Genomic DNA, 71,789 nt, shown 5'->3' on the forward strand with positions numbered 1-71,789 from the left:
TTTTATAAACCATGAACAAACCTCACCAAATAAAATATTTGTCCCCATTAGAATAAATTAGAATATTCGTATGGGGATTAGCTAGAGATATGGAGACTAATTCTAGAAGCGTTTTTTATTTTATTTTGTCCCTAACCTCATTCACATGTACATTTCAAAAACCAGTTACCATGCCAATGAATTTCAACTGCATACTTGATTGGATCTCGATATCGCCGTTACAAAACTTTCTCCACCAACACAGAGATAGCACAAGTGACGAGTCATTTTCCGAACCTTTGGACATGAATACTATATAGAAGTCACGAGGACTATAAAGTAAATAATGCATTGTGAAGAACTGAGAGGTAAGTAATGCATTTTCTGTGCGGTCCATGGCTTCATGCAAACGTAAGAGATACCGTTTTGCTTGAGAAAGAGAGTAAATGATTTTATTCACAAGAGTTGTGACCTGTGGTGAAAATCTACGCTTGTTCTTCATTGTTAGTTCGATTCAAAATTTTCTTTTCCGGTTGATTTTTTCTTTCGTTGTTCTTAATGTTTGACGTTGCATGTTTGTACTTTTAGCTCGTCGAAAGTATCATCGTACAACTATCCTGGATTTTTGTTAGAAAAAGAAACAAGGATTGAACAAAAGTCAATCGACTGGAACCGGGTTAAAATTTGGTCTCAAATAGGAGGTTGTAGCCGGAAAACAAAAACCCGAGTGGATTGGAGAATTGAATCCGAAACGAACATGGGCATGGGAGAGGAGAAGGAGAGAACCTGAATTCAAACATAAGAACAGCTTGCAAAGAAACTGTTGATAGCAATATTCTAAACATGTTATCGAGTAGTGTCCTAACATCGAAAACCATTTGTCCAACAAAAGAAAAAATAACCTGTCTATTTGTTAGCCTTAAAGGTAAGATTTATCATTATTAATTCATGATAGCAAAGTTACTGAGAAATTACCCAATTAGTCCTAAACCCATTCTACTGATATCAATTTAGTTCTAAACTTTTCAATTTTACCAATTGAGCCCTAAATCTTTGCATGAAATTCGAATGTAACTCTTGCGGCTAATTTTTGTTAGAAATCGCTGAAGTAGCAGTTCAATTACTGCCACATCAGACAACTGGCGATGACTTAATCGTTACGTCAGAGATTTTTATCAAAAATTGACCGGAATGACTATATTGAAATTTCTTGCAAAGGTTAGGGACTCAATTGACAAAATTAGAAATTATAGGATTGAATTAGTATTCGTACGATAGCTTTAGGACTAATGGGATAATTTCCTCCAAAGTTACTAGCAGCAGCTAGCAACATTATTGGACTTGATTTAGACGCCTGTATTGAATGCCTGCTGAATTCAGATCCGAGCATGAATAGTAGGTATTGACTTTAGAATAGGTCGATCTGGCTTTCTATTTCACTCCTCTAAACAAACACAATGGTCCTAGAATTGAGATTTCAAACAGAGAACACAGTGACCATAGTTCTTTGTTCTACCGGAGGAGGTAAGAATTAGCATTTGGGCTTTCTTGTTCCCTTCGTATCATGCAAAACACGGCCTAATTTTTGTTGCCATTGCATAGAAAGGGCTGAAAACTTTCGTCATTCACTTGTTTCACGATGCATAGCGTGTTCAACTTGTAACGTGATTCATTCGCAGGGTCGAACACTTCAACTTGTTTATGACACGCTTAAACATATTTGATTGAAACGGGCTATTATTATGCTGCTCTCGTTGAGATGATACACGTTTAAACGCATTCCAAACACGTCTTTGCACGTTTAAATACAATTTTACACATTTGTATGAGATTATATTCTAAACGGGCTAAACATGTAAAATTGCACGGCTTGGATAGTAAACACGTGTGTTGTAGGGTTCAACGATATGGCACTATTAATAAATATGTCGTGCGTGACATGAAGATGAATTTACTAAGAAACGGGTATGGCACAAAGACGCATGAGTTGGGGACTTCTTTTTTTGGACGTACATTTTTTTTTTACTATGAAGATGAATTTACTATGAGTTTTCTTAAATTAAGTTAAATGTGAAAGTGTTTAAGTAATGTGAGTCAGGTCGGATATGTGTCACTAAATTTGTATCATTTAAAAATTGACCAAAATAGGTTAAATAGATCGGACCATTTTCGACCTGATCCACCCGTTCGGTGGGTCTATTCATGAGACTCGTATATGTCTTAAGAAAAAAAAGAGAGGGTTCAACAGGGATAAAGACTGACAAACCTTTTTTCTTCATTTCCATTTAATCCAATAACATCCAGTTTACAGCAGAAAATCATGTGTTACAAGATTAAACATGATTAAACATGCAATAGCTACTGTCCCACCCGTAAAATTTAATACATGGCATTTTGAGATTGCATGTAGTTATTCTCATATATTTTTCGTAAATATTCTGTTAACAAATATTCCCGAGTACTTGTTAAATATGTTTAATTTTGAAATATTCAATTTTCAAAGAATTGATTGTGCTTGTGCATGTCATGAAGACAGTCAACGCGTTAAAAATTACAATGCTTTCTCATTTGGTTACTAGTTTTTAGCGTCAGTTTTCAACAGTTCATTTTTAGTAAAGTAGAAAGAATTTTCCAAAACGTATGTTTACGATAGAGATAGACATATGTGTAAGAATAACACGTGATTCCAATCAGTTACTCTTCTTCGAAGAAAAGTTTATTTATAAGCCACTTACTAATTCTTTTTACTTTATTGTGAATGTACAATGACTCGATCGTGAAATTTTGATTTATTAATTAATTCGATAGCTCTTTCATTGGGACATGAGCCATGTCCTGTTGTTTCTCTACTAAGATTCAATATGAAAAGAATAAGAACACCCAAAAATCTTTTGACGAGACTTCAACTTTGTGCAATGTACTCTGCATGGATGGGGTATCTGGCTTTGATTGGAATCAAAACCTTACTTAATCCTAACTGATCCTCGAAAAGTAAAATTGATACAGGGACTCATTGCATAAAAATTGATTCTCTTAGTGCATTTCCCCCCTAAACTTCTAATCGTCTAAACTATGATAAAACTAAATTTCAACAATGAAGCAGATTTTTTCCAGCAAATTTTGTAAAATCAGATCAAATCTCACTTCTTTTAAATGGTGCAAAATCGCTTAGAATCGGTCCCCAACCGCCTATGTCCTAGAACATCGATTCTCAATTGAAATGGAAGTTGGAATCTAAAATGGAATCGGTTCTACTTGAGCACTGGTTTGAAGTGGAACCGATCAGGCCAGTTTTGGCAGCCCCGAATCTACTTTGGACCATGTTATTGCTAGCCTATGTCTTTTGCCAAAACGTATGTTGCAAAATATACGGTATGTATCATCAGTTTAAAGAAAATTTTATGCTGACGGTCCATCTAATCTGTCAGAGGGAAAACGTGCAGGCAACCACCTATCATAAGTCAGCATCATCGTTTTTCGTTGTTGTACGGAGGCGGGTAGTTGTTGATTGCTTGGGCTTGGTCTTGCATGTCTGCATTCACAAAATTCCACGTTGTCGCATCCCACGAAAGGTACTAGTGGTAGGTAGCTGTGGTAGCTAAGATTGAGAAATAACTGTTAGCTCTGCTCTTTCTCTCTCTCACGCACGCACGCGCATGCTTAACGTGAAAACCGATCAACACGTGATATTAGAAAAGGGTTAATACAATTAAAAACTCCAAACTAGTTTATTTATGATAAATTTATCTTAAATTAATTTTTTGACCATAAAAAATCTCAAACTGGTATACCCGTGATAAATTTACCATATATTAATTCCCGTAAAATTTTTCTGTCAAATTATTTTGTTAAATGACACTCACTCGCAATTGATGAATGTATTGATTTTGGATTGAACCTTCCGTTTATCAATTTGTGATTTTTTATAATATTAATACAATTTAACGAAAACTAACGGAGAATAAATTTGTAACAAATGTACCAGTTTGAGGTTTTTGATTGTCAAAAAATTAATTTGATGTAAATTTATCATAAATGTATCAATTTAAGAGTTTTTGTGGTATTAACCCTGTTAAAAAATAAAGCAATAAAATGAAGGCAGGTGGGCTCTTCTCTCTCTGCATGCATGGTTTGGGGAGCCTGGTGTTTTTCGATTTTCACAGTCAACGTTACTCTTTGTTTCTGCACCAGATCAAGCTCTCTGCAAGCAAGAAGAGAAGCTCTGTTTTCTGCATTGAAAGCAGAGTCAACCTCTGCCTTCTTCGTCTTCTCTGTTTTGGCGAAGATTGCTGACTAGAGCCTGGAAGTGAGTGCTTCTTCTCCTTGTTTGAAGTCTTGTTGCGTCAATGAAACTTTATCCGTTCTTTTCGAGTGCTACTGTTGCTGCAAATGTGCATGAAAAGGCATGTTTTGTGGGCAGGAGGAGAACTCGAGAAGTTCTTGATTTTTTCATACCGTGGGTATCGAGACATTGCCTTTTTTTCTTCTGACAATTTCTTTTTTCTAATTAGATAGTTCTTTTGGTGGTTTCTTGTCCATTTATGTATCAGGGTTTTCCCAACATAATGATTCATTCATTATCTTACTTCGTTGATTGATAATCTTGGCAAATCGAGTGGGTTACCCACAACTATTCCCCTAACTATGAGAAAATCATTGAAGAGTACCGTTGGTGCACTTTTCAAGCCTCATTGATTGTGTTTTGGAAATGCATAACTTCCAGTCGGAAGTGGGTAGCTTTCTTCAAACATGTACCACTCGGGCTTTCAAAGTGTCACGATAATGTTCTCAATGTTTTCAGTAACCTTAATTAGTGCCCTCAAGGGCATTTGTTAACAAGACACTATACATCTCCTGCCTTCATATGACAATTCAAATTTCAAGGCAACTTGCTAACTACGACATGATTATAGTCTTGAAGTATGATCCTGAATTGCAGTCTTTCAGGAAAGAGGCACAATCAGGGGAGGATTGTGGACCGTATCTGCGACGACTCTTGGTGCTCAAGTAGAGTTGGACATAGCAGCAGCTCCGCGCTCACGTCCATTATCCATCCCCATTCTTGTACCAACCGGATTTTGGTCATTTGACTTGATATCTTGCTCATTTTGTACTTTCTATTTGACTTACTCTGTAAGTTGTCCTCAAAGAAAATTGCAATTGCCACCGCAGTTTCCACTTATTCGTCCCACTCTGATTTTGGTTAATCTTCAGGAAATTGAATGAGGATGCTACTCTTTTACATCTACATGAGTGGCTTGTCTTTCTGTTCCAAGGGGTCAGTTGGTTGCTGCTACCTTTTAGCGTGACCATTAGGAGGCTACACCTTCCATACATCGCATTGGCTCGGATTAATTCAATTGTACCCTCATACTACACAGGGTTTCTCTGTAATCTTCCCCACGGGAAAGAAAATAAACCACTGCATCCGTGTCATCATTTTATCATTCCCTGGAGCGATCCTCCTGCTTTTTATTGCTTGCGGAGGATACAGTTACATGGAGAATAGCAAGGACTGCGAGAATGGCGCTGTGTATGAACCTCTGCTGGACAAAGAACAGAACCACAACGTCACTCCTTTTGCCAAGGCAGGATTTCTCAGCAAGATGTCGTTTTGGTGGTTAAATCCGCTAATGAAATTGGGGAAAGAGAAGATCCTTCAAGATGAGGATATTCCACGTCTCAGGTTGGAAGATCGAGCAGAAACATGTTACTCGAGGTTCATGGAGCAACTGCACAAAGAAAAGAAGAAGAACCCGTATGATATCTACTCTATTTCGTCTACGATATTTTACTGCGAATGGAGAGGGATTTTGGTTTCCGGGTTCTTTGCTTTGACCAAGGTCTTGACTCTCTCCACCGGGCCTTTGTTCCTTCGAGCCTTCATCATGGTTGCCGAAGGTGAGGAGGCTTTTGAGTATGAGGGTTACGTGCTAGCTGGAGGATTGTTATTCGCCAAATGCTTGGAATCTCTATCGGAAAGGCAATGGTATTTTAGAGCAAGACTGATTGGACTCCGAATAAGATCTTCTCTATCTGCAGCGATTTGTGAGAAGCAACTGCGGCTCTCCAGTGCAGCGAAAATGACTCACTCTCCAGGCCAGATAGTACATTATGTTACTTCAGATGCTTATAGGATTGGTGAGTTCCCTTACTGGTTTCACCAAATATGGTCAACTAGCCTGCAGCTGTGCCTCGCATTAGCTATTGTTTACTATGCCGTGGGGCTCGCGACTTTGGCGACTCTGATGGTACTTGCAACTCAAGTACCAAAGAAGACTCATGGAGGCTCAAGATAAAAGGCTGAAGGCGATCGCGGAGTCTCTTTCTAATATGAAGGTGTTGAAGATGTATGCTTGGGACAAGCACTTTAAAAAAGTTATCGAGGAGCTGAGGAAAGATGAATCAGAGTGGATCGCAGCTGTTTTGCGGCAAAAGGGTAACTATTTGATCCTGTATTGGTCTTCGCCGGTTTTAGTTCCCATCATCAGTTTCTGGGCATGCTACTTCATGGGCATTCCCTTGACTGCAAGCAATGTCTTCATGTTTTTTGCGAGTTTAAGAATTGTTCAGCAACCGATCAGCTTGATCCCTGATGTGGTCGGGTCCTTTATTGAGGCTAAGGTTTCATTGTCTCGGATTGCTGAATTTCTTGAGGCACCCGAATTGGAAGATAAACCAAGAAAGCAACAGAGTGATAATGAGGTGCTGGAAATGGCTGTTTTCATGGATTCACGTGAAATTTCTTGGGACAGGGGTACCTCGAAGGTGACACTGAGGAACATAAATTTGTCCATCAGAAAGGGAGAGAAAGTAGCTATATGTGGGGAAGTTGGGTCAGGGAAATCTACCCTTTTAGCTGCAATTCTCGGAGAAGTACCATTTATCAATGGCAGAGTAAGTCATTGATTAATCTTCTCCTTTGGGGAGTTTCTAGTTGTACATTGTAATTGCCCCACTAATATTTTCGAGATCATCAAATATGATGAGAAAATTGTACTATTTCCTTGCGATGTTCGATTTATCAGGTCATAATTAAATCAATTAGCAACTAGTATGATTGAAGACTTACTGGTAATCCTTGACAAGTGTTTAGGTTCGCGTTCATGGTAGGATAGCGTATGTGTCTCAGACAGCGTGGATCCAGACCGGAACTATACAAGAAAACATCCTATTTGGATCGGCCATGGACTATGTCAAATATCGAGAAGTAATTCAGAAGTGTTCACTGGCTAAGGACATCGAGATGTTTCCCTTTGGTGATAAAACTCAGATAGGGGAGAGAGGCGTCAATTTGAGCGGCGGACAGAAGCAAAGGATACAACTTGCACGCGCTCTGTATCAGGATGCCGATTTGTATTTGCTGGATGATCCCTTCAGTGCCGTGGATGCAAATACAGCGACTAGCTTATTTAATGTGATCTACACCCAAGGACAGTGAAATTTCTATTCGTTTTCGTTTTAAGTTCAAAATGAATGAGATGTTTGCTCGTTGTTGCAGGAATATGTCATGGAAGCTTTGTCCCACAAGACTGTTTTGCTTGTTACGCATCAAGTTGACTTCCTTCCAGCTTTTAACGCTATCTTGGTCAGTAACCCATTGACCGAAAAAGCAAGACTTTTTTTTTTTTTCGGTGTATGTGGGCAACTTAGATCTTTGGCTCATTTGAAAGAAAATGTCATCCCCGGTGAATTTCTTTGCAATGAAAGTGCTACTTTTTACCTTTCTCATTTGTTTCATGGTGTTCCTGAACAGTTGTGTTTCTTGATAGCTAATGTCATCCGGGCAAATCCTAAGCACCGGCTCATACGATGAGTTGATGGCTTCTTGCCAAGAATTTCAGGACCTTGTGAATGCGCATTACATGACTGCTGCTTCTGGTAATCAAATTGGAATTGTTTCACCGAGAAGGTCTGGGTATTTGAAGGAGGAGATGCAGAAAATACTCCTGGAGGAACAAGTCGAGGTCTTTCCAGGAAGCCAATTGATGGAGCAAGAGGAAAGAGAGATAGGAGACAGCGGTTTGAAGCCCTACTTGCAGTATCTGAAACACAACAAGAGCCTTTTGTTTATCACCTTGGCAACTATATGTCACTTAATCTTGATAGTCGGGCAGCTCGCACAAAATTATTGGTTGGCTACTGAAGTCAACTCTACGAGTGTGAGCACCGTGGAGTTGAACTCTGTTTACACTGGGATCGGCGTTGCCATTGTTCTCTTTTTGATTATTAGATCACATTGCACAGTCTATCTAGGTTGCGGTGCATCGGACTCCATATTCTCAATGTTGTTGCACTCCCTTATTCGAGCGCCAATGTCGTTTTACGACTCGACTCCTTTGGGAAGAATACTCAGCCGGGTAAGAACATACTCCGAAGTTGAATTTGTGCTGTTCTTTGAAGATGTTTAGGATGAATAACATTATTTGCTGAATTTTATAGGTCTCTTCAGATTTAAGCATCATCGACATCGATGTGGCTTTCAAGTTAATCACTGCCCTTGGGGCCACGATGAGTACCTACTTGAGCTTTTTGATTCTCTCTTTTCTTACGTGGCCGGTTTTATTTGTCATCATTCCCATGATTTATCTGTCGCTGATCATACAGGTAAAGCTTATGCCTCAAATCATTAATTGTTCCTTTAGGAAAAATTCTGCACACAAACCTCCTGAGAGACTTCTTCCCGTAATTCAAATTTTAATGCAGCATTAGTTTTTGTCTTTCTTTTACTACAGAAATACTACTACGCTTCTTCAGATGAGTTGATGCGACTCAATGGCACAACCAAGTCCACACTCGCCAGTCACCTTGCCGAGTCCATTGCCGGAGGGATGACAATCAGAGCGTTTGGCCAAGAAGACCGATTCTTTTCGAGAAGTCTTTGCCTTATCAATGCGAATGCGAGTCCATATTTTCACAGCGTTTCAGCCAATGAATGGCTGATCCAACGTCTGGAAGTCTTGTGCGCTATAGTCTTAACATCCTCGGCCCTCGCGATTACTTTTCTCGATCTTGGGTCCTCTTCCTCTGGTTCGTATCAGTAAAAAGCTCAATTCAGTTCTTTATATCGAGACTTTCCCTAGAATCTTGGCTCTTATGGTTTGTATCATTTTACTTCGGCACATTTTGACCTGATGACTAGCTCTACTAAAAGCAGCTTTGGATCGACATGTTGGTTCACTTCCCTTTCCAATATAACCTAGGAAATAGTTTCCAACTCTGAAGATGTTAGCGGGTGTTGGGCCTCACACTATCATTTGATGCAGGATATGTTGGAATGGCACTGGCGTACGGTCTATCTTTAAATATCGTCCTGGTCAATTCGGTGCAATTCCAGTGCTCGCTGTCGAATTTGATTGTTTCAGTAGAAAGGCTAGAGCAGTACATGCACATTCAAAGTGAAGCTCCGGAAGTGATAAAAAATAGCCAACCAGCGCCAGACTGGCCTTCTTCCGGCAATGTCGAGATTTGTGATCTGAAGGTAGACGCGTGCACCATTAACACACCTTCCGATTCAGGACTTGTCTTGTAGCTCACTTAGGTCTGATCATTGAGACATCAACAGGTGAGGTATTGGCCTGATTCTCCCCTTGTTCTTCATGGGATAACCTGTACAATAAAAGGAGGGCACAAGATCGGGATCGTTGGCCGGACCGGTAGTGGAAAGACGACTCTCATCAGCGCTTTGTTCCGTCTAGTGGAGCCTGCCGATGGGAAAATAATCGTTGATGGCCTAGACATAACCACTATCGGACTTCATGACCTGAGATCACATTTTGGGGTCATCCCGCAAGATCCGACACTTTTTGGCGGGACAGTTCGATACAACCTGGACCCCTTGTCCGAGCACACCGATGAGGAAATATGGGAGGTAATTTGAGAACGTCTTTCCAAGTTCGATTGGTGCATGTTTCTCTCTTTTACTAAACGTACTTGCATTATGAAAAGAACCGCACCGTGCATAACTTCAATCTTAGGAGAGATCCTGAGATAAATCTTGAATGACTATACCTCCCGCAAAAGGAAGGACTTTGCTGTTATGTTTCATGATTGTTTGAATTTCTGTGGAAAAAGGTTCTTGGAAAATGTCAGCTCCGGGAGGCTATACAAGATAAAGAGAAGGGCCTTGAATCGCTAGGTAACGTTGAAATCAAACTGCAAAATTTAGTCTTAATATGCTCATAGTCGATCATTAACTGTTTACAAAAACTCATATTGCAGTCGTAGAGGACGGATCTAACTGGAGCATGGGGCAACGGCAATTGTTTTGCCTAGGACGAGTCTTGCTGAGGCGAAGCCAGATCCTAGTTCTGGATGAAGCCACCGCATCTATTGACAATGCGACTGATTCGATCCTCCAGAAAACTATACAAACGGAATTTGCGGACTGCACGGTCATAACCGTGGCCCATCGGATACCAACCGTCATGGACTGCACGATGGTGCTGGCAATAAGCGATGGTAAAATTAAACTTACAAAGAAATATTTAGTGGAACCGATAATTAACGTGAAAAATACGTGACATTCTTTGCATTTAACAGGGAGATTGATAGAGTATGACGAGCCTATGAAATTGGTAGGCAAGGAATTTTCGTTGTTCGGGCAGCTTTACAAGGAGTACTGGTCTCGAACTTCGAATTCGAGTAATTACTCGGAGAACTTTTAAGATGAAGCTTGCGGAAGCCGTCGTACATTATCCGAATGCATTGCGTGAGGCCAGTTTCTTCGTTTATTGCAATTGGAAATGCTGTAGGGAGATGATTTTGCTGCTACGTCCACGGTCAAAAGATCAGACGCCAGGGTGGCCTGAGCCAACCAAAGCATATCGTTATAACATCTTAAACATGTATACTATTTTCAGTGAGGCTTGTTTATTGCATTTCTCCCTATTGATTGGTACTTCTATCATTAGTTGTTTTCTAGTACAAATATCCAATATTTATTGGGAATTATACTTTTTTATATTTAATATTCAATTCTCATGAATGCATGTATAATTATTACTATTTTCATGTTATAATCGCTATTTGACACGAATGGCTTATTGCGAAATCTTTATAAGAAAATAATGGGCTTATTCAGAAGATGTTCTTCCTTTGTCTACTCTACGCAAAAGCTAAATATGCGTATTCAAAGTAAATTAAATGTCATAAGTATTTGCTTATATTATAAGAAGCTAATTTTTGTTTTTTCCTATTTTGTTTAGTATATTTTTTTTTTATCAAAATGTAGCTTTCAACGTCCCAACAAGGCAATAACTAGTAATTTTTTCTATAAGAAATCACTAACCAGCGTGACAAATTGGTACACCTGCGACAAATTTACCAAAAAATGATTATTTGATAACAAAAAACCCCAAACCGGTACACTTGTGACAAAATTACCTTATGTTAGTTTGTGTTGAATTTTACTGTTAAATTGCTTTGTTAAATGACATGATGCTCCAGTTTTGGGTTTTACCCCAATTTGTCATAAGTGTACCAGTTTGTGATTTCTTTTGTATTAATCCAATTTAACGGAAACTAACGGAGGGTAAATTTGTCACAAATGTACCAATTTGGGATTTTTTGTGGTCAAAAAATTAGTTTGAGGTAAATTTGTCACAGGTGTACCAATTTGGGATTTGTGGTGTTCAAAAAATTAGTTTGGGGTAAATTTGTCCCAGGTGTACCAATTTGGATTTTTTGTAGTATTAATCCTAATGTTTTATAGTCGACTTAATCAGTTGCTCTTTAGATTAATCAATTTGATCCAACGGGTTACATTATTTCGTTAGAATATATGGTCCGAATTGCATGTGGATGGACTTCTTTTATAGCCCAGAGCAACATAAAATTAAATGTGAACATGAGATTCAAAACGAAGTTGTTGATGCTCTTCAAAGGTTATGTTGGGTTTGACAGAATCCAAAAGAATGGAATGGTCGGGATTGCCATTCCAGTGAAATGAGCATTCCATTTCGGAACTGCCATTTCCATTCCCAATGACAACTAGTAATAATAAAAATAATCATACTAATTAATGATAATAAATTAATTTCAATTTTGGAAATATTTTTTATTAGATTATAATTTTAATAAGAATACACTTAAAAATTATTCTATAAAATATAATAAAGTCTTTCGAAAAACAATCACTGTTTTCAAATTATAATGATGGAAGACGCATTAATTGCCTAGTGATTGTGGTGCGAACTTTCGGCGCTAGGTTGAGGGTTTGGCTCACAACTCTAGTGCTTTGTAGGGGTGAGCACAGTTCTAGGGTAAAACTGGATCTACCGGTCCGGTTCGGTTCTCTGATCTAGGGAGAGAGGTTCCGGTTCTTGATTTCACTTTTTTAGGAATCGCCAGTTCCCGGTTCGGTTTTCGATTCCTATAGGAATTGACCTAGGAACTGGAATTGAAAATCGAAAGGGAACCGGGAACTCTAAATTTAAAATCCCTAATTTTCTTACTACTTCTCACTTCTTAGCTCTCAAATTCTCATCTACTTCGATTAGTGGTTGGAAGGTTTTTTTTGTCTCTCCAAAGAGTTAGACCATTACCATGTGAAACAAAGGGCAAATATCTTCTTTAAATGATCGACTCTAACAAGAATGATTTACCACATGCATGGTTTGATTGGATGTCTTTCTCATCCATCGGAGAAGAATGATTTATCGATTCACTGAGAGGTTGATAAATTTTGTTTCTTGTGAAGACTTGTGTTTGGGAATGTAGCTATATGCTTAAGAGGGGCATGCATAACATTTTCTAAAGTTTGTTTTGACCTTTGATTTATTGTGATTTTGGAGTACCCACCATTTGCATGATCATTGCTTTGCTTAACTTGTTATGTTTGGGTATTCATTGTCATGGATCTTTGCCAAGTTTTTGTTCTTTAGTGAGGTTCGATTGTTTCCGTCATTCACTTTTTCAAGAACATCTTAAGCTTGATGGTTGCATAGTTAAAACCATAGTGATAATGGATGGTGGAAGGAGAAAAGAAAAAAATTGTAGTTGCAGTTGCAAATAATTGATACTTGACACTTCAATTTTCAATTTAAAACTATTATTAACTTATTAGCTATGATTATTGTTTCTTTTGATTTTAGGTTGTCAAAATTTAGAACAAAATTTCATGGATGTTTGAGAACCAAAAACTCATCTTTTTTTCCTTTTTCCTGCTTCCCATTTTGTTTGTGATTTTGGATATTGTCTTGATTGACATGCTAGTCCCTCGTGAATTCTATTATATTTCGATTCATACAATGACTTCTCACTTTAATTGTATTTATTTGAACCATAATGCTAGCAAAACTAGTCTTTTGTATTTTCTTTGGTAAATGACAAGCTTGTTTAGTATTGCTGTGTTCATTTTCGTTTGTTTTACTAAAAATGAAACAAAAAAAGAACCTATTAGACCCTGAAACCGATCCTATAACCTGTAATAGGGTAGGTTCCAGGTTTTGACAAGTAGGTTCTTTGTACCCGAGGGTAGGTTTCAGGCGAAACTTATAAGGAATATGAAGCCGCTCACCTCTAGTGCTTCGGCCCTTTTTCTTTTGTTAGTAATTTTTTTTATATAAATTCTATTTTCTGTTATTCCCAATCAAACACAAGATTCAATATAACTTGATTATTTTCCTTTTTTTCCCTTTTTTTAATTACTAATTAAATCTATTTAATGAGCTTTTGTATTTTCAACTTATATTTTAGATATAGAAGTTACTTTAATTTCTTTTGTTTTTTCGCATCAATCCATTAGTGTACCATTTACGATATTATTATATGAATATCAAATTGAGGATTAGAATTGAAGTATTATGATACTATTGGTAGATAGGTACGTTCAATCCTAATTATATTATAATATAACTAAATTTTAAAAAAATTATTTTTGAAAAAAGATAATGATGTTCAAATAAGGTGTTAGCTGGAAAATGGGTTACATGGAAAATTTAATTTTTTTTCCTAGCATCGTGAGCCCGATCCTAGTGAACTTAAAAGCAATAACTATTCATCAGACTCTTGTATGCCTCAATAAGAATGGTTAATACCATGAAAAACCCCAAATTGGTACACTTGTGACAAATCTAACATTTGTTAGTTTTCGTTAAATTTTATTGTTAAATTATTTTGTTAAATGACACACGACAATCGATGGATGTACCAGTTTTGGGTTTTATCCTCCATTTGTCACAGGTCAGTTTGTGATTTTTTGAGGTATTAATTCAATTTAACGAAGACTAACGGAGGGTAAATTTGTCATAAATGTATCGATTTGAGGTTTTTTGTGGTAAAAAAATTAATTTGGGATATATTTATCACAGAGGTACAAGTTTGGAATTTTTTATGGTAAAAAAATTAGTTTGGGGTAAATTTGTCACAGGTGTACTAGTTTGAGGTTTTTCTCTGTATTAACCCTAATAAGAAACAAGGTTAGAAAGGGAAAAAACTCGCCAACCTTTTCTTCATTTCCAATTCAATACGGTGATCGACTTGCATTCAAGCTTCGTGCTCTCATGGCCGACATCATCAAGCTCAACACCCATCTCTCTTTGTAGGCCAAAGACTTCTCGTCCGACGGAGCAAGTGATGATGATGCCGGTACCTCCCTCCCCCCTCCTTGCAAGACGCAAGGGCCAGTCGACTCACCCACCCGGCGTCTGGCCAACTTGAACTTTAGCGAAAGTTGCACAATAGGAATAGAAGTGCGACGTGTGTCCAAATTACATTTCAAAATATCAAGTCATCATTTTTCATCCATTAATTTGGATAGAACCAACGGATGAACTTGATTGCATCAATTCAACATGTTTTAAAGTTTGATTGCATTTTTTGAAAGATTTAAGAGTCGATTACACTTTTATAATGAGTTTTTGGATTTATAGTGCACTTATGCCTTTGTTTTAAGATCTAGATGTAAATCCCCTTGGCCTTCGATTGACTTGAAAGCCTACGTCATGGTGTTAAGATATTTGCTGTCGCGATTGAAGGAGACGTTTCGGGCATTCTCGATTGGCTGTCGGTCGTTGGGGAAGTTGAAGAATTCAAATTCCAATTGATTTGGCATTCAATGTATCATGTCAGAGACTCGTTTACAGGAACAACTAAACATGCAACAGCTACTCTTTTGCATAAGAGCAAAATTTTCCGACTTTGAATTTACATGAGCCTCGTTTTTTTTGAATTTCTCCCACCGGTAAAATTTAATGCATGGCATTTTGAGACTGCATGTAGGTATTCTCAAATATTTAATAAATGTCATGTTAACAAATACCACCGATCTCAGAACGAAAAATACCACAGAGCATTTGTTAGAGATGCTTGATGTTTTCCATTGTGTTTGTCCACGTCACGAAGATAGACGGTGTTTTAAAAACTGCAATACTTCCTCGATTGATTGCTAGTGTCCTGAGTCATCTTTTAACAAATTACTTTTTAGCAAAGTAGAAAGAATTTTGCAAAACGTGCATTTACTATGGATCATTGGATATAGAAATTTATGTAAGAATAACACGTGATTACTATCCTTCAAATAAAAATTTATTCATAAGTTCACTTACTAGATCATTAAATTTTGACTTTATGAAAATTAATAAATTAGATAGCTCTCTTAGTGGTCGTGAACTACGTCTTGATGTTTCTTTAGTATGATTGAATGTGAAAAGAATAGGAACCCCAAAAAATGTTTTGATAGGATTTCGACTTTGTGCAATGTCCTTTACATGATCGGGTGGTCTGGTTTCAATTGGAATTGGAACTTACCCGACCCTAACCTATCCTCCAAGAGTAAAAATGATACAAAGACTAAAAAAAAAAAAGGCCGATTCTGTTATCTATCAAGAATCGATTTTTTTTTTTTTTGCAAAAACTTCTAATCTAAAACTTTTAACTTGATAAAACTAAAAGTTTAACAATTAAGTAGAAATTTCTTCTAATAGTTTTTTTGAAACTCGGATCGAATTTCACTATTTTTAACTGAAAAAATCGATTCGAATTGGTCCATACCGCATATACCCTAGAATGTTGGTACTCGAATAAAATAGGTGGTGGTACCGAAAATGCAGTCGCTTCTACGTGAGGACTAGTTTGAAGCTAAACCTGAGAATAACAATCCGGTATACCAAGAGAGAAGCTCTTAAGCGTCCACCACAGAACGCCACGTGTCGAGCGTCAATTGGCTATCTAGCCCACTAAGTCGCAGTAACTTTATACATATACACTCCTTATAATAGGCCTAATTCCCTAAAAGGGAAAATGACACAAATAGTCCATGAACTTTGGCTTAAGGTGCAATGTGGTCCCTGAACTTTTAATTTGTTCAATATGGTTTATGAACTTAAGCCTAATGTTTAATGTGGTCCCTGAACTTTTATTTTGTTCGATGTGGTCCATAGACTTTTGGTATATGTCTTGGACTACATTAAACATGTTCATATAGTTCAGTGATTACATTGAACATGTACCAAAAGTCTAAAGACCACATCGAACAAAATAAAAGTTAAGGGATTGCATTGAACATTAGGCTAAAGTTCAGAGACCATATTGAACAAATTAAAAGTTTAGGGACCACATCGTACATTGAGCCATAGTTCAGGGACTGTTTGTGTCATTATCTCTCCTTAAATCACCATAAAATTTAGGTATGGTCCCAATTTGGCTCCAAACTTTTTTTTTGTCTAAGAAAAACCCATAAACTTTAGGTCTAGTCTCAATTCTATCCCGAAGTTTATTTTGTAAAAAAAAAAATCCCAAACTTTAGGTCTAATCCAAAATTTTCCTGAACTTTTTTTTGTCTAAAAAAGTCACTAACTTTAACTCTAGTCCAGATAGATAGTAAAAAACTCTAGTCCCAAATTTGCCTCATACTTTTTTTGTCTTAAAAAAATCATTAACTTTCAATCTATTCTCAAATCTGCCCTATTACCCCTTTCACCATTAGTTGTTTGATGTTGCATTTTAGGGGTGTCCAACCGGACTGGGTTTACTCAGGAATCGGATCGAACCACCCGAAATACAAGTTTGGAAACCGGTTGGAATTGGTCCGGTTCCTGATTCCAAGTGAAGACCCACCCGGACCGGTTTTGGAACTAGTTTTTAGCTTGTGTTTAAAAAAAAACCGTAGATCATACTATTACTATATATTGGATTGTTGCTTTTGGTGGATAATAATTTTTATTGTTCATCTTAGGGATTGTTGTTTTTGGCGGATTTTACTTAGAATTGTTTCATTACTACTCATATTTTTTGCTGGAAAAAATGGAACCAGAAAAAGAAACAAAAGAAAAACAGGTTCTCGGGTAGACCCTGAAACCAGATTGGAAAAACTGGGTAGATTCCAAAACAGGTTTCAGAACAAACATGTAAGGTTTTAGGTTAAAAAAACTGAGAACCGATTATGACAAAGTAGATTCTAGGTTCTAGATCTGGAACCTACCTACCTTGGAACCGATCACCCCTATTGCATTTTCATATTGGTAACACATCCACGTTAGCAAGGTGATGTGAAAAATTATCTCTAAAATGAAACCCTCTTTGTTATGAAAATTAGGGATAACTCATGGCGATTTTTGGATGAAGGGCTAAAGGGGGCAGATTTGGACTAGAGTTAAAGTTGGTGATCTTTTTTAGATACAAAAAAGTTTGAAATAAATTTGAGATTTAACCTAAAGTTTAGGTTTTTTTAGTAAAAAAAAAAGTTAGAGGCAAATTATGACCGAACCTAAAGTTGGGTTTTTTTTAAACATAAAAAATTCGGGACACAATTGAGATTAGATCTAAAATTGATGGCTTTTTGTAAGGGATTGGACACATGAGGCTTTAGGAGCTTGGTGATTACAGCGCGAACTTTCAGATACTAGGCTGAGAGGGTATGACTACCAACTCCGGCACTTCCCTGTTTTTTGGTGATTTTTTTAAAGATAATTCTCATTCTTTTTATTCTTAAACGAAACATATGATTTTGTCTAGCTCAATTTTTCCCTTTTTTTCCTCTTTAATTTATTACTCGCTAGATCCATTTAATCATTTTTTCTGTTTTCAACTTGTCTTTTTAAGCCTGGAAGTGTTCTTTAATTTCCCTTTTGTTTTCAATTCAATCCATTAGTGTACCATTTATGAGTTTATCATATGAATATCAATATAGGATGAGAAATTGGAATATTATGATATAATACACCAAAATGTGTATTGTAAAATATACGGTGTACATGATCAGTTCAAAGAAAACTCTATGCCGACGGTCCATCTATCCCAGAGAGAGAGAGAGTCAGAGATCGTGCAGTCAACCGTCAATCATAAGTCAGCATCATCTGGAACCGTTGCCGTACGGAGCAGGGGTAGTTGATGAATGCAAGTTCCACGTTGTCGCATTCCATGAAAACTGTTAGCTAGCTGTGGTAGCCAAGATTGAGAAAATCACTATTCACTCTGCTCTCTCTCTCTCTCTCACCATATCTCATATTCAACTGTCCCGTTCACTCATCCCACCAGCCATTCCTTGTTTAAAGTGAAAATGGCTGAACATATGATATAGCAAAATAAAGCAATCATAATGAGGGCTGGTGGGCTTCTCTCTCTCTCTGCATGCATGATTTGGGGAGCCTCGTGTTTTTCGATTTTCACAGATCAATGTTACTCTTTGTTTCTGCACCCGATCAAGCTCCTCGGATTGAATATTGGGTTGTCCGCAAGCAAGAAGAGATGCTCTGTTTTCTGCACTGAAAGCAGAGTCAACCTCTGCCTTCTTCATCTGCTCTGTTTGGCAAAGATTGCTGACTAGAGGAGAATCCTGGACCGTATCTGCGACGACTCTCGGCGCTCAAGTCAAGTTGGACATAGCAGCAGCTCCGGACTCGCGTCCATTATCAATCCCCATTCTTGTACCTACCACATTTTGGTCATTTGACTTGATATCTTGCTCATTGTGTACTTTTTGTTTGACTTACTCTGTAAGTTGTCCTCAAAGAAAATTACAACTGCCACCGCAGTTTCCTCTTATTCGTCGAATTTGGTTAATCTTCAGGAAAGTGAATGCGGATCGTGCTCCTTTACCTCTACATGAGTGGCCATTCTTTCTGTTCCAAGGGGTCAATTGGTTGCTGCTAGTTTGGAGCGTGACCATTACGAGGCTACACCTTCCATACATTGCATTGGCTTGGATTTATTCGATATACCGTCATAGTACTCAGGGTTTCTTTGTATATCTTCCCCACGGGAAAGAAAGTAAATGTTGCGCTAATTCACCTCACATAATCGGTACGTACGTTGCACGAAGTGATAAGCAAAACAAGTGCAGCAAAATAAAGAGGAGATCACAAATTTACATGGTTCGACAGATAAGTCTCTGTACATCCACGGGGCAAGCACACGGAACTCACTTGTATAACAGGAGAAATTACAACGCACACCCCTCAACCCGACAAACACCAAACAGTGGGTCGCACTCTCAATCGTGAATCTTTTCTCAGTACAACTCTCACAATCACAGAGATACTGCACACCCAAGATTCCCTTACAAGAGATAACCCAGACCCCCAAGTTCTATTTCACCCAGAACGTAGAGAAAAAACAGAGGAATAACCCAAAGCACATTAACTCTTAACTGTTTCCTCTCAGTCTCTCTCTCCTTTTCACGTTCCCAAAGAAGTAGATGGGTGGTGGTACGCACTAAAGTAGTGGAGGAGTGGCATCAACAGTTACTCCCTATTTTTTAGGTGTCACAGTAAACCACTGCATCGGTGTCATCATTTTATCATTTCCTGGAGCGATCCTCCTGCTTTTATTTTTTTGTGCTTTCGGAGGATACAGTTACATGGAGAATAGCAAGGACTGCGAAAATGGCGCTGTGTATGAACCTCTGCTTGTCAAAGAACAGAACCACGACGTCACTCCTTTTGCCAAGGCAGGATTTCTCAGCAAGATGTCGTTTTGGTGGTTAAATCCGCTAATGAAATTGGGGAAAGAGAAGATCCTTCAAGATGACGATATTCCACATCTCAGGTTGGAAGAACGAGCAGAAACATGTTACTCGACGTTCATGGAGCAACTGCACAAAGAAAAGAAGAAGTACCCGTATGGTATCTACTCTATTTTGTCTACGATATTTTACTGCGAATGGAGAGGTATTTTGGTGTCCGGGTTCTTTGCTTTGACCAAGGTCTTGACTCTCTCCACCGGGCCTTTGTTCCTTGGCGCCTTCATCATGGTTGCTGAAGGTGAGGAAGCTTTCGAGTACGAGGGTTACGTGCTAGCTGGAGGATTGTTCTTGGCCAAATGCTTGGAATCTCTATCGGAAAGGCAATGGTATTTTAGAGCAAGACTGATTGGACTCCGAATAAGATCTTTTCTATCTGCAGCGATTTGTGAGAAGCAACTGCGGCTCTCCAGTGCAGCGAAAATGACTCACTCTCCGGGACAGATAGTAAATTATGTTACTTCAGATGCTTATAGGATTGGTGAGTTCCCTTACTGGTTTCACCAAATATGGTCAACTAGCCTGCAGCTGTGCCTCGCATTAGCCATTGTTTACTACGCCGTGGGGCTCGCAACTTTGGCGGCTCTGACGGTTCTTATATTGACCGTTTCTGTGACTCCCCCGATGGCCAAGTTGCAACTCAAGTACCAAAGAAAACTCATGGAGGCTCAAGATAAAAGGCTGAAGGCGATTGCAGAGGTTCTTTCTAATATGAAGGTGTTGAAGTTGTATGCTTGGGACAAGCACTTCAAGAAAGTTATGGAGGAGCTGAGGAAAGACGAATCAAAGTGGATTGCGGCTGTTTTGCGGCAAAAGGGTAACTCTTTGGTCCTGTATTGGTCTTCGCCGGTTTTAGTTCCCATCACCAGTTTCTGGGCATGCTACTTCTTGGGCATTCCCTTGACTGCAAGGAATGTCTTCATGTTTTTGGCTAGTTTAAGAATCGTTCAGGAACCTGTCAGATTGATCCCCGAGGTGGTTGGGTCCTTCATTGAGGCTAAGGTTTCATTGTCTCGGATCGCTGAATTTCTAGAGGCACCTGAATTGGAGGATAAACCAAGAAAGCAACAGGGTGATAATGAGGTGCTGGAAATGGCTGTCTTCTTGGATTCACATGAAATTTCTTGGGACAGTGGTACCTCGAAGGTGACATTGCGTAACATAATTATGTCGGTCAGAAAGGAAGAGAAAGTAGCTATATGTGGGGAAGTTGGGTCAGGGAAATCTACCCTTTTAGCTGCAATTCTCGGAGAAGTTCCATTTATCAATGGCAGAGTAAGTCACTGAATAATCTTCTCCTTTGGGGAGTTTCTAGTTGTACATTGTAATTGCCCCACTAATATTTTCGAGATCATCAAATATGATGAGAGAATTGTACTATTTCCTTGCGATGTTCGATTTATCAGGTCATAATTAAATCAATTAGCAACTAGTATGATTGAAAACTTACTGGTAATCCTTGACATGTGTTTAGGTTCGCGTTCATGGTAGGATGGCGTATGTGTCTCAGACAGCGTGGATCCAGTCCGGGACTATACAAGAAAACATCCTATTTGGATTGGCTATGGACCCTGTCAAATATCGAGAAGTAATTCAGAAGTGTTCACTGTCCAAGGACATTGAGATGTTTCCCTTTGGCGATCAAACTCAAATAGGGGAGCGAGGCGTCAATTTGAGCGGCGGACAGAAGCAAAGGATACAACTTGCACGCGCTCTTTATCAGGATGCGGATGTATATCTGTTGGATGATCCCTTCAGCGCCGTGGATGCACATACAGCAACTAGCTTATTTAATGTGATCTCCTCTCAAGGACAGTGAAATTTCTGTTCGTTTTCATAATAAGTTCAAAATGAATAAGATGTTTGCTCGTTGTTGCAGGAATATGTCGTGGAAGCTTTATCCCGGAAGACTGTTTTGCTTGTGACACATCAAGTTGACTTCCTTCCAGCCTTTAACTCTATCTTGGTCAGTAACTCATTCAGCGAAAAAGCAGGACTTTTTTTTGGCGGTGTCCCTGGGGAACTTAGATCTTTGGCTCATTAGAGAGAAAATGTCATTCCCAATGAATTTCTTTGCAATGAAAGAGCTATTTTTCACTTTTCTCATTTGGTTCATGGTGTTCCTGAACAGTTAATATCATCCGGGCAAATCGTAAGCACCGGCTCGTACGATCAGTTGATGGCTTCTTGCCAACAATTTCAGGACCTTGTGAATGCGCATTACACGACCGCTGCTTCTGGAAATCAAATTGGCATTGTTTCACCAAGAAGGCCTGGGTATTTGAAGGAGGAGATCCAGAAAATACTCCTGGAGGAACAAGTCGAGGCCTCTCCAGGAAGCCAATTGATTAAGCAAGAGGAAAGAGAGATAGGAGATAGCGGTTTCAAGCCCTACTTGCAGTATCTGAAACACAACAAGGGCTTTTTGTTTATCACCTTGGCAACTATATCTCACTTGATCTTTGTAATCGGGCAGCTCGCACAAAATTATTGGTTGGCTTCTGAAGTCAACTCTACGAGTGTGAGCACCGTCGAGTTGGACTCTGTTTACACTGGGATAGGCGTTGCCCTCATTCTCTTTATGCTTACTAGATCGTATTTCATAGTCTATTTAGGTTGTGGGGCATCGGACTCCATATTCTCAGTGTTGTTGCACTCCCTTATTCGAGCGCCAATGTCGTTTTACGACTCGACTCCTTTGGGAAGAATACTCAGCCGGGTATAAACATACTCTGGAGTCGAATTTGTGTTGTGCTTTGAAGATGGTTATGATTATAACATTATTTGCTGAATTTTATAGGTTTCTTCAGATTTAAGCATCGTTGACATCGATGTGGCCTTCAAGTTAAGTACTGCCCTTGGATCCACGATGAATACCTACTCGAGCTTTTTGATTCTCGCTTTTCTTACGTGGCCGGTTTTATTTGTCATCATACCCATGATTTATCTGACGCTGATCATACAGGTAATGCTTATGCCTCAAATCAATTAATTGTTCCTTAATAGGAAAAATTCTGCACACCTACCTCCTGCGAGAGACTTCCTTCCTGTCATTCAAATTTTGATGCAGCATTAGCTTTCGTCTTTCTTTTATGACAGAAATACTACTACGCTTCTTCAAATGAGTTGATGCGACTCAATGGCACAACCAAGTCTACACTCGCAAGCCACCTCACCGAGTCCATCGCCGGAGTGATGACAATCAGAGCGTTTGGCCAAGAAGACCGATTCTTTTCAAGAAGTCTTTGCCTTATCGATGCAAATGCGAGTCCATATTTTCACAGTGTCTCGGCCAATGAGTGGCTGATCCAACGTCTGGAAGTCCTGTGTGCTATTGTCTTGACGTCTTCGGCCCTCGCGATTACTTTTCTCGATCTCGGGTCCTCTTCCTCTGGTTTGTATCAGTAAAAAACTCATTTCAGTTCTTCATATCGAGACTTTCCCTAGAATCTTGGCTCTTATGATTTGTATCATTTTTTTTGGTCGGATAATTTGTATCATTTTACTTCGGCACTTTTTGACCTGATGATTAGCTCTACTAAAAGCTGCTATGCATCTACATGTTGGTTCACTTCCCTTTTCAATAGCATCTAGGAAATAGGTTTAACTTTAAAGATTTTAGCGGGTGTTGGGCCTCACAATATCATTTGATGCAGGATATGTTGGAATGGCTTTGGCGTACGGTCTATCTTTAAATGTCTTCCTGGTCGATTCGGTGCAATTCCAGTGCTCGCTGTCTAATTTGATCGTTTCCGTAGAAAGGCTAGAGCAGTACATGCACATTCAAAGCGAAGCTCCGGAAGTGATCAATGATAGCAGACCCGTGCCAGACTGGCCTTCTTCCGGCAATGTCGAGATTTGTGATTTGAAGGTAGACACATGCACCATTAACACAGCTTCCGATTCAGGACTTGTCTTGTAGCTCACTTAGGTCTGATCATTGAGACATCAACAGGTGAGGTATCGGCCTGATTCTCCCCTTGTTCTTCATGGGATAACCTGTACAATAAAAGGAGGGCACAAGATCGGGATCGTTGGCCGGACCGGTAGTGGAAAGACGACTCTCATCAGCGCTTTGTTCCGTCTAGTGGAGCCTACCGATGGGAAAATAATTGTTGATGGCCTAGACATAACCACTATCGGACTTCATGACCTGAGATCACATTTCGGGGTCATCCCGCAAGATCCAACACTTTTTGGCGGGACAGTTCGATACAACCTGGACCCCTTGTCCGAGCACACCGATGAGGAAATATGGGAGGTAATTTGTGAACGTCTCTCGAAGTTTGATTGGCGCATGTTTCACTCTTTTACTAAACGTACTTGCATTATGAAAAGAACCGCACCGTGCATAACTTCAATCTTAGGAGAGATCCTGAACTAAATCTTGAATGACTATACCTCCCGCAAAAGGAAGGACTTTGCTGTTATGTTTCATGATTGATTGAATCTTTGGAAAAAGGTTCTTGGAAAATGTCAGCTCCGGGAGGCTATACAAGATAAAGAGAAGGGCCTCGAATCGCTAGGTAACGTTGAAATCAAACAGCAAAATTTAATCTTAATATGCTCTTAATCGATCATTAACTGTTTACAAAAAGTCCAATTGCAGTCGTAGAGGACGGATCTAACTGGAGCATGGGGCAACGGCAATTGTTTTGCCTAGGACGAGTCTTGCTGAGGCGAAGCCAGATCCTGGTCCTGGACGAAGCCACTGCGTCTATTGACAACGCAACTGATTTGATCCTCCAGAAAACTATACAAACGGAATTTGCGGACTGCACGGTCATAACTGTGGCCCACCGGATACCGACTGTCATGGACTGCACGATGGTGCTGGCAATAAGCGATGGTAAAATTAAACTTACAAAGAAATATTTAGCAGAACCGACAATTACCGTGAAAAATACATGACATTCTTTGCATTTAACAGGGAGATTGGTAGAGTATGACGAGCCTATGAAATTGGTAGGCAACGAAGATTCGTTGTTCGGGCAGCTCTACAAAGAGTACTGGTCTCGAACGTCGAATGCGAGTAATTACTCAGAGAACTTTTGAGATGAAGCTTGCGGAAGCCGTCGTACATTATCCGAATGCATTGAGTGAGGCCAGTTTCTTTGTTTAGTGCAGTTGGAAATGCTGCAGGGAGATAATTTTGCTGCTACGTCCCCGTTCAAAAGACCAGACGCCAGAGAAGCCCGAACTAACCAAAGCACATCGGTACAATATCATAAACATGGATACTACTTTCAGTGAGGTTTGTTTATTGCATTTCTCCCTATTGATTGGTACTTCTATCATCAGTCTTGTCTACTGTAATATCCAATAATAATTGGAAATTCTACTTTTTTTAGTTTTAATTATGTATCGACCTTGCTAGCAATTAACGAGGTTTGCCTCGCCTGTGGCTTGGCCTCACCCACCCCTGCTGGCGACCGGCTAGAGGGTTAAGATGAAGGAAAGAAAAAAAAAAAGAAAGGGAAGAAAAGAAAACATTGAAAAAAATTAATAAAAAAATTCGAAAAAAATAAAATAATATATATTAAAAATGCCACGCCAGTGTTGGTCGGACAACTGGCGCCGGCTGGCGTCAACGTCAACGCCGGCCGATCAAAATTGACCGGATGGACTGAATTGACGTAAATATAAAAGGTTTATGACTAAATTGACACAACAAAAAGTTTAAGATTGAATTGATGCAATTGTAATAGATTTAGAACTGTTTTGGTAATTTTCCTAGGGAAAAAGACCCATGGACCTTTTTTTTCATTTCCAATTCAATCCACTGACATCTAATTTGCAACACAATAATTCAATAACATGAGCCTAAACAATCATGTATTACAAGAATATTAGACATGCAATAGCTGCTCGTTTACCTTATAGCAAAATGAGCCTCGTTTTTACGAATTTCTCCCACCAGTAAAATTTAATGCGTGGCATTTTGAGACTGCATGTGGGTATTCTCAAATATTTTAGAAATTGTCATGTTAATGAATATTCCAGAGCATTTGTTGAAGATGTTTAATGATGAAATTTTCAATTTTCAAAGATTTATTGTGTTTGTGCACATCACGAAGACAGTCCATATATTAAAAATTGCAATACTTCTTCATTTGATTATTGGTGTCCCGAGTCACTCTTTAACAAATTACTCTTTAGTAAAGTAAAAAGAATTTTGCAAGACGTACATTCACAGTAGAAATAGACATTTATATACAAAATAACACGTTATTCTAGTCGGTTACCATCCTTCAAATAAAAATTTATATATAAGTTCACTTCCCATTTCTTTTTACTTTAATGTGAATATATAATCACTCGATCATGAAATTTTGAGTAAATGAAAATTAATTAATCCGATAGCTCTCTTATTCAGATATAAGCCACGTATTGTTGTTTTTTTTAGTATGATAACATGTGAAAAGGATATGAACACCAAAAAAAGAACACAAATCTTTTGACAGGGTTTCGACTTTGTGCAATGTCCTCTGCATCATTGGGTGGTCCGGTTTCAATTGGAATTGGAAACTTGCCCGACCCTAACCGATCCTCCAAGAGTAAAAATGATACAGGGACTCGCCAGCTAAAGGTTGATTCTCTTATCTAGCAAGAATCGAATGTTTGGCTAAAACTTCTAATCTAAAACTTATAACTTGACAAAACTAAAATTCAACAATTAAGTAGAAATTTTTGACAATTTTTTTAGAACGGGTCGAGCTTAACTTTTTTCAAATGAAAAAAATTACCTAGAATCGGTCCATACCGCCTAAAATGTCGGTTCCCCAAATGGAATGGGAGGTGGAACCGAGAATGAAATCGATTCTACTTGAGAACTGGTTTGAAGCTGAACCGATCAGGCCAGTTTTGGCCACCACCGATTTTATTGTGGACCGTGCTATTGCATGCCCTAGTCTTCCTCTTGAATTTTTACGAGTATATGTAAAGTATACACCATCGATTTAGAGGAAATTTTATATAACCAGACGAGTCCATCCTTGATTTGAGAGACATCGTGCAGTTTACCGTCGATCAAAAGAGTTGGTGAGGGCGCCCAGCGGGTGGACCCAGAAATTGCGCGCATGATAACCTTTTTGTTTATCTATTTTTCTGTTCCCGGGAACAAGTTTGGAAATGAAATCAATTTGATAATGCAATTTCATTTTTCTATTTTTGAAACAAATTTTTAGTCCAGAAATAAATTTGGAACAAAATGAGAAGTAAAAATTTTATATTTTTCAATTTCTGGAACAAAAAGAGAAATAAAAACTCTTTTCATCACTCGCTCCCGCCTCCCGCCGCTTGCTGCACGTGGCCACTAGCCACCGCCGCCACCCCCCGCGGCCGCCGGCCAACCATCGCCCCCCGCCAGCCACTCGCCAGCCGCTGGCCGCCGCCTGTCGATGAATGGAAAAGAGCGTAAGAGCGAGAATTTTATGTCATTATCAAACGAATTTCTGTCCTGAGAAAAGAAATTTTGTGTCATTATCAAACGTGTATCTCTGTTCAGAAACTGGTCTAGGAAACAGAAATAGATCTCTATTTCTAGAACAGAATGGTTATCATTCGCGCTCTAGCAAACCGTGGTGTGAAGTCATTCATACATTGTGCGTTTGAAGAGTCGCTTCCCGAATGCCCGTCACACCGAGTCTCGAGAGCCACCGACAAAGTTTGGAAGGTACTCCTACACCTCCTAACGCTGGGATCGACCGGGAACCACGCGGAAAGATCGGGACAATGGTTGCCATTGTTACTAGGATCAGCTGGGAACCACAGAAAGATCGAGATGAACGGTCGCCAACATTTGCATCTCTCCGGAGCACCCACAATGTTTACTTGATTGAACGGAAGCTCAGCGAACTCACAAATCCCCATATTTTCCAAAACAGCTTCGTGATATTAGCCTTGGATCCGATGGATACCCACGCATGGCTCGGGTCCATTCGTCTATCGACATTTTCGATGCTGCTTAGAGCGACCCAATGATTCCAACCGTGCCGTTTACTCATCCACCTGCTTCTGCGTTACCTAGCGTGAAATTTATGGAACATCTAATAGTAAAGAAATGAAACAACTAAATAAAGCGAGCCGGGCTTCTCTCTCTCTCTCTCTCTCTCTGCATGCATGATTTGGGGAGCCTAGTTATTCTTGATTTTCACAAGTCAAAGTGACCCTTGCTTTTTGCACCCGATCAAGCTCCTCGGACATAACAAAATGGATTATTTGCAAGCAAGAAGAAGAAACGCTCTGTTTACCGCAGTGCAAGCAGACTCAACATGTGCCTTCTTCGTCTGCTCTGTTTTAGCAAACATTGCTAACTAGAGCTTGGAAGTGAGTGCTTCTTCTTCTTATTGTTTGTAGTTTTGATTTTTGATTGCGTCTATGACACTTCATCCGTTCCTGTCGAGTGCTACTGTTGCTGAAATGTGAATGAAAAGGCATTTTTTTGTGTGTAGGAGGACTCAAGAAATTCTTTATTTTTGCTTTTCGTTAGTATTGAAGACCTGAATTTATTGCTTTTTTTGTTCTGAAAATTTGTTTCTAATCAAACAGTTCACATAAGGGTTTCTTGTGCATGTATGTATCAGGGATTATTCCCAGCAATATGATTGATTCGTTAGCTTAGCTCCTTGATAGTCCTGGCAAATCGGGTGGAATCTTCTTGGTTGCTGTTAGATATGAAATTGTCATACAGAAATTTTCTTTTTTGGGTTTTTTTAGCTTTCTGAAAAAGATTCAAAGATGGTGCATGTGTACTCGAGACAGAATGAAAAGATCTGGCGCTTTGCTAATGTATCACAGCTTTCTGATTACCTCATTCCACTCTCAAATTACAGAAATGTTGCAGAACAGTGCCAAGAACCTCAACTTGTCACAAATTTTCATTCAATATGTCACAACTATTCACATAATAATGAGGAAATTATTGAAGAGTTCCCTTGGTGCACTTTTCAAGACTCATTGATCATGCTTTGGAAATGCATAACTTCCTATCCGAAGGACGTACTTTCTTAAGACATGTACCTTTTGGACTTCTGAAGTGTTGTGATTATGTTCTCACTGTATTCAGTAACCTTAGTTGGTTCCCTCAAGGGCATTCATGAAGTAGACACTATATGTGCTCATGCCTTCATATGGCAATTCAAATTTTGACTGCTAATTACGACATGATAATGGTCTTGAAGTATGTTTCCAAATTGCAGTCTTTCAGGAAAGATGCACAATCAGGGGAGAATTCTGGACCATGTTCTGTGATGACTCTTGGCGCTCAAGTCAAGTTGGAGATAGCTGCAGCTCTGGGCTCACGTCCATCATCAATCCCTCTTCTTGTTCCAACCACATTTGGGTAGTTTGAATTGATATCTCGGTCATTTTGTACTTTCTATTTGTCTGACTCTATAAGTTGTCCTGAAAGAAAATTACACCTGCCTCCGCAGTTCTAACTTATTCATCCGCACTCAGAATTTGAGTGATCTTCGGGAATTGAATGACGATGCTACTCTCTTACCTCTACATGAGTGGCTAGTCTTTCTGTTCCAAGGGGTCAGTTGGTTACTGCTAGTTTTGACCGTGACCATTAGGAGGCTACACCTTCCATACCTTCCATTGGCTGGGATTTATACGATACCAGCCTCATTGTATGAAGGATTTCCCTATTTATTTTCCATTTGGTAAATAGAAAAAACCACTGCATCCGTGTCATTGGTGTTAGATATTGCATCGTTTACTGGAGAGATCCTCCTGCTTTTCTGTGCTTTCAGAGGATACAGTTACATGGAGAATAGCGAGGACCACGAAAATGGTGCTGTGTATGAACCTTTGCTGGACAAAGTACAGACCGATAACGTCACTCCTTTTGCAGAGGCAGGATTTCTCAGCAAGATATCCTTTTGTTGGTTGAATCCACTAATGAAATTGGGAAAAGGGAAGATCCTTCAAGATGATGATATTCCGCGTCTTAGGCTGGAAGAACGAGCGGAAACATGTTACTTGATGTTCATGGAGCAACTGCACAAAGAAAAGAAGAAGAACCCATATGATACCTACTCTATCTTGTCCGCGATATTTTATTGTGAATGGAGAGGGATTTTGGTTTCCGGGTTCTTTGCTTTGACCAAGGTCTTGACTCTTTCCACCGGGCCTTTGTTCCTTAGCGCCTTCATCATGGTTGCTGAAGGTGAGGAGGCTTTCGAGTATGAGGGTTACGTGCTAGCTGGAGGATTGTTCTTGGCCAAATGCTTAGAATCTCTATCGGAAAGGCAATGGTTTTTTAGAGCAAGATTGATTGGACTCCGAATAAGATCTTTTCTATCTGCAGCGATTTGTCAGAAGCAACTGCGGCTCTCGAGTGCAGCGAAAATGACTCACTCTCCGGGTGAGATAGTAAATTATGTCACTTCAGATGCTTATAGGATCGGTGAGTTCCCTTACTGGTTTCACCAAATATGGTCGACTAGCCTTCAGCTGTGCCTTGCATTAGCCATTGTTTATTATGCCGTGGGGCTCGCAACTTTGGCGGCTCTGGCGGTACTTATATTAATTGTCGCCTCGACATCTCCAATGGCGAAATTGCAACTCAAATACCAAAGAAGACTCATGGAGGCTCAAGATAAAAGGCTGAAGGCGATAGCGGAGGCGCTTGTGAATATGAAGGTGTTGAAGTTGTATGCCTGGGAGAAGCACTTCAAGAAAGCAATCGAGGAGCTAAGGAAAGACGAATCAGAGTGGATTGTGGCGGTTTTGTGGCAACAGGGTTACTATTTGGTCCTGTTTTGGTCTTCGGCGGTTTTAGTTCCCGCTGTCACTTTCTGGGCATGCTACTTCATGAGCATTCCCTTGACTGCAAGCAATGTCTTCATGTTCTTGGCGAGTTTAAGAATCGTTCAGGAACCGATCAGATTGATCCCTGATGTGGTCAGGTCCTTCATCCAGGCAAAGGTTTCATTGTCTCGGATCGCTGAATTTCTAGAGGCACCTGAATTGGAAAATAAACCAACAAAGCAAGAGAGTGATAATGAGGTGCTGGAAACGGCTGTTTTCTTGGATACACGTGAAATTTCTTGGGACGGTGGTACCTTGAAGGAGACATTGAGGAACATAAATTTATCGGTCAGAAAAGGAGAGAAAGTAGCTATATGCGGGGAAGTTGGGTCGGGCAAATCTACCCTTTTAGCTGCAATTCTCGGAGAAGTTCCATTTGTCAATGGTGTAGTAAGTCATCGATTAATCTTCTCCTTCGGGGAGTTTCTACTTATACATTGTAATTGCCCCACTAACATTTTCTATTTCCTGTTACGCCCAGTTCATCTTATGCCTATTATGACTTGCAATGTATGATTTATCAGGTCATAATTAAATCAATTAGCAGCTGATGTGATTGAAGATTTACCGGTAATCCTTAATCCATGTTTAGGTGCGTGTTTATGGTAGGATGGCATGTGTGTCGCAGACAGCATGGATCCAGACTGGGACTATACAAGAAAACATCCTATTTGGATCAGCCATGGACTCTGCCAAATATCAAGAAGTAATTCAGAAGTGTTCCCTGGCCAAGGACATCAAGATGTTTCCCTTTGGCGATCAAACTCAAATAGGGGAGAGAGGCGTCAATTTGAGCGGCGGACAGAAGCAAAGGATACAACTTGCACGCGCTCTGTATCAGGATGCGGATGTATATCTGTTGGATGATCCCTTCAGCGCCGTAGATGCTCATACAGCGACGAGCTTATTTAATGTGATCTCCTCTCAAGGACAGTGAAACTTCTATTTGTATTCGTATTAAGTTCTAAATGAATGCGATGTTTGCTTGTTGTTGCAGGAATATGTCATGAAAGCTGTGTCCGGAAAGACTGTTTTGCTTGTTACGCATCAAGTTGACTTCCTTCCAGCCTTTAACTCTATCTTGGTCAGTAACTCATTAAACCAGAAAACAAGAATTTTTTTTCGTCTGTGTGGAATTTAGATCTTTTGCTCATTAAAAAAAAAATGTCATCCCCAATGAATTTCTTTGCTATGGACAAGTTATTTTCATTATTCTCATTTGATCCATGGTGCTCCTGAATTTCTTGACAGTTAATGTCATCTGGGCAAATCGTAAGCACGGGCTCATACGATCAGTTGATGGCTTCTTGCCAAAAATTTCAGGACCTTGTGAACGCGCATCACACGGCCTCTGGTTCTGGAAATCAAATCGGAATCACTTCATTGGGAAGGCCTGGATATTCGAAGGAGGAGATCCAGAGTATATACGTAGAGGAACAACTCGAGGCCTCTCTGGGAAGTCAATTGATTAAGCAGGAGGAAAGAGAGATAGGAGACAGCGGCTTCAAGCCCTACTTACAGTATCTGAAACACAACAAGGGCTTTTTGTTTTTCACCTTGGCAACTATATGTCACATTTTCTTTATAGCCGGGCAGCTCGTACAAAATTATTGGTTGGCTTCGGAAGTCAACACTACGAGTGTGACCACTGTCGAGTTGAACTCTGTTTACACTGGCATCAGCATTGCCCTAGCTCTCTTTTTGCTTATAAGATCGTATTTCATAGTCTATTTAGGTTGCGGCGCATCGGAGTCCATATTCTCTGTGTTGTTGCACTCCCTTATTCGAGCGCCGATGTCCTTTTACGACTCGACTCCTTTGGGAAGAATACTTAGCCGGGTAAGAACATGCTCTGAAATCAAATTTGTGCTGTGCTTTGAAGATGTTTAAGATGAGTAACAGGATTTGCTGAATTTTATAGGTTTCTTCAGATTTAAGCATCATTGACATTGATGTGGCCTTCAAGTTAACCATTGCTCTTGTGTCCACGATGAATACCTACTCGAGCTTTTTGATACTCGGTTTTCTTACATGGCCGGTTTTATTTGTCATCATACCCATGATTTATTTGACACTTATCATACAGGTAATGCCTATGCCTCAAATCACTTAGTTGTTCCTTAATAGGCAAAATTCTGCACATCTACCTGCCGAGAGACTTCTTTATATCATTCAAATTTTAATGTAGCATTGATTTTTCTCTTTCTTTTACTACAGAAATACTACTATGCTTCTTCGACTGAGTTGATGAGGCTCGATGGGACAACTAAGTCTACACTTGCGAGCCACCTTGCTGAGTCTATCGCCGGAGTGATGACAATCAGAGCGTTCGGCCAAGAAGACCGGTTCTTTTCAAGAAGTCTTTGCCTTATCGATGCAAACGCAAGTCCATATTTTCACAGCTTTTCCGCCAATGAGTGGCTGGTCCAACGTCTGGAAGTCCTGTGCGCTATTGTCCTAACGTCCTCAGCCCTTGCAATTACTTTTCTCGATCTCGGGTCTTCTTCCTCTGGTTCGTATCAGTAAAAGCTCAATTCAGTTCTTCATATCGAGACTTTCCCTAGAAGCTTGGCTCTTATACTTGTATCATTTTACTTCGGCACTTTTTAATCTGATGTCTAACTCTACTAAATTCAGCTATGCATCGACAAATTGGTTCTTTTCCCTTTTCTATATCATCTAGGAAATGGTTTCCGACTTTGAAGATTTTAGCAGGTGTTGGGCCTGACTATCATTGGATGCAGGATATGTTGGAATGGCACTGGCGTACGGTTTATCTTTAAATGCCTTCCTGGTATTTTCGGTCCAATTCCAGTGCTCACTATCAAATTTGATCGTTTCCGTGGAAAGGCTAGAGCAGTACATGCACATTCAAAGCGAAGCTCCGGATGTGATTGAAGATCGCCGACGAGCGCCAGACTGGCCTTCTTTTGGCAATGTCGAGATTTGTGATCTAAAGGTAGACACATGCCCTGCTAACACTCCTTTCAATTCGGGACTTTTCTTGTAACGCCACTTAAGTTTGATCATCGAGACATTAACAGGTCAGGTATCGACCTGATTCTCCTCTCGTTCTTCATGGGATAACCTGTAAAATAAAAGGAGGACACAAGATCGGGATTGTTGGCCGGACCGGTAGCGGAAAGACGACCCTCATCAGTGCTTTGTTCCGTCTAGTGGAGCCTATCGATGGGAAAATAATTGTCGATGGCCTAGACATAACCACTATTGGACTTCATGACCTGAGATCACAGTTTGGGGTCATCCCGCAAGATCCAATACTTTTTGGTGGGACAGTTCGATACAACCTGGACCCCTTGTCTGAGCACACTGATGAGGAGATATGGGAGGTAATATCCTGACGTCTCTTGAAATTAGATTGACGTATGTTTCCTTCTTTTGCAAACCACACTCGACTTATAAAAATAACCGCACTGTGCATGATTTGAATGTAATGAGAGCTCCTGAACTAAATCTTGAATTACCATACCTCCTGCAAAATGAAGTACTTGCGTTATGTTTGATGATTGATCGACTTTCTGTGGAGAAAGGTTCTTGGAAAATGTCAGCTCCGGGAGGCCATACAAGAGAAAGAGAAGGGCCTGGAGTCGCTAGGTAACGATCAAATCAAACAACAAATCCAGTCATATTATGTTCATTGTTGATCATTACAAGTTTTCACAACTGAAATCGCAGTCGTACATGATGGATCTAACTGGAGCATGGGGCAACGGCAATTGTTTTGCCTAGGACGTGCGTTGCTGAGGCGGAGCCGGATCCTAGTCCTGGACGAAGCCACCGCATCTATTGACAATGCGACTGATTCGATCCTCCAGAGAACCATACGAAGGGAATTTGCGGACTCCACCGTCATAACCGTGGCCCACCGAATACCGACCGTCATGGACTGCTCGATGGTGCTGGCAATAAGTGATGGTAAATTTAAACTTACGGAGAACTGTTTAGCAAGAACCGACAAGAACCGTGAGATATACATGACACTCTTTGCATTTAACAGGGAGATTGGTGGAGTATGATGAGCCTATGAAATTGGTAGGCAAGGACGATTCATTGTTCGCGCAGCTTTACAAGGAGTACTGGTCTCGAACGTCGAATGCGAGTGGGTCTCCTTGTCTAATTCCTTGAGATAGTTGGAAGTATTGTAGTGGCTCCCCGTTGACTTTGACCCTGAAAGTGACTATGGAAATACATTGCTTTACTAGTCACACCCATTTCTCACAAAAACCCATTTTCAACGTGCAGGCACATAAAAAATCTCATTAGACTCTATCGTATGCTTTTTGCATATCCAGTTTAAGATCGCCCGGAGCTTTCGTTTTCTCTCCCTGATCCTCAATTGGTGTAGAACTTCCTGGACTATGTAGATGTTGTCTTGAATTTGTCTCCTACTAAAAGGCACTTTGTTCAAGAACAATGAGGTCCGGTAGCCTAGGCTTGAGATAGTTCACCATAACCTTGGAAATAATTTTGTAACTGAAGTTACACAAATTGATGGGTCTAAACTGGGTTATTTTCGCTAGGTCAATGTTGAGGATAGTGAGAGAAGAATTGGGCAATGGTCAGTGCCTATTGCTGGTAGAGCGTAAGCCTCAGCATTGGAGAACAAAACTCTGTAATCAATGTTGCATAGACCTTGTCTAGTCTCTTCTTTACTAGTGCTTCCCCGTCTTTAATCAATGTGACGGCACACCCCTTGCTTTCTATATCCATGAGTGAGCAACTATTCAGAAAATCACGTAAGTCACTAACCTGTAATGGTTCGTCTCTCTGCTGCCCACCTTTTCGCAATAATACAAAATTTCGTTAAAGTTTCCAACACATATCCAAGGGAGGTGATAGCCTAAACATATAGCATATAACTGCTGCCATAACTTAAGTCTTTCTTGAAAGTTTGTGGAGGCATGTAAGAATGTTATACGCATCATATTTTCACTGTCTTTGTCCCTGCAGGATACATCAATAAAGTCCCTTTAGCTATCTTCTAAACCCATTTCCACGTCGTCATTCCATAACATTGCCAAACCACTTTCTATCCTATAGGATCGACTATCATCAAATGTTGGAACTGAAGTCCCCTCCTAACTCTGTCCACTACTGGTTTTTTATTCTTAGTTTCCATCAGGAAAACTAAGTTGGGCCATTCTTGGCATGGATTAGAGCCCCCGTCGGCCATTCCCTACTAGCCATTCCCCAGCGACCCCTGCTGGCCATCGTCGGCAATGCTAAGGGGGGTGGCAAGGGCTGTGCAAGCCCTTGCCACCTGGTTCTCACCTCTCTTTGTTTTTTTTAGCTTATTTTTAATTTAATTTAAATAAAATTTGTTGTAAAAATCAGATTTGGAGTGAAACGACTTCGTTTTAGCCATGTCATTGCTACGTCAGAAAGAGACAATAATAATAAAAAAAGTCACATCAGCATTTTCTGTTATCCAAGTCGGACGAAATTAACGGAATGACTCGATTGTATCAATTTGACAAGTTTTAAAACTCGATTGCACTTTTTGCAAATTTTAAAACTCAATTGCACTTTCGTAACAAGTTTTAAGACTTCCAATGCACTAATCTAAGAACAAGAAAAGCAACGGAGTGTGACCACTACGGCGTTTTGGCATTGCAATATGGACTCCAAGGACCCACTTCAGCTGCTTCTTTCACATCATACCCTATTTCTGTTGTGAGGCAACAGTCGAGACTCAAGATGGCGTCAAGCGAGAGGGACAGAGGGAGGCATCGAGCGTTGAGCAAGAGAGACTGAGGAAGGAAGCGTCGAGCGAGAGTAACTGAGGACCGAGAGGGGATTGAGCCTATAGACAATTAGAGTTTTGAGAAGAGTGAGGAATACCACATAAAACCTCCCAATGTTTTGTAATAAAAAGAATTATAAAAAAAGACTATATGTCTAGTTCCGGTGATTCGGTCCACATATAGAATTGGAAATCGAATCAATTTTCACTTACTTGGGTAAACATTTAGAACTGGCGGTTCAATTCGATTTCCAGTTCAGTCCAGTTTCAATACTCACCTCTTGAAAGAACTATTCACTCTGCTCTCTCTTCCTCTCTGACGCACGCACGTGCATACTCACCCTATCCAAAAAGAAAAGGGTTAATACTACGAAAAATCTCAAACTTGTATATTTGTGATAAATTTACCTTAAACTAATTTTTTGACCACCATAAATCCCAAACTAGTACACATATGACAATTTTATCTCAAACTAATTTTTTTACCACAAAAAATCTCAAATTCGTACATTTGTGACAAATTTACCTTCCGTTAATTTCAGTTAAATTCGATTAATGCAAAAAAAAAAATCATAAACTGGTACACCTGGAATAAATGAAGGGTAAAATTCAAAACTGGTATATCCGTCAATTATCGGGTGTCATTTAACAAAGTAATTTAACAGTAAAATTTAACGGAAGATAACGCAGGGTAAAATTGTCATATATGTATCAGTTTGGGCTTTTGGTGATTAACAAATTAATTTGAAATAAAATTATTATATGTGTATCAGTTTGGAGATATTTGTGGTAGCACTCCTAAACAAAAAGAAGCAAAGAAGAGCGGTTGGGTGATTCCACCGTCCCGTTCGCGCATCGCACCCGCCATGCCTAGTTTAATGTGAAAGTTAGCTGTACATATTATATTAGAAAATAGAGCAATTAAATGAAGGGCAGGTGGGCTTCTCTCTCTCTCTCTGTGCATGCACGATTTGGGGAGGCAGGTGTTTTCCGATCTGCACAAGTCAACTTTACTCTTTGTTTCCGACCGGATCAAGCTCCTCGGAATAAATATGGATTGTCAGCAAGCGAGAAGGGACGCTCTGAAAGCAGGGTCAACCTCTGCCTTCTTCGTCTGCTCCGTTTTGGCAAAGATTGCTGACTAGAGCTTGGAAGTGAGTGTTTCTCCTTCTTCTTCTCCTTGTTTGAAGTCTTGATCTTGCTTGCGTCTATGAATCTTTATCGGTTCTTTTTCTAGTGCTGCTGTTGCTGAATATGCGCACGAAAAGGCGTGTTTTGTGGGCAGGAGGAGGACTCGAGAACTTCTTGATTTTTTGCTTTTCGTGGGTATTGAAGACATTGCCACTTTTCTTCTGACAATTTCTTTTTTCTAATCAGATAGTTCTTTCGGTGGTTTCTTGTCCATATATGTATCAGGGTTTTCCCAATAATATGATTCGTTCATGAGCTTACTTCCTTGATTGATAATCTTGGCAAATCGAGTGGATTACCCACAACTGTTCGCCTGAGTACGAGGAAATCATTGAAGAGTTCCGTTTGTGCACTTTTCAAGCCTCATTGTTTGTGTTTTGGAAATGCATAACTTCCAGTCGGAAGTGGGTAGGTTTCTTACGACATGTACCACTCGGGCTTTCAAAGTGTCACGATAATGTTCTCACTGTTTTCGGTAACCTTAATTATTGCCCTCAAGGGCATCTGTTAACGAGACACTATCCATCGTTCATGCCTTCATATGGCAATTCAAATTTCAAGGCAACTTGCTAACTATGACATGATAATAGTCTTGAAGTATGCTCCTGAATTGCAGTCTTTCAGGAAAGAGGCACAATTGGGGAGAATTCTGGACCGTATCTGCGACGACTCTGGGTGCTCAAGTCAAGTTGGACATACCAGCAACTCCGGGCTCGCGTCCATTTTCAATCACCATTCTTGTACCAACCAGATTTTGGTCATTTGACTTGATATCTTGCTCATTTTGTACTTTCTGTTTGACTTACTCTGTAAGTTGTCCTCAAAGAAAATTACAACTGCCACCGCAGTTTCCACTTGTCTGCACTTCGAATTTGGTTAATCTTCAGGAAATTGAATGAGGATGCTACTCTTTTACCTCTAAATGAGTGGCTAGTCTTCCTGTTCCAAGGGGTCAGTTGGTTGCTGCTAGTTTTGAGGTGACCATTAGGAGGCTACGCCTTCCATACAATGCATTAGCTTGGATTTATTCGATACTACCCTCATAGTACACAAGATTTCTCTGTACATCCTCCCCACGGGAAATAAAGGAAGCCACTGCATCCGTGTTATTGGTGTGGGATATTTTATTATTTCCTGGAGCAATCCTCCTGCCTTTTTTTTTTTTATTTTGCTTTCAGAGGATACAGTTACATGGAGAATAGCAAGGACTGCGAAAATGGCGCTGTGTATGAACCTCTGCTGGACAAAGAACAGAACCACGACGTCACTTCTTTTGCCAAGGCAGGATTTCTCAGCAAGATGTTGTTTTGGTGGTTAACTCCGCTAATGAAATTGGGGAAAGAGAAGATCCTTCAAGATGAAGATATTCCACGTCTCAGGTTGGAAGAAAGAGCGGAAACATGTTACTTGAGGTTCATGGAGCAACTGCACAAAGAAAAGAAGAACCCATATGATACCTACTCCATCTTGTCTACGATATTTTACTGTGAATGGAGAGGGATTTTGGTTTCCGGGTTCTTTGCTTTGACCAAGGTCTTGACTCTCTCCACCGGGCCTTTGTTCCTTAGCGCCTTCATCACGGTTGCGGAAGGTGAGGAGGCTTTCGAGTATGAGGGTTACGTGCTAGCTGGAGGATTGTTCTTGGCCAAATGCTTAGAATCTCTATCGGAAAGGCAATGGTTTTTTAGAGCAAGACTGATTGGACTCCGAATAAGATCTTTTCTATATGCAGCGATTTGTGAGAAGCAACTGCGGCTCTCGAGTGCAGCGAAAATGACTCACTCTCCAGGCGAGATAGTAAATTATGTCGCGTCAGATGCCTATAGGATCGGTGAGTTCCCTTACTGGTTTCACCAAATATGGTCGACTAGCCTTCAGCTTTGCCTTGCATTAGCCATTGTTTACTATGTCGTGGGGCTTGCAACTTTGGCGGCTCTGGCGGTACTTGCATTGATTGTCGCCTTGATTTCTCCGATGGCCAAATTGCGACTCAAGTACCAAAGAAGACTCATGGAGGCTCAAGATAAAAGGCTAAAGGTGATTGCAGAGGCGCTTGCGAATATGAAGGTGTTGAAGTTATATGCCTGGGAGAAGCACTTCAAGAAAGTTATCGAGGAGCTGAGGAAAGACGAATCAGAGTGGATTGCGGCGGTTTTGTGGCAACAAGGTAGCTATATGGTCGTGTTTTGGTCTTTGGCGGTTTTAGTTCCTGCCATCACTTTCTGGGCATGCTACTTCTTGAGCATTCCCTTGAATGCAAGCAATGTCTTCATGTTCTTGGTGAGTTTAAGAATTGTTCAGGAACCGATCAGATTGATTCCCGATGTGGTCGGGTCCTTCATCCAGGCTAAGGTTTCATTGTCTCGGATCGCTGAATTTCTAGAGGCACCTGAATTGGAAAATAAACCAACAAAGCAAGAGAGTGATAATGAGTTGCTGGAAACGGCTGTTTTCTTGGATACACGTGAAATTTCTTGGGACGGTGGTACCTCAAACGAGACATTGAGGAACATTAATTTGTCGGTCAGAAAAGGAGAGAAAGTAGCTATATGTGGGGAAGTTGGGTCGGGGAAATCTACCCTTTTAGCTGCAATTCTTGGAGAAGTTCCATTTATCAATGGCATAGTAAGTCATCAAAGAATCTTCTCCTTCGGGTAGTTTCTATTTATAAATTGTAACTGCCCCACTAATATTTTCGAGATCTTTAAATACGACTATGGAATTGTACTATTTCCTGTTACGACGCATTCATCTTATGCCTATTATGACTTACAATGTATGATTTATCAGGTCATAATTAAATCATTTAGCAACAAATTTGATTGAAGACTTACTGGTAATCCTTGATCCGTGTTTAGGTTCGCGTTTATGGTAGGATGGCGTATGTGTCTCAGACAGCGTGGATCCAGACCGGGACTATACAAGAAAACATCCTATTCGGATCAGCCATGGACTCTGTCAAATATCAAGAAGTAATTCAGGAGTGTTCCCTAGCCAAGGACATCAAGATGTTTCCCTTTGGCGATCAAACTCAAATAGGGGAGAGAGGCGTCAATTTGAGCGGTGGGCAGAAGCAAAGGATACAACTTGCGCGCGCCCTGTATCAGGACGCGGATGTGTATCTGTTGGATGATCCCTTCAGTGCCGTGGATGCACATACAGCGACTAGCTTATTCGATGTGATCTCCTCTCAAGGACAGTGAAACTTCTATATGTTTTCAGATAAACTTCTAAATGAATGTGATGTTTGCTCGTTGTTGCAGGAATATGTCATGAAAGCTTTATCCGGAAAGACTGTTTTGCTGGTTACGCATCAAGTTGACTTCCTTCCAGCTTTTAACTGTATCTTGGTCAGTAACTCATTCAAAAAAAATAGAGCTATTTTCACTTTTCTCATTCGATTCATGGTGTTCCTGAACAGTTGTGTTTCTTGACAGTTAATGTCATCTGGGCAAATCGTAAGCACTGGCATATACGATCAGTTAATGGCTTCTAGCCAAGAATTTCAGGACCTTGTGAATACGCATCACACAACCTCTGGTTCTGGAAATCAAATCGGAATCACTTCATTGGGAAGGCCTGGATATTCGAAGGAAGAGATCCAGAATATATATATAGAGGAACAACTCGAGGCCTCTCTGGGAAGTCAATTGATTAAGCAGGAGGAAAAAGAGATAGGAGACAGCGGTTTCAAGCCCTACTTACAGTATCTGAAACACAACAAGGGCTTTTTGTTTATCACCTTGGCAATTATCTCTCACATTATCTTTATAGCCGGGCTGTTCGTGCAAAATTATTGGTTGGCTTCTGAAGTCAACAATACGAGTGTGAGCGCCATCGAGTTGAACTCTGTTTACACTGGCATCGGCATTGCCGAAGCTCTCTTTTTGCTTTTTAGATCGTGTTTCATAGTCTATTTAGGTTGCAGTGCATCAGAGTCCATATTCTCTGTGTTGTTGCACTCCCTTATTCGAGCGCCGATGTCCTTTTACGACTCGACTCCTTTGGGAAGAATACTCAGCCGGGTAAATCCTAAGTCAAATTGGTGCTGCGCTTTGGTGATGTTTGAGATGGATAACATTATTTGCTGAATTTTATAGGTGTCTTCAGATTTAAGCATCATCGATATCGATTTGGCCTTCAAGTTAACCATTGCCCTTGGGTCCACTATGAATACCTACTCGAGCTTTTTGATACTCGCCTTTCTTACATGGCCGGTTTTATTTGTCATCATACCCATGATTTATCTGACACTGATCACACAGGTAATGCTTATGCCTCAAATCAATTAATTGTTCCTTAATAGGCAGAGTTCTGCACACCTACCTCCTGAGGGACTTCTTCCTACCATTCAAACTCCAATGTAGCATTGATTTTTGTCTTTCTTTTACTACAGAAATACTACTACGCTTCTTCCAATGAGTTGACGCGACTCGATGGCACAACTAAGTCTACACTCGCGAGCCACCTTGCTGAGTCTATCGCCGGAGTGATGACAATCAGAGCGTTTGGCCAAGAAGACCGATTCTTTTCAAGAAGTCTTTGCCTTATTGATGCGAATGCCAGTCCATATTTTCACAGCTTTTCAGCCAATGAGTGGCTGGTCCAACGTCTGGAAGTCCTGTGCGCTATTGTCCTAACATCCTCGGCCCTCACAATTACTTTTCTTGATCTCGGGTCCTCTTCCTCGGGTTCGTATCATTAAAAGCTCAATCTAGTTCTTCATATTGAGACTTTTCCTAGAAGCTTGGCTCTTATACCTGGTATCATTTTACTTTGGCACTTTTTAACCTGATGTCTGACTCTACTAAAGGCAGCTATGCATCGACATGTTGGTTCATTTGTCCCTTCAATATCATCTAGGAAATGGGTTTCCAGCTTAGAAGATTTTAGTGGGTGCGGGGTCTCACTATCATTTGATGCAGGATACGTTGGTATGGTGCTGGCATACGCTCTATCTTTAAATGTCCTCCTGGTCTTTTCGGTCCAATTCCAGTGCTCGTTATCGAATTTGATCGTTTCAGTAGAAAGGCTACAGCAGTACATGCACATTCAAAGTGAAGCTCCTGAAGTGATCGAAGATAGCCGACCAGCGACGGACTGGCCTTCTTCTGGCAATGTTGAGATTTGTAATCTGAAGGTAGACACAAGCACCATTTACACACCTTTCGATTAGGACTTCTCTTGTAGCGCACTTCGGTTTGATTATCGAGACATTAACAGGTCAGGTATCGGCCCGATTCTCCCCTTGTTCTTCATGGGATAACCTGTAAAATAAAAGGAGGGCACAAAATTGGGATCGTTGGCCGGACTGGTAGCGGAAAGACGACTCTCATTAGTGCTTTGTTCCGTCTAGTGGAGCCTACCGATGGGAAAATAATCGTTGATGGCCTAGACATTACCACTATCGGACTTCATGACCTGAGATCACATTTCGGGGTCATCCCGCAAGATCCGACACTTTTTGGCGGGACAGTTAGATACAACCTGGACCCCTTGTCTGAGCACACCGATCAGGAAATATGGGAGGTAATTTCCACGTCTCTTGAAATTTGATTGGTGTATCCTTCTCTCTTTTACTGTCTGTACTCGATTTATAAAAAGACCTCGTCGTGCATAATTTGAATCTAATGAGAGCTCCTGAGCTAAATCTTGAATGACTATAGCCCCCGCAAAAGGAAGGACTTTGCTGTTATGTTTGATGATTGATTAAATTTCTGTGGAAAAAGGTTCTAGGAAAATGTCAGCTCCGGGAGGCCATACAAGGCAAAGATCAGGGTCTGGAATCGCTAGGTAAACACAAAATTTGACTACAAATCCTGTTTAATTATTCTCGTTGTCAATCATTAACAGTTTACGCAAACTCAAATCGTAGTCGTACAGGACGGATCTAACTGGAGCATGGGGCAACGGCAATTGTTTTGCCTAGGACGAGCTTTGCTGAGGCGAAGCCGGATCCTAGTCCTGGACGAAGCCACCGCATCTATCGACAACGCGACCGATTTGATCCTTCAGAGAACCATACGAAGGGAATTCGCGGACTCCACTGTCTTAACCGTGGCCCACCGGATACCAACCGTCCTGGACTGCACGATGGTGCTAGCTTTAAGTGATGGTAAATTTGAACTCACCGTGAACTGTTTAGTGAGAACCAACAAGAACTGTGAGAAATACATGACACTCTTTGTATTTAACAGGGAGATTGGTAGAGTGTGATCATCCTATGAAATTGGTAGGCAAGGACGATTCGTTGTTCGGGCAGCTTTACAAGGAGTACTGGTCTCGAACATCGAAGGTGAGTAATTAGTCCGAGAACTTTTGAGATGAAGCTTGCGGAAGCCGATACACATCGTCGGAATGCATCACGTGAGGCCAATTTCTTCATTTAGTGCAGTTGGAAATGCTGTAGGCAGATGATTTTGCTGCTACTTCACGGTCAAGAAGACCAACAAAGGCAGATGTATATAAAATTATAAGCACCTATTTTCAGTTTATTGCATTTGTCCCTATTGATTTGTACTTCCTATATTTTAATCATTTATCTTCTATAATGTACAAAATTTATTGGGAATTCTCAATATTAATTCTTATGAATCCATATTCAATATACTTGTTACTCTTATGCTTTATAATCCTCATTCAATTTTCCTCTTACATGTTTTTCTCACGATCAAACACTAAAAACACCGTTCCATTTCATTCCATTCCCACAGTTTACCAAATAAAGATAATGGAATTGTCGTCTTGAGTCTGTATTTTCGCTGAAAATTTCGCGATAAAATAAAATATTTTTCATGAAAATGATTAGTTTTTGTCTGTTTGGTGGTTTAGGTGATTTAGGGAAAGTGATTTCATCCTTACACAAAGTGGAAGTTGGTTCCCCTCCCCCGATATAAGTCCATTGTTTTAAATCCGTGGAAAACGCATCCAAGCACCGGAAAGTCGGAAAATAATTTCTGGGAAAATAGTTTTCCTTCGAACAAACGGACCTTTCATTTCATTTCGTTTTCATTCCGTTCCCTCCTGAATACATTCCATTCCGCCGTGCCAAATGCTATATCAAAGCTAGCCAAATTACTTCGGTTCTTTTTTTTTTTTCTTTCGGAAGCCAAATACAAAAGATTGGGAAGCAAAGTTATGGAACTCCAAACTGTTCTCTCAACCAGTTTCTCCGAAAACGCAAACCGTTTTGGCCGTCCCGAGCTGAAACGACGCAGGCAAAACGAGAACAGCACAAACACGCCACGCGACGCGCGGTCAGCTTCCAGGTAGAATAGAGAGAGAGAGAGAGAGAGAGAAATGGCGGCTTCGTTCAAGTGGGTGCTCCAACTTCACAGGGACGTCCCCAGAGCTGCTCGCTTCTATTCGCAGGGCCTCGATCTCGCCGTCAACGTCTGCACCCTCCGGTGGGCCGAGCTCGAGTCCGGCCCTCTCAAGCTCGCCCTGATGCAGGCGTCGAGGTGACCCCTTCTCCAATGCCCCCCCACCCGCCCATCTGTTCGGTGAATTGTCCACGAGAGCACGGCGTTGTTTTTAGCTCGACATTCCCATGCCCTGTCGTGTGTCTTGCCTGAAATTCGTGGCTCGTCCTCGTGTCTCCTCTCGTAAAGTTTGGATTTCCCCCCCCCCCCCTTCCCTTCTCCTCGGTTGTGTCTGGTGATTCTACTCGTGGGCTCGTAGCAGTGGGAGGTGAGCTGAGGGAGTGGGAAATTTCAGATACGTCTCTCTTGGCTCTTCCAAATTAAGGTTAAGGTAGTGCCGGTCGCCGCGTAGAATTCGTGCAGGGTCCAGTCCGAGGATATGGACTCCACATAATCTGTGAAATTCACAATGGATTCATTTAGTGGTCCTGGACTCACAAGTATATCTCGGTATGGGGTTTCTAGGCACAGTAGATTTATGGTGATGCCTTTCCTTTATTTGTGCTGGATGTGTCAGAATGAAAGGTTTACTTGGATTGAGCTCTGCATGAGTTCTTCATTGACCTGTCTAGAGGTTACAGTTTCAAATATGAGTTAAGAGGCCTTCTGCCTAATGAAACCACAAAACGAGACTTGACGGTCTGACAAGTTCAGCTCTCGTATTCGGCTGGTCTGGAAGGTTGCATCTTAATCTGGGTTTTGCTATTAGTTTGATGTTGTGAGATATAAACAATAAAAAAAAAATCTGCATTTTCAGACGCTCCCTTTAGACAACTGCAACTAATGACCCGCAATACGCAGCGATCACGTCGTGGAGAAGGGATATTCTTCACTCCTGTCCTTCACGGTCACTGACATCAACAACACAGTGACAAAGCTAATGGCATTAGGAGCTGAGCTTGATGGTCCCATCAAATATGAGATCCATGGGAAGGTACTAATATCAACGTTAATCAACTTTTTCATTATTATAACCCCTGAGCATTAGTGTTTCAATCTGAAAGAGTTGCATGTATATGCTGGTTTTGGTCAGATTGCTGCCATGCGGTGTTTAGATGGTCACATGGTAGGCCTTCATGAACCTGCATAAGAGTTCCAGAGTTGAATATTTCTGATTGATTAACCGTTCAACAGGACTTCACAGCTGTTCTACTAGCACCTTCATTTTCTCTGAAGATATCAGATGCCGAAATCTTGTTCTTTTTCTTTTTCAGTCCCACGATGCTCACTTTCTGTTCATTGATATTTAAAACTCTGCTGCCCAAAGTCATTGAGTGAACATGCCTGGAGTAGTTGCAACACACGGAAGTGAGCATGATAGCGAGCAAGTGGGGTTTATACTGAGCTTTAGTTAACTTTTCAGCTAGATGAAGGTAATATTGCAAAGTCATTTTTCTAGAGAGAGAATGAACCACTTTTATTTTTATCTGCAAATGATGATTTTTGATGCACCATATCTCACTTGATGATTCTGCCTTGGGGGTTGAGAGAAATTTTTATTGTTCAGTTCTTCAGCTTGCAAGATTCTACATTTGGGCTACATACTTGCATAAAAGCTTGCTCCTTGCTTGCTTACAGTGAATATAATTGTGTTTTGATCTCCCTATGTACTTAGGTTTGAGTGGAGAAAAATAGCATTGCACCGATCGACCTCATAAAGAAGCTGAGTCTAGCTGCAAATTTAGGGTTATCTCATTTATGCGTCATTTGATGTTTAATTGAGGAACAGATGTTATCCTTCAAGTAGATGGTGACGGAGTATATACTCCATAAGCTGGTTTTTGTTATTTCACTTCTGAAGATTAAGTGCCGATCACGTGTGTGTTGCTTGCTTGATCACTAGACAAGATCAGGAGATCGTCAAGATTCACCAACAAAAATCTTGGAGTTGCTGATGGTAAATTGTCTTGTTAACCGTTACGACCAGCTAAGCAGCTCGGTTGCGCCTGTAGCAACCATGTCCTTCCCTTGTTTCCCTTATCTTTGGATCCTAACTCAACGGAGGTATCCTAGTTAATTAGTAAATCGAGTTATAAAACTGATTACTCGCCATTAAGCAAACAGGATTACTAGGACTTAGGTCTCTTTCTTGGGCGGGGCATCAAGCACGAATGTCAAAAAATCCGTTGGACAGGCGGATTCACACTGACGTAATATTAAAATCTGGAGAAAAAAAGTTTCCTGTGTCAAGATTCTCAATGTTATATGTTTGGACAGATGATTTAAAGTCACATGTCCAAGGGGTCACTATTTCGATCAACGCTAGATGTAATTTATGTCACACCCCCAACATTATGGGAACAGGGGCAATGACACGGCTGGTTTTCCCAGGGACAATGACACGATCGGTTTTTCTGTCACACCCCAAACCCTAACAGGCTTGCGACACCCCTCGATGGTCATATTGAACGCGACGTCCCAGGACGCGTCGCGAAGACAAACGCAAGTGAAAGCGAAAATTAAACATCCCAGACAGTAAACAATGACAACAAGGTAGTACTTGAAGAAAATCAATAAACTCATAATATTAGCTTGAGACCATAAAATTCATACATTAGGTTTCTAGGGTTAGTATCCACCTTCGTCATAGAAAAGGGACAGGTAGCCGGGTAGACTACGGAATACACAAAAAGGGCCCTACCAAAAAGCTCCTAGGTCCTAGCACCCAAATCCTCCTACGGTGCCCAATCTGAAACGGATCCTGAAGGCTCCGACTCAGTGTCCGAGTCGATCTCGATCGGCTTCTCCTCGTGCTCGGACACCATAGGCTCCTCCTCAGGCTCAGACTCGGGCTCTGGTTCTTCTAATTCTTCCTCGATCTCGGGCTCCATGAGCTCCTCCTTGGGCTCGGGTTCGGACTCCTCAAACTCCTCTTCAAGCTCGAGGTCTGCAGGGGCCACAGGTTCGAGTTCGGGCTCCGGTTCAGGGCTAGGGATTACCGGGGCGTCTCCGGCATCCAAAACCTCACCATCGGGGGCAAGGAAGCTGAGGGGTCCCACTCGCCTCCCCCATTAAACGGGACATCAAAATGCCGAAGCGGTCCGTAAACTCCGTATAAATCCCGATAACAGTATGCCCGGTATGTATTGGGCTGCAACTCAGGTTTACCCACATCTACCCACAGCATCGTGGTATGCTTAACATAGGCCTTCTCGTTCCCTACGGGGTACTCCACCGCCGAGTGCTCAGTATGCCTCGGGATCCCAAAACGTACAGGCGAATCACTCATGGTCGGGGTCGGGGGTCTGAAATGGTTTGCATTACAGCAATAAGAATAAATCTCAATAAGCAGACAACATATACCCCATTTAGGCCAATGCGTACCCAGACGAGTCTAACATGCGATTTAATAGCCAACACATTCAATTTCACACAAGCATACTTACCTTGCCTTAAATCAAATGCCAACCCTGCGCATTAGCTAAATCACCATAATGCGATAATTACTCAAGAACGTAATATAAACACTCAAGCACCAAAATCACGTATGTTCACCCAATTCAATCAAACACAATTCACATGCGTGGCCGAACAACTTTCCACAACCTGCGTCAACACGCCTCAGGTCAGCCCTCCGATTAATCCGGGCTCCGTCCCTCACTGGACATTCCACACTTTCTCACGACCCATGTAAACATGCCTCAGGTCAGCCCTCCGATCAATCCGGGCTCCGTCCCTCACTGGACATTTCACACTTTCTCACGACCCGCGTAAACACACCTCAGGTCAGCCCTCCGATCAATCTGGGCTCCGTCCCTCACTAGACATTTCACACTTTCTCACGACCCGCGTAAACACGCCTTAGGTCAGCCCTCCGATCAATCCGGGCTTAGTCCCGCGTAACCACGCTTCAGGACATTCCTTATGCACATGCACCACAACACAATTCATCATTCTAGCACGTCGTACAATTCAAATTCAATTCACGAACTCATCACACTAGCCCACCAATCCGACACTCAAGTCGGCCCAATCAAACGTCAATTTCATCCACAAACGCCACGACAATCCGGTCATCGCACCCACATAAATCAGCCACAAATTATGCCACATAATCATTACAATTTAATCTACCAATTAACCACATTCACATATTGATCCTAATCCAAACTTAGCCACTAAACCGGTACTAATTACATCCTAAACAAGTCTAAATAATACCCATTATACTAGATAGGGTTTAGGAAGTCACTTACTTAAATTTGGCCCTGGAAAAATCGGCTAGGGGCCAAAATGGCCCAGGTGAACAGTAACGGGTTCGGCGCGAGCGAGGGCGCGACGGGCACAGCGACCGGCAAGGCGCTCGGCCACGGGCGGGCAACGGCCTGGGCGACTTGGCCGTGGGCTAGGCAACGGGCAAGCGACCGGGACGCGGGGGCAATGGGCTTGGCTACGACCAGGCGAGCGACTGGGCCACGGGTGAGTGGCTGGGCAGCTCGGCCACGAGCTGGGCAGTCCGACCACGGCTGGGTGAGCGGCGAGGCGGTCGGGCGAGCTGGCACACGGCCGGGCTGGCTGGCGATGGCGGCGGCGCGCCGTGGCTGGACGACATCGAGCTCGGGCGGCGAGCAGCAAGAAGGAAGCAGGAGCAACGGCCGGGGGAGGAGGAGGAAGAAGCAGAAGAGAAGAAGAAGAAAGAAAGAAAAAGGAAGAGAGAGAGTTTGCATGGGGGAAGGGGGAAGGGACGTGCGTAGCTTGGGGGAAAGGACGCGCGTAGCTGGGCGCAATAGAGGGGGAGGAGAGAGAGAGAGGGACAAAAGTCAAATTTTGTCCTCAAGTGCGATCCAACGGCCACAATTCGATCTTGCGAACTTGATCCAATGGTCCTAAAAATCCCCAATTCAAAATAAAGAAAAGACCAATAGACACCAAATAAAACACACTACGAGGAAGGCCTACTAGTCCAAATCCGCATCCGATCCAAATTTCACTTTTCACTTATCCCGGGCAATATTGACATTGGCCACAATAATATCGATACCGTTCAATTAAATTCGTCACGAAACTTCGAAAAATTTAACACCAAAGTTCGGGCTCTAAATAACGGCCAAATTCGATCGAGTGTGATTTTAACGAAATCTCTAATTTAAAAATAACCCAAGAGTGATCAATTCCGAGTGAGATTTTACTATAAGCACACTGACGAAATACACGTTTTATAAATCCCAAAAATGGGTCAAAATTCGGAATGTCACATTTTCGCTCAAAAGACGTGGCCTCAAATGTAACTATGACTCAACCTGATATTGAAATATATACATCCATTAAAAATTCGTTTGGTTATAGTATCAAAGTTTCAATAATCCATCAAAAAAATATATACATATATCCAACAAACAACTAACTTGAAAACTTATCAAAGTCATATACAACTCATACCCAAAAAACCATACTATCCAAATGTCCTCCTGATAACGATAACGCTCTCATCCTACTTGCGGCTCGTTAAAGAACTTGAAAGATAAGTAAGATGAATAAAATGAGCAACCATAGTCCACTGAGTAATACATCTCTTCTAAGAGGATTGAATATTCACTATGCATCTTTATAAACCGATGTCAAAACTCACTTATCTCAATCCAGTACGTAATACACACACAAGATCAATTGAGTTATATCATTTTAAACTTCGATAGTCCATTCCATCAACAAATCTAATGATCAACATGTAACTATGGTCACAATTTAACACCCGTGACAAAGGCAGCCAAGTTTACCTCCCTTCAGTATGTAATACACATACAAGATCAATTGAGTTATATCACTTTAAACTTTGATAGTTCATTCCATCAACGAATCTAATGATCAACATGTAACTATGATCACAATTTAACACCCGTGACAAAGGCGACCAAGTTTACCCCCTTTTGTTAGGTCAACTACCTATATCAGTCGATAGATCAGTCTAAAAGACATCCTAAAATAGTATGCATACTTACCCCCTAAATGGGTTCTAATCACAATGACATGAGCATAATCCATTAACATCAATCTCCAATAACCCACAATCAATACCAGAAACAATCTCATAAATCGATTTCACAAATTAAATCATATAATCTTTCATAATTATGTTTATCAAATATAATGATTTTCATAAAGCATTTCGCAATCAACACATATAGCTGTTGGTAATTTCCTTCACAAAACATCTAATCAAAACATTCACAAAAGATCATTTCAAACTACTTCAAATAAGGCTTTCTGATGCCTTTTTAACAGACTAAAAAGGTAATAAAAGTTCGATCCAGTTTATGTAAGAAGTATGCTATTTCATAACTCATATTATATTAAATCTCCACTACTTTCAAGATATGAGTTTGTAAATTAATAGAAGAGATAGTAGTACACCACTCACCCGAGAAAGTCGAAAACCAACCTACAATGGTTACTCGAGCTGACACACTCATATTCTTATCAATTAATTGAAAAATGATATTAAAATCCGCATAGTACACTACTCTGATGAACCACTCGACTAACTACACTTAATCGTTGATAAAATGACTCGTAATGCTAATGAATAAACTCGTTAATAGCAAGCATTCAACTTTCTTCGTTACGTGTAACTTCAAATAATCGTTGTGATTAAACCATACTTCGAAATCGATTTTCGTCAAACCCCGTAGCGCCATAACGCCTTTATCTACCATTTTCATATAAATCTAAAGCTCAATAGCTCCTCAATCGAACTTTGTAGTTCAACTTTCACATAACTCCAAATTTAAGACCTAACTTCGAAAATTACTCCGATTAAACGAATAATAAGCTTGAATACTTATCAAGCGTTGTAGTTCGGAGTTGATTTGGCTTGTTGGGGTGTCCGATCGTGAACATGCAGAAATTTCTCCTTTTTCTCCTTTTCCTCTCTTTTCCCTCTTTTCTTTCTCACGAACGAGCTGGCTGCTTCTTTCCAGTTTTCTCCCCTAGTTTCAGTGGCTTCAACGTGTATCATCTGTGAAGATAAAAGAAGGTGGGCTGAGGGCTTGGATTTTAAGAGACATGGGCTTGGGCTTATGGGCCTTTATATTACAATTCGTATACATAGAAACCTATTTAACCAGAGAAGTTTACGATTATTCTAAGCTATTGATATTTCCATACACTCAAGTCAATCATTCTGTGGTAAATGTTATCAATTTTTCAGATTTTTTTTTCAAATAATAACACTTGTCGCGCGATAATCAATTGAAATGGGTGAAATGTCATACTCTACGGTACTAAAACTCAACCTTGCTCAGTCGGGCTGTTTCTTTTATTTCTCCAAATGGTTTGGAAACATCTAGGCCCCAGCGAATAAATGCAACTAATCTAAGTTTATGGCACAAAAGATTCCTATTATAGCTTGTTAATCACTTGTCAAATCTCAACTTTAATCAATAATAGCGAATAAACGACTTGGAGACCACTTAATAACATCTAGAATATCTAGGAGTGGATCTTTCCATCAATTGGCTGATGTAGCACAGCCTATTCTCGAGGGTTTGCTTGGTATTGAAGAAACATTCAAGCGAGCAGGCTACAAGTAAAAGAGTTAACTCTACACCTATCGTAATTATATGGAAGAGTCACGAGAGAAGAGCAGTGCAATCTAAGGCTCCGTTTGTTTCGTGAGAAAATGAACGATTTGAAAAATACTTTTCTCAAAATGATCTCTTATATCACTTGAAATAATTAGTCAATAAAAAGTATTTTCATTATCGACAACAAAATTTTATCGTTCACAAAAATATTTAGATACAAATTATTGTCGATAATGAAAATAATTTTCGTTGAATAATTATTTTAAGTGATATAAGCGATCATTTTTAGGAAAATATTTTTCAAAATCATTCATTTTTCGCTAAATAAACGCATCCTAAAGTCAATAACTAAGAGGCTTTCAACTTCATCCATGAAGATAAAAGGGCTAACTTGGGTTTGTTGATTGGAACAGTCAGAGCATTAGTTCCAGGGAGAAGCTGTCGGATCCCAGAATCAACTAGAGAGAGGGAGAGAGAATGGGAGTGACTCTCGTAAAGACCTATGTGCCGTTCATCCGAATTCACATGTCACGAATAAGGCAACACATGAAAACAGAGAAAGCACAATACAAATTATGTATTTATGCGAGTGTTTTGCGTGGGCAGCGAGACTGTTTGCTTCAGTGAGATTCGATTTCAGAGAAAAGAGTGAGAGAGAGAGAGAGAGCAGTTATGTGGAGAGAGGCATATGCACCTGTCAATCAAAGGTCACTAGTGATTGATGGATTGCAATGGGCAAGCACTACAAGATTCAATAAACTTTTCTTGCATCTGCCTATTAGAAAAATAAAAAATTCGGGAAAGAGAAACCCTAGGAAAATTTGCTTTCCACTTTCTGGCTGATAAAATTATCAACCCGAGATCTGTATATTGACACTCAGAGTCCGCTTGCAGATAAGATGGATATTTCATGCTCCCGAGGGAAAGCATATTCCTATCTCTGTCTCTCATGATATAGGATGTTAGAAGGAGAACAGAGAACTAAACTTGAATTTATGGTCACATGATTCAAGGAACTCTTGTTTTTTTCTCCTATATTAAGGAGGGTTCTTGCCACTCTGAGTAGCTTAATTAGATCAACTATTGTCGTTTGGGACATTTGACGGCCTTGTGTTCTCATTGCGTTATCATTAGCATACACACTGATTTAAGTAGGGATATATCTTCATTTGTCAAGAAAAAACAAATATCTTATAGGAAGCATATTTACATCTTTCAAAGAAGCAAAGTGATGATTCAAAACCATGTTCCTATCTCTTTTTCTCTTGTAACATAGGATGTAACAAGGGAACAGAAAATTAAACTAAAGTTTATGGTCAAATGGTTTGAGAAACTCTTGGTTTTTTCTCCTATATTAAGGAGGGTTCTTGCCACTTGAGTAGCTTAATTAGAACAAATTTTGTTGTTTGGGACATTTGACGGCCTTGGGTTCCCATTGCGTTTATCATTAGCGTATACACTAATTTAAGTAAGGATATATCTTTTTACTTGTCGAGAAAAAGAGATATCTTACTATAGAAAGCATATTTACATCATCCGAACGGAAGAAGCAAAGTGATGATTCGAAAAGCTGCAGCTTTCACGAATTGTACTACACGAGAATCACTACGGATGAATTATACTTGAAATAAGAAAAAAAGTCAAAATGACCACAGATGAACATATTATTGTTGAACGGAGATCGTCTTGTCAAATAATTGTCACGAGGATTCATTGTATTTAGCATGAGATTCATCTAGCTAATTAAATAGATTCAAGTACATATTAGGAAAAAAAATCCCTGGACTTATTTTCTGTAATTTCAATTTTGGAGTCATCAAACATAAGAATGTGATCCGCCTCTTTTCAACCCGAAAAACACGAAGGAAGTTGTTGTCTGCGTCGTCCTTTTCCTGAACACCCCACAAGCAGAACTTCATCTCTCTCATCATCGCTGTTTACTATTTGCAGGCAAAGAAGATAAGCGATTTTAACCTGTTCATCGGTTTTCTTCATGTTGGAGAATAAAGAAAAAGAACGACTTCAAGAAGAAGTAGAAAATTGAATCCTGCGAAAATGATGAATTATGACACCTTTTGTTTACCATGCTAACAACAACGGGACTAAAAATTCTTACATGAGTTTAACCTTGGTCAGGCAGGGAAGTTGGAGTTTGGCAGATTTCTCATTTAAGCTCAAGTACATGAAGGTCAGATTCGATTCTGTACGGTTTGATGTCCAGAAGGCATACTCGAGCATTGACGGTTGGGGAGGATTGCAAGTTCTCTCCGTCACAAATATCGTGACGCATAATATGTGATAGGGAGTGCGAGGCACTATGGAGTATAATATGTGGCCAATCTTTATCATTTGTTACCATTAGGTCATTTCTGCTGAATATATCTATGATTAGGATCTCTTATTAAAGTTTTATCAACAAAATCGACTCTTTTATACCGTTCGTGTCCGAGCCTTTTAGTGCAGTGTAGGATTCCCATCGAGTCATAATAGGGCTTTGATATCAAGTCATAACAATGCTTCGATTGTCATCACAACTAGAGAATAGTGCTAATGGATCACAATAAATTCAGCATCGATTAATATCTTTTTGATCTTCGGCAATGATTGTTAGAGACGGTATTCTTAAAAAACTTAAATGTCATAAAGTGAGTTTGCAAATGCATAAAATGTATAGGTTTGCTCTCCTCCTCTCTTGGTAACCCAGATTTACACCATGCATTTCCATGTGAAATCAGCATATCAAACAAATTATAGTCGAAGAACCAGAACATATGAACATAGATTTAAGAGAGTTATGTATCCATAGAACAAAATATTAATATTGAAATTGTTGTTCTCAAGCCATGTTAGCAGCATGAGATAAATCAATATTTAAAAAAAAAAAACTGGACTGAACTGTTTCCACAGCCCCAGAACAGTGAGTCTATATGTATTTCTATTTTTTTTTTCTTCTATGGATGAGGTACATGTCTAGGAAATTGTTGCAGCAGAGAAGAGCAAGGCCCAAGAAGTCATGTTGTCGTAAAGTGCAAGAGCTCATAAGAGATGAGCTTCAACCCTTTTTGCTTCAGCTGTATCAACAAGGGTTTGAGTTGAGTTCCTAGAATAATTAAGCATCTCTGCTGCTGTGAAGAGACTCCGACATTGCTTATTCCCAAAAGTGCATGAAACGACACTGCTCATCGGAAACATTAACTAGAACAAAAAAGATCACACTGTTAGATTTTATCGAGCTCAGTAATAAGCATTGGTTAATAGGTATTGATATAAAGAATTCTTGAATTTCTCACGGATCCAACTCACTAAACCCTAACCTGATCCTTCAATAAGCCATGGCTATGACACGGTTTGAAAAGGAAACAAGTTTTTTTGCTACAATTAGCAGAATGATGCCGTATAGACTTTTTATAGCACTTAATAAGAGCACTAAACAAGGTAAATTAATGATTCCAAAGCTTATCTATTGACAAAGACAGACAACTTAAAAGACAACTTCAAGGTTTTAAAGGGAATATTACTTCAAAGGAAGGAAGATCAGCAACCCTAACCCTACACCAAAATTCTCAAGAATATAACAAATGAAAAAACCACTAATAGCGATAGGAGAAAATTATGCAGATCCATGATGCAGGAATTCTAAAGATGAATTTGGCATCAACTTGCCTAATAGAAAAGAAAATGATGACAATCCTCTGTTCAACAAAAGCAGCAACAGAAAAAGTTTGACCCATGACTTAATTCTCAGAAAAGAAAGAAACCCTTGGATTTTAAAAATTGAAGAAAATTCAAGAAACCCAAATTAAGAATTGAACAACAAAGCAATATTTGTTGAAAAATACGATCATAAAGTAAAAGGGAGCTCCCTTCAGTCCAAGGACAGGAAAATTAAGATCCAATAAGTCTCCCGCATCAATCACTCATTTACTGAGTAATATATAATAAATTGCCCCATTGCACTTTGATCTCCGCCACAAAGAAAACTCAGTATTTGGATGAATGAGTCGGCAGCCAATTAAATCCTAAATCCACCCGTGTGTGGACTGAAGAAAGCTCTCTTTGATCTCGAGAACCAACTTCTTCAGCAAAACCCTAAGAGGAAGGAAAAGAATAAAGATTAAAATTTGACCCCTCCAACTTTCGCCCTCTCTGATATCCCTTATTAGAACAGGACGACTCCCGTATCTGCCGAAGATCTCATACAATCTGCAAACACGAGCTGGTGAGGAAGAGTTGAAGGAAAAAATAATGCAAAATATGACGTTATGGTGATACTCGACACTTCAGCTCAATCTCTAGCTCCTTCTTTTGTGAGACAAGGTGGTGGAGAAAGATGAAGCGAGACCAAAGCAGGAAGATTTGTCTGGAGAAAGAAATTTCTGGGTTGCCGATGGATCTGAGAATGGAGAGAAATTAATGGCCTTTTTATAGAAGTAGAAAGAAAGGTTACAGATAAGACAGACATACCGATATCTAAGGGTGCGAATGGTAACCATTATGCTTCAGAAATCAAATTCTTGCCAGAAATTAATTTCTGAAATTCTTGCCAGAAATTGATTTTTGGAGAAGAAATCTGTTTGGTAAAACATGACTAATTTTGTTCCAGAAATTGATTTCTGGAACAGAAATCTGTTTTGATTTGTTGATTTTTTTTGCACCTAAAAAAATTTAAATTTTACTCAAAGTGGGTGGCCACATGTATTATAAGCCATTCTGTAAAGTTTTGAAATTTTTGATTTTTTTTAATTTTTTTTTGGGCACCTAAAAAAATTAAAATTTCACTCAAAGTGGGTGGCCACAGGTATTCTAAGCCATTTTGTGAAGTTTTGAATTTTTTTATTTTTTTGGGCACCTCAAAAAATTTAAATTTTACTCAAAGTGGGGTGGCTATAGATATTCTAAGCCATTCTACGAAGTTTTAAAATTTTTTATTTTTTTTTATTTTTTTGGGCACCTCAAAAAATTTAAATTTCACTCAAAGTGGGTGGCCACAGGTATTTTAAGCCATTTTTTGAAGTTTTGAAAATTTTGATTTTTTTTTGGCACCTCAAAAAATTTAAATTTCACTCAAAGTGGGTGGCCACATGTGTTTTAAGCTATTCTGTGAAGTTTTGAAATTTTTGATTTTTTTTTATTTTTTAAAAAAAATTTCACCAAATTTCATATTTTCCCGAAATCTGACTTTTTTTTATTTTCTGGAAATTTTTATGAATTTTTCTAGAAATTTTCAATTTTTATATATTTTCTAAAAAAAAAATTTGTGAGAAAATAGGGAGAATGCATTCCAAAATCAAGAAGCTACAAAAAGTAGCTTCTCTTTTTCTTGCCAAAAACTCATTCCGGAATCAAAAATGCATTCTGGAATCAAGAATGCATTCTGGAATCAAGTATTTTTAACAAACGCATTTTTATTTCAGAATGCATTCTGGAAATTTTTTAACAAACGCCATTCTGTTCCGGAATGCATTCCAGAACAGAATTTTTATTCCGGAATGTATTTCATGCGCACCCCAAGAGGTTTGTAATAATATAAACAATTGCAGGAGTTATTCATATTCTTTCATTATTGTTGCCATGTAGATATGCCTCTACCCCTCACATTATATTATGAAAATCTTATCTTCCTTAGCATATGCTCTTTTTAGTATATGATGAATAAAGATGAATTCTGTAATTATTCATTGTTAAATCTAGCACTTTAGCATAATTACATGTTCATGAATTGTGCTGTGGGGTTCTGGTTTCAAGAGCAATGTGTGGTCAGGGTACTTAATGTCAAGATTTTTATATTAGGGTGTAGTTTATACTCCCATCGATATGAAGGCATAAGGTCCCTCTCGATTTAGGCCCATGAATAGCTAGTGAGTATATATATAATACATTTCTCCTGTAATTGAGAATTGTAACATAAAAATGTAATGTGCTAATTATAGTGGTATCCTCTATTGGATGTAGCCCTAGTTTAAGGATAAATCAACATAAAATCTTGTGTTTCGTTTTATTTTCTTTGCCTTTACTTTCTATTTCATTGTGTTTGTGTGACCAATCCTAACACTTCCAACTACCCATTTCCATCTAAATTGAAAGACCACCGTGGATTAAAGTTTGTGAAGTTCAGGTTCTTCCGTTAAAGCTGCCCCATAATCTCAGCAATATGTGATGAACAAAGACTTCCAAAATTTTCAATTTGCAAACTTTCAGACACCTTTTTGGTTAATTAGTTATATTTTTAGTTTATCAGGGCTTGCGGCTGTACTTTCTTTGTTAGGAAAATCAATACATATACAACTTCATTTAATCGTGAAAATTTTAATAATCAAGAATTTGAAAGAAAAACGTTACTACGCCAAGCAGGTCTTCACTGTTCGTAACTAAATTGTGCCACTGGAGCAAAACTGTAATATATTTTCATACTTTTCACCCACGTCGTCTTATTTCATGCATGTGATTCTACAACTAATAAATTAAGTAAACCTTATTATCAATTTATTTGAGTCATTCATTACATACACTCTATTTAACCCACACCTAATCCAACGTTATCATTTCATAATAATTCATTCCATGAAACATCAAAGCAGTTTCTAAGGGAAGTTCTTTCATATTCACTATCATATATGTTGGACAAGGATCCTAATCATATCCCCATACTTACATCAAATATTTACTGTATACATCAGATTAGTGCATCTCAAAATACATATATTAAAGACGGCAAGTTCCATCATATTAAAAAATAAATGTAATTGTGAGTATGCAATAGTTCCTCTGTTTATTTCGAGCAATCAATCGACTGGCAAGCAATGTTGGGACGGGACGGGAAATGACGTGACGAGGGTGGGGGTGAAGCGTAGACATGTAAATCTAGGTTGCAAATTCGATGGTATAAAAAGAAGGAAAAGAAGGACTTCTTCATGCAAATTACCTCAGGCCGAAGTTTCAAAAAGTTGATGTAATCGACAAGGGCCGTAACACCACGAAGTTCCCAAATCACAACGAAAAAAAGTGAAAAGGAACACACCACAAAGTCCAAAAACACAACTGCTGCTACCCCAGGAAAATTCATTGCTACGTGGAAAGCGATTGTCCGAGAGAAATTTCGGGAAAGTACTCATGATACCCTACGGATTCAAGGAAAAAGGAAGTGTCATGATCTTAGGGTTTCCATTTATGTGGAAACAGCCAGGACAACTGACGAAACCTATCTCGACAAAGTTCAATCTCTCATCACTAGCTAGTATAGCCTTTCCGCGGTGTATTGCGTATACATTTACCATTGACGCAAAAAGGTTTTCGACCTAGCAACAAGGTTGATGGCACCCTTAATTTAAATACTCCGCTTTATGCTAAATATTATTGTTATCACTGAGATTGACCACCTAATTCTTGTTATCACTGAGATTGACCACCTAACAATCTACAATTTTCTATGCTGATGTAGAGACACAATCATCTACAGCCGAATGCCAAACTTTGAGCTGTGTGAATACACCTAAAAATGGGCCGTTCCACTAGATAATCTGCCTAGGTCTTTAATATGGGTCATGGTCCTCGCAATAAGCACCTTTCGTCTATTATTCAATTCTCTCAAATATAAACAATGCTTATCCTTACAAAATATTGATCAAGTAGTTCAGTTCATTAACGCATGCTGTTATGACATGTAATGTATAACGTGCCATGATCTTTAATATGCGCTATGATCCTAACAATAACTACATTTTGTTTTTCTATTCAATTCATCCAAATATACACAATGCTTATCCTTACAAGATATTGATCAAGTAGTATATTATATTAACGCATATTGTTACAATATGTAATGCATACCGTGCCATTGGAGTAAACGGTTGCACATATAACTCTGAATCATATAATGTAGTAGAAATAATATGAGTTATTTAAATGTGTAGAATCAAATTTCGAGTAGCTACAACGTGCATCATTCAAAGTTTAATTTAAGCATCAAAGGAAACTCGTCAAGGCATAACAAAGGAAAAAAATGATGGAAAGCATCTGAGATATTTGTTTGATCGATAAAAACAGAAAAAATTCAAACCAAATTGCAAAAGAAAACTATACTATTTCACGTCTTTTCCTAAACTTCTTTTCCGCTCTGATGATATTCTCCATCATCATTCTCTTCGGAGAAAAAAAAGAGTGCAATTATTAAGGAAACAGACCGTGATTGTGAGCAGTGTGGGGGGTGGTGCCATGAAAGAATAATTAAGTATCTATTGAATTATTTTGGGGGGACGATCTGGGTAGATTCTGAAGTCTCTTCCGACAGAAGAAAAAGAACATGCTCTGTCTTGCACATACTTTCCATTTCTCATGCCTCATTTCATTGTCTGCTCGTGGCTACATTGCTAGGTTGCAACTTGCAGCACCCTTACAATAATTCACATTGCAATGCTTGCTGCGAATAATTGATTGGCGTTCTCATTTTTCACATTTCCTTTCCTTTTCTCTTTTATCTTGGTAATGATAAAACTAAATGTTGCGGAAGCCAAGCGATCGAACAATAAATTTGACGAAATAAGAAAATAAATCGGACATCAGATTTACGTGGTTCGATCGTAGTGACCTACGTCCACGGGGAGAGCAGCACGGAATTTCACTATAGATAAAGCGATACAACGGAGATTACAACCACACTAGAGTCACTCACACACTATAAGTGTTTCCCAAGCCCCAATTACACCCAATAACACACGCAGTGTTTAGCCCCATAATTCCTCACGAAATAATATCTTAATCTCTTGAAGAAATTATACACAAATCTTATCACAAGATTTATTCGCTATAAACACTTGAACTCTTGATGTAATTTCACGAAGAAAACCCACGGAGATAATCCACAAGCACTCGACGAACGGCGCTTCAATATTTCTCCCTCTCTGGCAACAGTCGCGGAACAACAAGCACTCACAAATGCGGCGCTTCAAGAATACCCCAAAAGGTCTGCACCAATCTTGCGACTATTTATATAACATATTTGGGGAAGGAAACCAAATATAAGTCTGATCCATCCGTGAAAAGGAATATCACACGAAAAGAAATCCTCGCATAGCATCCACTAAAATTCGGTCAATTCAGTCAACAAAGGCCATGGTCAACTTTCCTTTTCTATTTGCCTTGGCCGACTCCACAAACTGAAACAAATATGCGCCCCCTCCTTTTTATTTTATTTTATTTTATTTTATTTCCTCTTCTTTCACTCAGACTTTCCAACATGGCTTTGCACTCCAAAATTGAACAGGAAATATAGATTTCCATGGTAGACATCCATAAATATTCAACTTCCAGATTTTTCTTTAATTTGTTTTGGGTTGGGTTTCGTCTATCGGGCTCAAACTCAAGACATATTTTAACAATCTCCACCTTGGCTCAACGTTTGAGCCAAGTCACAATCACTTTGATAGAATCCGAATTTTGCTACTACTCTCCCACAGCCCCAATGGGCTCAACCTCCACAGACGTCTTTCAAGTCCAAGCCTCGCTTAAACTTCGCCATAGTCGTGGACCTCATCAGAATACCAACTCCACATGCACCTTTAACCGCTCTACAAGGATTTTTCGACACAATCTCCTCAATCGCAGATAAAGCAAAACCATCATTGCATCCATATCTGTCAGGAGATCGAATACGCACCTTGTCAATATCAGCAGTTACAGCAACCGTTGGCTCAATAGGCTCCACCTCGCTACAAGCACCATTCGTGTCGATTACTTCGCTAATACCCGCTACCTCAAGAGTTTCTGGTTGCAACTCCACCTCAAGCTGAACACCGTTCAAATCCGTATGAACACTGCTACTAATACTCCTAGCCAGAAGTACTGGAGACTCGTCAAATGTAACTTATCTGCTGATAATAGGTGAATTTAATTCCGGGCACCACAACTTATAGCCCTGCTCACCTTGTGCATAACCTAGGAATATGCACTTTCTTGTCCTTCCATCGAGCTTACCATCACTAACTCGAACATAATATGGACAACCAAACATTCTAATAATAGAATAATCAGCAATGTTACCTGACCACACTTCTTCAGGAGTCTGACATTCAATCGCAGTCGATGGGGATCTATTTTTCAGGTAGTTCGCCATACTAAGCGCATCCGCTAGAAATTTCCTAGCCATACCAGCACTAGAGAGTATTTTATGGGCTGTCTCTAGTAATGTTCTGCTCATCAACTCTGTAACCTGTTGTGGTTGATTGGCACTAGTGCGGTGTCTCACTATGTCTTCCTTCATGCAGAATTCGTTTAACAGCTTCGAGCAAAACTCCATACTACCGTCAGTCCGCACCTGCTTGATCGTTTTATCAGTCTCCTTTACGATCAAAGCTTTTAACTGCCTGATCTTGACAACAACATCAAACTTGTGCCTTAGCACAAACACCCAAGTCTTCCTCGAGTAATCATCAATAACTGTTAGCATAAATCTGACACTCTTCCTCGAAGGAAACCGCGATAACCTATGAACATCCAAGTGAATTAATTCTGCAATTTCCGTGGTTTCTCTGATAACCGTACTAAACTACACTTTCTGCCGTTGATCTAAATCACAACACCTGCATACATTTAATTCGTTAGCCACATAACCACATAGCAAATTTCTTTCACTTAGAACCTTCAGGCTTCTTTCGCTAATGTGCCCCAAATGCATATGCCACAATTCAGACTCTTGAACCGATGCATCCGACGTCTCCGTAGCGAATTCCATCACTGTCTCACCTTGAAGCTCATACAGGCCACTATGCTTGATTCCTTTCATTATCATCATGGCACCTCGAAGAACTTTCAGAACTCCACATTCTGAAGAATACCGATACTCAGCTGAATCTAGGGCACTCAAGGAAATCAGATTTTTCTTCAACTCTGGAACATGCCTCACGCCAGTCAATGTCCTCACAATACCATCATGCATTCTGATTCTGACATCACCAACACCTACAACATCGCATTCAGCGTTGTTCCCCAACTGTACTTTACTACCATCCGTGCACTGATAAGTAGTAAACCAGTTCCTATTTGGTGTAGCGTGAAAAGAACAACCAGAATCCATAATCCATCCGCCAAACGACGAATAATCAGTGACAGACAAGACATAATCAGCATCATCCGAATTACCATCAGCTATAGCTGCAACATCATCCACAGAATCAACTCTAATTCTCTTACCTTTGTCGTTTTTCAGCTTAAGGCAATCCCTTCTAAAATGCCCCCTCTTGCCACAACTCCAACAGACAATATCACCAATCCTAGACTGACTTCATCTATTCGAGTTCATACTACTCCTGCTAATACGTGTACCAGTTCTTCCTCTATTTTCACCTACTAAAGCAGCAGATACATGTTCGCCAGATTCTCTTCTACGGATGTCCTCACTTAGAATTAAATCTCGAACACCATCAAACGTCAAACTTGTCGATCCAGAGGAATTACTAACGGCAGTAACAGTAGTATTCCAACTATCAAGCAATGAAAATAATAGAATCAAAGCACGTACCTCATCTTCAAAGTCAATCTCAACTGAACTCAATTGACTAACGATTACATTGAATTCATTAATATGATCAGCAACTGATGCACATTCGCTCATCTTCAAATTAAACAGACGTCGCATCAAGTAGACTTTGTTGATCGCAGAGGGTTTCTCGTACATGTCCGACAGGGCTTTCATCAAACCCACAGTGGTCTTCTCATTCACGATGTTAAACGCGACGTTACGTACCAACGTCAACCGATTAACACCCAAAAGCTCGTCTATCCAGCAATTCCCAATCAGCTTGCTTCATCGTCTCTGGCTTCTCCCCAGACAAGGGCAAGTGCAATTTCATCTGATATAGATGATCCTCAATATGCATATTCCAGAAACCAAAGTCCTTCCCATCAAATCTGTCGATTTTCACTTTTCCTTCTTCTATCGCCATCGATTCGCTTTAACTCAGCCAAGCCAGGCTCTGATACCAATTGTTACGGAAGCCAAGCGATCGAACAATAAATTTGACAGAATAAGAAAATAAATCGGACACTAGATTTACATGGTTCGGTCGTAGTGACTTACGTCCACGGGGAGAGCAGCACGGAATTCCACTATAGATCAATCGATACAACAGAGATTACAACCACACTCGAGTCACTCACACACTCTAAGTGTTTCCCAAGCCCCAATTACACCCAATAACACACGCAGTGTTTAGCCCCACAATTCCTCACGAAATAATCTATCAATCTCTTGAAGAAATTGTACACAAATCTTATCACAAGATTTATTCGCTATAAACACTTGAACTCTTGATGTAATTTCACGAAGAAAACCCACGGAGATAATCCACAAGCACTCGACGAACGGCGCTTCAATATTTCTCCCTCTCTGGCAACAGTCGCGGAACAACAAGCACTCACGAATGCGGCGCTTCAAGAATACCCCCCAAAGGTCTGCACCAATCTTGCGACTATTTATATAACATATTTGGGGAAGGAAACCAAATATAAGTCTGATCCATTCGTGAAAAGGAATATCACACGAAAAGAAATCCTCGCATAGCATCCACTAAAATTCGGTCAATTCAGTCAACAAAGGCCATGGTCAACTTTCCTTTTCTATTTGCCTTGGCCGATTCCACAAACTGAAACAAATATGCTCCCCATCCTTTTTATTTTATTTCCTCTTCTTTCACTTAGACTTTCGAACATGGCTTTGCACTCCAAAATTGAACGGGAAATATAGATTTCCACGGTGGACATACATAAATATTCAACTTTCAGATTTTTCTTTAATTTGTTTTGGGTCGAATTTCGTCTACCAAGCTTAAATTCGAGACATATTTTAACACTAAATAAAGATCGCGGGTTAATCTTCTCCCTCTGCTGTCCCGGCATGGCATGCACTCATGATCTTCATCTCTCTCTCTGTCACGAGGGCGCTCATCAGAACCAGCCTGGCCGAAAAGATCAGCTTTGAGAACCTCAAAAATATTCCCCCCCTGGCGAAAAAGATGGATGAATGAATCGGGGGGAGAGAGAGAGAGAGAGAGAAAAAGAGAAACCAGACATCATCAGCAAATTGCAGAGGGGAAGACAAGTACCGATGCACAGCAGTGAGCTGTGGTGTGGGACAAAGGAGTTGTCCCCATGAAATGATGTTCGGGTGATTGAAATGTCTCCTCTTTGTTTTCTTCTTTGCTGTTATTTCTCGTTTCAGAACCATCTCTTTTGTCACCACCCTCATGCAGAATCATTCACTTCATTGAAGGAGAGTCGTAAATTAATTTTTTTTTCTGATTTACAATGCTAAAGAAAATTACAGGAGACGCCATAAAAAAAACCATTCTTCACCATAATTCCCTAAACTGTGCTTTGAGCCATATAGATTTCAAGTCTTACAATTTGGATTCTAAGGTTCAAAGGAACAACTTTACCTCCTGTAGTTTCTTTTATTTCTCAGACTTCAATACATAAAAGTGTAAGGCATTTCAAAATTTAATGTACATAGTCTATATATCTTTGAAAGTAGATGAAGATTGGGACGATCCACAACGATGGATATTTTCAAATTTTAGACAGTAAAATTACAAATTCACCTATTTTTACTTTTTACTTTTTCTTAACCAAAGTCTTGTAACATATGAACTTTGCCATACTTTAGTCCGAGGGGCTTGAAGTTTTCACCACATTCAAATGCTAATATGTAGATTCAAATGTGTTTTTCATAATTTTTTTAAGGTCGAATAATATTTTAAATTTGATGCGAAAACGAGAAATAGCTTTTTACATTTTAAATAAGTAGAAACAAGCACCCCCTCATATCTTTAGAAGACACTTTAAATAAAAGGGGAACCTGACATACAAATGAATCAACTTGTTTGAAAACATGATGAATAGATGTCTAAATCTGTGTAATTACATTGCCCAGACTTGACGGTAGTGATAAAAAAAAAATTTGCCCTTCTTGTCACAGCAGTATCATATTTGATGATCGTTACCTCACCTTTTCCAAAAGCCGCGATTGGAAATATCACAATTATGCGCACTTTTATTAGAATTGCTGGAGATAGATTGATTGATTAGAAAGAAGAGGAAATGGGAGAGGGGGTTTCGGATAGATATATCTCTTTAATGGGAATTTTAGTTAATTAAGCTAAAAAAGGTGTAAATTAAGTAATTTAATGTGTGGAATTAGCGCCACATTATATTATTTCATAGGACAAAGCTTCATATACATCCTATTTAATCTAGATTATCTTCTAGATATTTTCACAATCAATATTTTGTTTGGACATGTTAGCATATCCTAGACCGACCAATCGCAAAATAATAGTCAAGATTTGCCTAAACATCATAACCATGGTGTACTTAACAGTTGAACAAATTGAAAGTTATGCTTGACCTATAATGTATTAACTTAATATTTGACATCATACAATAATTTTAACCATTTAAGGACAAAGCAATCAGTTAATAACAGAGTAAATATGTCACCGTTACATAAAAGGATTATAAAAAATAGAAGATAAAAAGAAATGGGTGTTAGGTGATCTAATAAACAGATTTTATTTTCATTTTTAAAATTAGTTGTGATGATTGTGTTTGTTGTGTAAAGAATGGGAAAAAAAATAGAATTAACAGACTATAGAAGCGTCGCATGAGTAAGTTTTCTTTTAAAATTTTATTTGCCATGCTTGCATAATGTGACGAAAATAATAAATGTTATATTATATCTTCGTAGATGAAAATAATTAACACAACCTTACTCGAATTAGATTATAGCAACCGTGCATGAAAGCGGTACGTGGTGGGAAGCATTGGAACCCCATAAGCATATAAAAATATTGTTCGAGGAACATATTCTAAAAGCCAATTTCACCTTTTTGGTATTCTAAAATTGGAAATATCATGGAACATATTCTTCAGCTATTATCAATATTCAAAATGTGCTCTTGAGAAGCTAAATTAAAATTAAAGATATAATTTTCATCATCTAATTTCTAAAGCATACGAGCTGTAAATATTGATCTCAATTGGTTTTTTCTTCCTCAAATACCCTTAATTACTTATCTTATAAATATTGTGTCTATGCACAAATGCATAAACTTATGATTCTATTTTATCTCTCACATGCGTTAACATTAAAATGTAGATATTTTCAATCCTAAACAACTTTCTTAAAAATATTTCAAATCTTGAGATTTTTTCTTCCACACATACACACACACACACACACACACACACACACACACATATATATTTGTATACAATTTTGCTGCGTATCATTATCAACAATTTGTTTCGCGTTATTTGGCAATCTAAACATTTCGTAATAAAGTAATTTTGCTCGATCTTTCACACGTCGGTTTCTTGCACACATGCAGCGAGAGTGCAAATTTATAAGTTAGGATAGTAAAATAAAAGTAACTCTTATTCACTATATTTATCGAGAGAAATGATTAAGTGACAATGTTTAATTTACTGTGAGATTAACATGTTTTGGACCACAAAAAATAAATATCGAATAATTATAAATTGTTTTGGGGCCTATTCTTTTAAGAATTTATGGCTCACAACATGCTATTATTATCACAGTGACCCAAAGAGTGTTATGCTAGCAAAGTCCATTTATCGATTCTTCATTTAAAAGCAATGAGTCCTTAAATCCAAAGATGCTCCTGGTCTCGGAAGCGCGTATACTTTCAATCTTTATCATGATTGATTTCAATTCTATTCTCTTTTGTCATAGTGATTCCTAATGCTGTATTCGGCAATATGAGACTCTTCCAAATATACAATTACATCGTAATCCAACACACTTGGTACCTTATCATTGCTCTTCATTAGGAACCAACGGAATTCGACTTTACACTGTTGAAACCGCGAATCTTGATGTGCATTCTAAGTCGAGAACCATCTGAATTTAATAATGCAAGAATCACTGAGGTGACATAAATTAGTTAACTTTACTCTTTGTAGCAATATCTTAGGATGTAATGAGCGACAAGCTTGTACTTCGGTGATGGAAAGGACAGAAGCAATCTAAGCATCTCCCCCTTTTTTTCTTCTTTTTATAGTTAAGAGTTGATACTCTTCTTTTTTCTTTCCTTTCTTTACCTTTCAATTGTTAAATCAGAAGCCGTATCTTAATGATAAAGATGAATTGTATTCTAACTAAAAGTATATGTAAGCACCTTAAGGTCAGCTTGTTTGATGGAAGAACCGTTTTCGGAAATATTATTTTTGTACTTTTCAGTGTTTGGATGACAAAAAACTACTCGATTGACAAAAATTGTTCTTCATGACTGAAAACAACAAACTTAAATCATTGAGCAACCACCATAGGTGGATGCCCAAGTATCAAAGTTATGGTTCGAGCTATGGTACTTGTTACCTACTATCTCTTTCTCTATTTTAATCAAATTATTAGTTTTGTTGATGAAATTTGTCTACGTTTCTCCATTTAATACCCGTGATTTGGATTAAAGACTTTCTAGCAAAGGAAAAGATCCCAAAGAGGATGTTTTAGTAATTCAAAAATGTTAGTGGTTATGCACGTTTTGATACACTAATTTCGAAATTTCGGTAGTTATATACATTCTCATCCTATGAAAGTTCCAATTTGCATGTATAATATCATTCTTGGTATAACTAACTGCAATAAGCATTCGAAGCAACAATCGTGAAACTCAAAAGTGATCAACAAAATTCACATTGAGGACATTTAAAAAGTTTATACATATGTGACGACGATAAAATATTTCATGTGATTTGCACAAAATTAAGGAATAAGAGGTCCAAAATGAGCATAAAATTAGATCTTTCAAGTCAACCATATTTGTGAACAGGCATAACTTAACGCGGGAGAGATCAGTCTAGTCTTAAATAAGCAAAAGCCCATGCAATTGCAAATGTGACCATTGGACCCTGTAGGTTTGATATAAACCACTTTTGCATGGGCCCGATTGCTATGTTCATTGCATGATACGATCACTTACATGTAAATGGGCCTGATTCATTGGCCCGCAACAATTGAATCAGGATGCTAAGGCCCAAATCTTATAGCCCACTAGGTAAATCTCCTAGTCTACCTCTATAATACCAAGATTTATATTCGGTTCGTTTCGCGAAAAATGTTACGTTTCTGACAAATGTTTTATAGAAAATCATTTTCCTGGAAAATGACACAATTTTCCCGTGTTCGGCTGAAATCTGAAAAAGTTTCGGAAAATATTTTTCATTGTTCGGTATGGAAAAGATTTTCCTCCTTGCACCACTTTCAATAATTTTTTATTTTTATTTTTACTTTTCTTTCTTTTTTTATTTTTCTTTTCTTTCCCCCCCCCCCTTCTTCTTCTTCTTCTTCTACCTCAGCCAATCGCAATTTTTTTTTTCTATGAAACGAACAAAGCTTTAGAGTTTGTCTGTTTGAAAAAAAAAAACTGTTTTAAAAAAAATTGTTTTTAGGCTTTCCGGTATTTGGCGTCGCGGGAGCGCTGTCCCCCACAACCCTTGCCAAGGCAGCCCCTCAGACCCTCGTGTTTTCCTGTCGATGGAGAGTATGAATCACACCCTATCTAAATTTGGGGAATCTTGTGTATCTTTTTTGTACCCAATAAATGAAGATTTCATCATTTATCATCGCAATCGTATAATGGTCCAAGATCCGTTACCATCAACACTTCTTGGATTTTGCTTTTGAATCGTGAGGTTCGAGCCCCATTATGACGTGTGGGATTGCGACCCATTTTAGTAGTTTGGTTCCGCTTGATGAGCACAAGAGAAAGCTCTAGTAAAGACTTGTTCAAAGAGACATACAAAACCGAAATTATCGGCAGGTGATCCAAGGAAATACTTCTGACGAAGTTGTGCAACCAGACCAACAACAAATGCCTCTGCTTCCTTACGTCTCCAGGCAAAAATGTCGATTTATAAGTATATATAAATTGTACTAATAATATCGATTTTACTACTTGATATTGGTCATCCTTTACATCTTCGCGTGTCAGGAGTGATAAGAAATTCGCTATACATATTAGTTCTGGACTGTGACGTACTGCGACGACGACCCGTCTTCAGCAAAGCGGGCAATGTGCTTGCATTTGGACCCGAAAATATCTTTGTCGCTTTCGTACAATCAATTTTCCCAAACATTCCATAATATAAGCGAGAATGAATCTGCGATAGTAAAGTCAGATGGGCATTTTGGGTGAGGGAAGATGACTATTATCGTAATCAAGTTTTTGATCATACATTTACTAACTCCTGAGCTTTATGGAGCAAATGGTACGTGTGAAGTATTTTTGATAAATCCATTTTGAACTTATAACTTTTGCCTTATTTCAGACATTATGACATGGAATGGACGGGTTACAGGGACCATTATTATCTGGTACTGGCTTTTAAAAGCAACGTTTGGCCATTCGAATGAGTTTATCAAACATCTTCAGTGGAGCGACAAGCTTAACAGAAACATTCTCAGCGACTTGGGAGTGCTCCGGAGAGAAACCGAGCTTTTAGCTTCTTGTTGCTATGAAAATGGAACAAAATGGGGTCAAGAGGCAAGTACAATCAAAAGAAACATAATAACCAAAACCCTTGTAATTTGCTGCAATTAGTGACTGTATTTCCTTTTCGTTGACTCCCTCTCGCTCTTATTCAAGTCAGCTTCATGTATGTATCGGTGGCTGAGGACTGCTTCACCAGCTTTACCTTACACTGCAAGGGATGGAAATCGGTCTTCGACAACTAATTTGAACGATCAATTGGTTCACAGCACGAGATGGAGTTCCAGGTCGGCTGAGGATGTGTTCTCCAGATTTTGTCCTCTGATTTATGCGTCATGGAGGATGAGCATTCTTCAGAGCATGTGACTCAGATTGCATTTGGCCCATGATGGGTTTGAAGCGTCATGAACTTATATTAAATAGCTTGAAGTGATGAAGTAAATAATGCGGAGTTGGAGAAGAATTACAAGGGGCTAATTTAAAAAAAAAGCACAAATTTTAGGTTGAATGACAATTCTGGCCTCAATTTTTTTTGCCTCATAAAAAAACACAAACTTTAGGTCGAGTGATAATTCTGACTTTAAACTTTTTTTGTCTTTTAAAAAATCACCAACTCTCACCCTTATTCCAAAT

General features: G+C 39.5%; 4 protein-coding genes and 1 pseudogene across 5 annotated transcripts; all 5 read left to right on the forward strand.

The window, feature by feature from the left end:
* The first annotated feature begins 5,396 nt into the window (after positions 1-5,396).
* On the forward strand, positions 5,397-10,986 carry LOC115688452 (ABC transporter C family member 10-like; annotated as a pseudogene).
* An 8,701-nt stretch (positions 10,987-19,687) lies between these two features.
* On the forward strand, positions 19,688-25,275 carry LOC115688450 (ABC transporter C family member 10-like). The gene is made up of 11 exons (XM_030614266.2): positions 19,688-21,214; positions 21,414-21,734; positions 21,819-21,905; positions 22,071-22,658; positions 22,740-22,904; positions 23,039-23,333; positions 23,596-23,810; positions 23,895-24,200; positions 24,402-24,465; positions 24,549-24,788; positions 24,870-25,275. The coding sequence occupies exons 1-11, from the start codon at positions 19,778-19,780 to the stop codon at positions 24,992-24,994; spliced, it is 3,843 nt and encodes a 1,280-aa protein (XP_030470126.2). The 5' UTR covers positions 19,688-19,777; the 3' UTR covers positions 24,995-25,275.
* Positions 25,276-29,695: 4,420 nt separating this feature from the next.
* Positions 29,696-34,984, forward strand: LOC115688495 (ABC transporter C family member 10-like). Its single transcript, XM_030614320.2, has 11 exons — positions 29,696-31,147; positions 31,350-31,670; positions 31,755-31,841; positions 32,009-32,596; positions 32,679-32,843; positions 32,975-33,269; positions 33,502-33,716; positions 33,802-34,107; positions 34,309-34,372; positions 34,454-34,693; positions 34,776-34,984. The coding sequence occupies exons 1-11, from the start codon at positions 29,711-29,713 to the stop codon at positions 34,901-34,903; spliced, it is 3,846 nt and encodes a 1,281-aa protein (XP_030470180.2). The 5' UTR covers positions 29,696-29,710; the 3' UTR covers positions 34,904-34,984.
* Positions 34,985-37,470: 2,486 nt separating this feature from the next.
* On the forward strand, positions 37,471-44,299 carry LOC115688451 (ABC transporter C family member 10-like). The gene is made up of 12 exons (XM_056317670.1): positions 37,471-37,675; positions 38,329-40,337; positions 40,571-40,891; positions 40,976-41,062; positions 41,150-41,737; positions 41,813-41,977; positions 42,109-42,403; positions 42,638-42,852; positions 42,936-43,241; positions 43,442-43,505; positions 43,588-43,827; positions 43,910-44,299. Exons 2-12 carry the CDS (start codon positions 38,904-38,906, stop codon positions 44,017-44,019), a joined length of 3,825 nt encoding a protein of 1,274 aa, XP_056173645.1. The 5' UTR covers positions 37,471-37,675; positions 38,329-38,903; the 3' UTR covers positions 44,020-44,299.
* A 481-nt stretch (positions 44,300-44,780) lies between these two features.
* Positions 44,781-46,733, forward strand: LOC115688449 (uncharacterized). Of its 2 annotated transcripts, XM_056317607.1 has the most exons (4): positions 44,781-45,172; positions 45,935-46,067; positions 46,167-46,199; positions 46,268-46,733. In XM_056317607.1, exons 1-4 carry the CDS (start codon positions 45,012-45,014, stop codon positions 46,409-46,411), a joined length of 471 nt encoding a protein of 156 aa, XP_056173582.1. In that variant the 5' UTR covers positions 44,781-45,011; the 3' UTR covers positions 46,412-46,733. The 2 variants fall into 2 exon arrangements, with proteins under 2 accessions (XP_056173582.1, XP_030470125.1); XM_030614265.2 differs by having other exon boundaries at positions 44,786-45,172; positions 46,167-46,733.
* Positions 46,734-71,789: the final 25,056 nt, after the last annotated feature.

Source organism: Syzygium oleosum, unplaced genomic scaffold (assembly GCF_021117445.2).
Source record: "Syzygium oleosum isolate NSW1041296 unplaced genomic scaffold, Sole_v2.1 Sole_v2.14, whole genome shotgun sequence".
Lineage (NCBI taxonomy): Eukaryota > Viridiplantae > Streptophyta > Magnoliopsida > Myrtales > Myrtaceae > Syzygium > Syzygium oleosum.

Coding starts and splice junctions, on each gene's coding strand:
- LOC115688450 (XM_030614266.2), top strand. CDS start 19,778: ATGGAGAATAGCAAGGACTGCGAAAATGGCGCTGTGTATGAACCTCTG. Junction 22,659..22,739: donor TGGGAAGAATACTCAGCCGG/GTATAAACATAC, acceptor TGAATTTTATAG/GTTTCTTCAGATTTAAGCAT. Junction 23,334..23,595: donor TCTCGGGTCCTCTTCCTCTG/GTTTGTATCAGT, acceptor CATTTGATGCAG/GATATGTTGGAATGGCTTTG.
- LOC115688451 (XM_056317670.1), top strand. CDS start 38,904: ATGGAGAATAGCAAGGACTGCGAAAATGGCGCTGTGTATGAACCTCTG. Junction 40,892..40,975: donor CAGCGACTAGCTTATTCGAT/GTGATCTCCTCT, acceptor TCGTTGTTGCAG/GAATATGTCATGAAAGCTTT. Junction 43,828..43,909: donor GGTGCTAGCTTTAAGTGATG/GTAAATTTGAAC, acceptor TGTATTTAACAG/GGAGATTGGTAGAGTGTGAT.
- LOC115688449 (XM_056317607.1), top strand. CDS start 45,012: ATGGCGGCTTCGTTCAAGTGGGTGCTCCAACTTCACAGGGACGTCCCC. Junction 45,173..45,934: donor GCCCTGATGCAGGCGTCGAG/GTGACCCCTTCT, acceptor CGCAATACGCAG/CGATCACGTCGTGGAGAAGG. Junction 46,200..46,267: donor GGTGTTTAGATGGTCACATG/GTAGGCCTTCAT, acceptor ACCGTTCAACAG/GACTTCACAGCTGTTCTACT.
- LOC115688495 (XM_030614320.2), top strand. CDS start 29,711: ATGGAGAATAGCGAGGACCACGAAAATGGTGCTGTGTATGAACCTTTG. Junction 31,842..32,008: donor CAGCCTTTAACTCTATCTTG/GTCAGTAACTCA, acceptor ATTTCTTGACAG/TTAATGTCATCTGGGCAAAT. Junction 32,844..32,974: donor ATTTGACACTTATCATACAG/GTAATGCCTATG, acceptor CTTTTACTACAG/AAATACTACTATGCTTCTTC.